This window comes from Tursiops truncatus, chromosome 2 (assembly GCF_011762595.2).
Source record: "Tursiops truncatus isolate mTurTru1 chromosome 2, mTurTru1.mat.Y, whole genome shotgun sequence".
Classification (NCBI taxonomy): domain Eukaryota; kingdom Metazoa; phylum Chordata; class Mammalia; order Artiodactyla; family Delphinidae; genus Tursiops; species Tursiops truncatus.
The window spans coordinates 144,575,123-144,644,381 of record NC_047035.1 but is presented as its reverse complement, the minus strand read 5'-3'; the positions used below and the strand labels follow the sequence as shown (position 1 = coordinate 144,644,381).

General features: G+C 56.4%; 1 protein-coding gene and 1 long non-coding RNA gene across 5 annotated transcripts; one reads left to right on the top strand and one right to left on the bottom strand.

The window, feature by feature from the left end:
- Positions 1 to 9,863: 9,863 nt before the first annotated feature.
- Positions 9,864 to 55,515, top strand: KLF13 (KLF transcription factor 13). 2 transcript variants are annotated; one of them, XR_012330327.1, is made up of 3 exons: positions 9,864 to 11,084; positions 49,631 to 50,272; positions 55,257 to 55,515. XR_012330327.1 is itself a non-coding variant. In XM_019945791.3 (2 exons), exons 1-2 carry the CDS (start codon positions 10,496 to 10,498, stop codon positions 49,918 to 49,920), a joined length of 879 nt encoding a protein of 292 aa, XP_019801350.1. In that variant the 5' UTR covers positions 9,864 to 10,495; the 3' UTR covers positions 49,921 to 55,515. The 2 variants fall into 2 exon arrangements, 1 of the variants encoding a protein (XP_019801350.1); XM_019945791.3 differs by having other exon boundaries at positions 49,631 to 55,515.
- On the bottom strand, positions 41,131 to 44,924 carry LOC109551801 (uncharacterized). 3 transcript variants are annotated; one of them, XR_004525342.2, is made up of 2 exons: positions 44,614 to 44,924; positions 41,131 to 43,198 (listed from the first exon to the last, which is right to left on the bottom strand). It is a non-coding gene; the product is annotated as an uncharacterized lncRNA (long non-coding RNA). The 3 variants fall into 3 exon arrangements; XR_012330328.1 differs by lacking the exon at positions 44,614 to 44,924 and adding an exon at positions 43,762 to 44,234; XR_012330329.1 differs by lacking the exon at positions 44,614 to 44,924 and adding an exon at positions 43,868 to 44,234.
- Positions 55,516 to 69,259: the final 13,744 nt, after the last annotated feature.

The following is a 69,259-nucleotide window of genomic DNA, read 5'->3' as shown; positions in this document are numbered from 1 at the left end:
CTTTAGCTTGGCAGCCTCAGGGGACCCCCAGGTCCCTCCCATTTGCCACTGTGTCCCAGGCACGCTGAAACTGTAGGTAGAATTGTGTGCATCACTGGGAAGGTTCAGATGAGCCTGGCTCCCTCCCTCTCCCCACCCAGGAGCCTGGGCTGCAGTCTCTGAGTCAGGCTCTCCCAGCCTGGGAGTTACTGCTTCATAATGACACGTGGGTGGATAAAGGTCTTTAAGGGGAGACTTCAAGGACACGGCACATTCACTGAGGATCCATTTCCTGAGGGGCTGCATGCCCTGAGGCACTGAATGTCACAGAGCACTGTCCAGTGGCTAGCCCAGAGCCAGGGGCATCCTTGTCCCCTTGGAGAGGAGCCTTTGGAGGACTTGCCTCCTGGTGACCCACCAGAGCCAATGCAAACCACTCAAAGGGCCTCCGTCAGCCGTTTGCAGTGGGAACTATTTCTGGACTTTCAGGAAATGACTTCTGGTTAGAGATGGCAGCCTCTTGGCTGCTCTCAAGTTACCTGAAATGTGATTAAAACTAATTCATTTTCAACTTCTCCTTTCCTTTTCCTTGGGGGAAAACATTACTTTTTTTTTTTTTTTTTTTCTCCCTGGAACATCAATAGCCCTGGTTGTGCAGTTCTCTGCTTTACATGCGAAAGAAGTTTCATACCAAAGACCAAATCCCAAGTCAGAAAGCTCCGGTTCAAAGAGCCTCGAGTAGAAAGAACCAACTCATACTACATTTGGAAAAAATTTTAAATCCACTAGTTGAACTGTAAAATCAGGTCTAATAGCTACTGACTCTCTCAATGTACCGTCCTACATAGGAAGCCCAAGTCCAGAAAACCAAGTGAATGTACGAGGATGTGATCCGGAGGGTGACCGCAGACCCCCGGTGCCCAAACCGAAGTGCCCACCTGACTGGGCATGACCCAGCCCCACTTTCTAACTCCCTTCATCACTGACAAAAAGAGTACAGCTTGCCTTGTGTCCTGTCAATCATCCTTCAGTTCTTCACTAAGTCCTACATGCAAACAGCCAAGAATTAGTGTCTTTATCCTACATCGTTCATGGCAAATCCACCCATTCCCATTAACGGGAATACTTATTAGACAGGATCCCCATGAGAGCCCAGAATGGACTGACCTGGCTCTTATTTAATGGATCTGATAAATCCCCACATTCATTAGCTAGCTTCCCAGAGGTTGGGGATGCAGGCACCATGGTGAGGCCAAAGAACCCGTCCTCTGCATCTTGCTAGGTACGGCCTTGGGGAATTCTCTCTGCCTGCCTGAGGCTCGGTTTTCTCACCTGTCGAGTGGGAAGGAGTGGCCCCTTTCTTGTGCCTTTTCCACGTGTGTCAACGTGTCAGGGGAGCTATGAAGCATTACCTGAAGGTTGGGACTTATTGTCCTTGACCGGTGCTGGGAAAGAATTTCAGAGTCAACTCAAAAGGATAAAACGCAACATCTGGCCCAGAGCATCCACCAGGGAGGGGATTACGAGTTACGAATGGCAGACTACTAGGGGTTTACTGTCGGGGCAAAGGAGGCGGTTCACAAAAGAACAGACAATTACCATTGAGACCAGAGACCCTCCCAGATCATCGTGAAGTGCGGTGGGGGGGGGGGTCCCACGTCACTTGAGCTCAGGAGTGGGAGCCATCTGCTCCAGCAAGCCTGGAAGGGACTATCCATCATTTTAACATGCTTTCCTCATACATTTGTTGCCGACCCTGTAAATATCTCTTAAGTCTTTGGATGGCTGGGTCTCAGAAGCATTTCTGGTTTTAATCTTTCCCCATGTAAACGTGCACCAGATGTGAAGCTGGCTTTCATCATTTGGACCCTGATGAATTATTCTGCGCTCCAGGACCACTGGGAGACAGGACGTGGAAAAGGGTTTCTGCTCCACCCCCATGTCATACAACAGAGAATGGCTTGTTCTCCTATTAGCATGGCAAGCCATCAGTGACTCCCTGGGAAGGAGGAAGGATGATGCCCAGAGCTGGCAACCCTGGCTGCCACCAGGAAGCCAGCCCCAGAGAAGAACACTATAGCACAAAGCACAGACCTCACTCCACATGCCACCAAGCCCTCTCCTCATATGCCTTCTTCTGTTGTTTTCCTTCCATCCCCTCCACCCCCTCCCATCTTTGTATTAGTGAAGGTAGGCTAAGCTGCAGTAACAGGTAGGCCCTGGATTATTATGGCTCAAACACAGTGACCATCTGCGAGCACCCTGGGCCAGATTTCTGGGTTCCAGCCTCCTCTATTTCGTGACTCCATCATCCCCTAGGGCTTTGTTTACATGAGCATCCAGCAGGCAGAAAGGAAACGAGAAGAAGCAGGAGAGAGATTCACTCTCTTAAAAGCCCACAGCCCCTCTGCTCATAGTCCTGCCCTGGGGACCTAATTACCTGGTCACACCTAACTGCACAGGTGTGTGGGAAGTATGGTTGCTCACTGCTGTGGAAAGAGGCGATGGATTTTGTTGATGTCTTAGTCCGTTTGGGCTGCTGTAACAGAATACCATAGACTGGGCAGCTTATAAACAGCAAATATTTATTTCTCACAGTTCTGGAGGCTGGAAGTCCAAGATCAAGGTACCAAGCATGTTCAATGTCTGATGAGGACCTGGTTCATAGGTGGCTGTCTTCTCACTATGTCCCCACACGCAGAAGGGTTGAGGGAGCTCCATGGGGGTCCTTTATAGGGACACTAATCCCATTCATGAGGGTCCCACCCTTATGACCTAATCACCTCACAAAGGCCCACCTCCTAATAGCATCATTGGGTGTTAGGTTTCAACATATGAATCTGGGGAGGACACAAACATTCCATTGAAAGTAATTGGGAGGCTGGTAGTCTCTGACATGATCTTTCAATTTTAGTTTTTCCTTACATCAAAGTTCTACATGCAGATAGCTTAAAGCTGCAAGGTTAGGAAATATAGCCATCTCTAATCCCTTCCCTTCCCTCCTTCCCCCTCCCCAGGGACAATCCTACTTGCCTCTTTTACCTGATCGTTTCCACAACTCAAACACTATATGCATTTGTTTCCTTTTGCTGCATAATAAATTGCCGCAAGCTTAGCTGGAAACACACATTTATGACCTGCGGTTCTGTAGGTCAGAAGTCTGGGCATGGTGCAGCTGGGTTTTCTGTCTCAGGCCAAAACCAAGGTATTGCCTGAGCCCATGTTCTCCTCTGGGGCCTGAGGCCCTGTTCCAAGCTCAGGTGGCTGTGGCAGGATTCTGTTCTTTGTGGTTGTAGGACTGAGGCCCTCTGTTCCTGACAGTCTGCTGTCAGCTGGAGGCCACTCCCAGCCCCCCATGTTCCTTGCCATGAGGCCCTTCTACCTTCAAAGCCAGCAACAGAGAATCTCCCGTGCCTCAAACCCCATTCCTGCTTCCAATCTCCCTGACCTCCCTGTCTCCGACCCTAGACCCAGATGAAAGGGCTCATGTGATTGGGTCAGGCCCACTCAGATAATCTTCCCCATCTTAAGGTCAACTGATGTGGCACTGAATTCACATCTGCAAAAGCCCTTCACAGAAACACCTGGGCTGGTGTTGGGCTGACTGGGAGGAGGTGTGGACATCAGGGGTGGGGAGGTGGGGGGCCACAGTGGAATTCTGCCATCACACACAATCACACTGCCGCCTCCCAAGGTTTTGGTCTGGGGTGATGTTGGTTGATCTCCGAGATGTAGGTGTGGACTTGGCTCCCTTTCCTCCCGCCGCCTCTGCCCACGTGGGCATCTCTGGGGGCCTGGTTCCTCCATTAGATCAATGTGCCTTGTTTACAATGATCATTATGGAAATACTGTCTGCAGCTGAACCAAGTGGTCAGTGACAATGGAGCTCTCTGGAGCTCTTGATTATCTTCCGTTTGCTTGGTTTTCTATGACCTTACCATTAATCCATCCCCAAACTCTTTGCCAGTTTTCTCAATAGCCTCTCAGGTCACATCAGGTTTTGTGTAAACCATTAACGCTTTCGGCACAGCTCAGCTCCTTGCCTTCTGGGGACATCGTGGGGCTGCCCCTGGCTCCTTGTGGGCAGGATGGTCCATGTGACTAGCTAAGAGCACAAGTGATGTGCGTCATTTCTGGGCCAAGCATTTAATCGCCAGACCTTCCTTCTTCCCTCTGCTGTGGTGACTGTCAGTGTTCCAGAGAGGGATTGCTCTGTCCATCTGGATGCTGGGGTGGGAATGATCACGCCACAGAGCAGAGTGCTCAGCCAACGCTCCAGGTACTAAGAACTAAACTTATGGTATTTGAAGCCACTGAGTTTTGGAACTATTTGTTACTGAAGCATAACTTAGCTGCTCCTGACTGGTACAGAAAACGGTAACCAGGAGTGGGGCATGGCTGCAATGGAAAAAAAGGCATGTGACATTGGCATAAAGGCTCGTCCAATGGGCAGTGAGGACACTGATTGTGGAGGTTGGAAGGATGGTCATCACATAGCCAGCGGTAGAACGTGGGATACATTGTCACCTGGGATAACTTAGAAGTTTCAGAGACTAAAGAGACTTGAGGGTGTTCCTCTACATCAAAGACCAAGAGGCTGAAAGAAGCTGCAATTCAGTTGAGACAAATATGTCTTGTGAGGCCCTTGAGAGTGGCCATTGACAATGAAGCAAGCTGGAATCGAACAGATTAGGTAAGACATTAACTAGAGTGTTGAGGAACTAGTAGGGCAAAATAAACCATGTACAAGCACTAATACAGTTTGTGGCTGGAACTTAAGATGACCCTTCATCTCTAACCTTCTACAGGCTGAAAGTGGGCTGGGGAAACTGCTCAGCCTCCAAGGAGGGCATATTCCCATTGCCCCTCCCCCGCAACATACAGCCAAGGAGGATGATGGTGGAGGAGGAATCCCGCAAGGTGGAGCAGGGCCCGTAGAACAATTGGGTGGCTGGGACTCCCAGGGAGCGAGACTGGGACTATTCACCCAGTCACTCCAGGATGAGGGGCAAAATCCACCCAGCAGGGTCTCAGAATTGCTAATGGACACTGTCTGCTGGGATCTCCCCCTCCTCCCCTTTCTGAATTGGGCTGTTTGTTGTGTCATTCTGTCCCTCTCCATCACTGAATGTTGAGATTGTGTATTGGAGCTGCGAGTGGGGTGGAGCCGCCTACAGAGGTCCTCGATCTCGAGCAGGATGCTACCTCCCTTGGCCTCGAATCCCTGTTTTCCTTCTCATCTCCGATTTCCCTGTCTCTGGCCCCTAGGTCAGGATTTAAAAGTTTTCCCACCTGGGGAGAGGGACAGTGTATCTTGTGTGAAAGAAAGCATGAGGGACACCTCTGGGTCCCTCTACCATGGCGACCAGCATGTTCTAGACAGAGGCTGCTCCATCGACCTGGGCGTCCCCAGGCAACTCACGATGGATGTGTAGCACGGCCAGAAAAAAACCTTTTTTTTTTGCGGTACGCGGGCCTCTCACTGCTGTGGCCTCTCCCGTTGCAGAGCACAGGCTCCGGACGTGCAGGCTCAGCGGCCATGGATCTCAGGACCAGCCGCTCCTTGGCATGTGGGATCTTCCCGGATCGGGGCACGAACCCGTGTCCCCTGCATTGGCAGGCGGGCTCTCAACCACTGCGCCACCAGGGAAGCCCAGAAAAAAAAACTTTGAGATTTGCAGGTGGTTTGTACTTTGGTCCCAGCTTCTCCTGATGGATACAGGGATCCTGTCTATTTCACCTCCTGAAGAAGTGTCCATGGAGCATTTGACCTGCTCCAGCCTCGCCTGGTGGCCCTCTGCACCCCTCCCCTCCCTTCTGCATTGAATGCCTCCTTCCTGGATCACATGCCTCCCTCTTTCTCCATTGGCTTCTTTATTTTGGTGAAGAATTATCTCTGGTAGCATCCTACCATGAGAAAGAACCCATGGGTAAAATTTTTCAGATCTCATTCATCTCAAAGTACTTGGTTTATATTTTCACTGGGTAAAGACTGGAGAATAATTTTCCTTTAGATTCTCAAGGCTTTGCCTCTCGCCTTCTGGCTCCTGACCATCTCTATGTGACCTACTTCTAATGTCAGGACACTTTGGTCCCCATTATTCTGAACTTCAACAGTGATGTGCCTTGGGGTAGAACTATTTTTTCCCGTTGAGCTCCCTGTGGGCCCTTTCAGTGCATGCCCCTGAGTTTTAGAGATTTTTTTAAGGATGAATTAAATGATGATTCCCCCCACTTCCACCCCCTGCCACCCGTGTTTCTCTGATCACTCTTTTGGGGTTCCTATTATTTGATCGAAGGACTTTCTGGATGGTCCCCCTTTATTTTTTTCTCTCCTGCTTCCCATTTTTGGGGTTCCTTTTGTTCTTCTTTCATAGAGATTTCCTCAACTTTATCTTCCAATCCCTCTCTGGAGGTTTTTTTTTTTTTTCATTTCTGCTACTTTAAATTTCCAAGAACACTTTTTGTTTGTTCTCCGAATGTTTCTTTATATGTGGCCTCGCTTCATGGGTTGCGATATTTTCTCTGATGACATTATTGATGACTACGTTGCCATGTACTTCTCTCTGCATAGTCTCTGTTTCCTCCAAGTTGATTTAAAAAAATCTATTGGGCTTTAGGTTTCATGACACAGGCTTTCCTGAGATGCTGGGTCAGCTTCGGCTGCCTGTGAAACCCCGATTAGAAGCTCTGCACACGTTGGGGCTCATTACTTGCGCCCTTCCCTCTAGGGTGGTCTGGCTGCTCCCTTGGGCAACCACAGGTGTCAGAAAGTTTAGGTGTTCCCCTCAGCCTGGTCTAATGCCCCAGGAAAGACCCTTTCAGCCTCCTGGCTGTGGCCATTCTGAAAACCCAGAAGAGGGGATGGGGCATGTTCTCAGCATCTAACACCTATAGGTTCATTTAACCCCTCTGTTCCTATTATGGAACCTCTGCCCTTAATTGTGAATGGTATCTCTCGGCCCAAGATGTGTCCTTTTACCTTCTTTAGATGACAGACATCTAGTCTTTTATCAGGATGGGGAAGGCAGCACAGATCTGGTGAGAGGATCTGGGCGCTTCTTAAGCAGACTTTATGCCAGCTATTATCTTAGCCTCCATTCACGCCCGCATCCAGAGGTGCCTAGTGCCATCCATTGGTGAACCTTCGGGGGACTCCAGAGTTTGTTCTTGGTTTTCCTTCCTGGCTACCATTTCAAGATTTCGTTTTCTCAGGACTGCTGAGTATTTTAGCTTCAACAACCCTGTTGCAGTTACTTCTTCCCTTGCTTGCCCCATTCTTGCCAATTTCTGCCTTAGAGCAAGCAAACTTACTCCTGTGTCAGGAGGCTCCAAAAGTCAGAGTCAACACATACTGTCAATCCACCACCTCCAGCGGAAACCTCAGCCCCCTTTCCAGTCCAGCCTCTTCACTCCAGACACATCCCCATTCACTTTCTCTGGGCTGCTCCTCCCTACCCTGCTTTTGTTTATCCTGTTCCTTCCATCTGACACTAGATCCTCACCCACCTCATACGTACAGAAGCCACCTCTGTCAAAATCCTCTTAAGCAAGGAAAACACGGGCCCGTGGCTATGGTGAGATTTTCCTCTGGGGAAGACAACTATATGTATCTGGAAGATACTCCCATGTGGGATTGGGGTAGTCTGCTGGGCCCTGGGGCCTCCTTCCATAAACAATCATTTATTTATTTTATTTTATTTTGTAAAACATTTATTCATTTATTTGGTCGCACCGGGTCTTAGTTGCAGCAGGCGGGCTCCTTAGTTGCGGCATGCATGTGGGCTCTAGCTCCCTGACCAGATATCGAACCCGGGCCCCCTGCATTGGCAGCGTGGAGTCTTAACCACTGGACCACCAGGGAAGTCCCCATGAACAATCATTAAAGGCCTGAGAAATAAACCAAGGGGCTGAGTTTTGCCTCCGGAATGCCACAGGGGCACAGCCAAAATCCTCAGGGAGGCTGCATCCAGGCGGAGGCCTGTGGGCTGTTTCGGGCTGTGGATGGGGGTGGGGTATGTGTCAGTGCAGATGACCCTTGACCCAGGCCTGCCTCCCCTCACCCAGGGCAGGTGTCTTGTCAATGGTCAAAGCCTAATGTCTAGAAGGGTGCCTACTCCTAGGTGTGTGTCCTAGGCTGGGGTGTCCTGAGGGATCATGGAGAAAGTGGAGAGATGTGGTACCTCGAAGACTTGGGCAGAATACTGCTGGCTGGAGAGGGATGGGGAGGGGATGGGTGGCTGGTAAGTCAACGTAGGGCCAGCTCCATCCTTAATGAAGTGACTGATTGTGACATGTGGTGAGACTGCAGGAACATTCTGAATCATTATTTGGTCAGAACACAAATCTCTTAAATGTCATCAACACAATCTGCCTGGGAGAAGAATGACTACTTCCTGCCAATAGGAGACCATCTTAGAGGAACCTGACCCAGCTGTCTGGTACAGAGCCCCCCCCCAAATAGCATGCCGTGTGGTCTTCCCGGGGGCACGGACTCCACCAGTGAGAAGGAACTTTAGGGTTTTAGTCACAGATACCCAGGGCGCCCAAACGTCCACACCAGTTTACAGGTCACCATGACATGCAACGCAGAATGCCTGTCTCCGTTCCTCCTTAGTGACCTGGAAAGAGATTTTTCTACCCAGGCCCCAAATTAATTCTGTGAGAATGGCTGCTATTAATTTTGTACGCAGAATGACTTTGTCCCACCCACCCCTCTTCTCCGGTCCGCAGGGATCCAGTGCCTGGGCTGCCCTCCCTCTCCAGGCTCCCCGCGGGCAGCTGACATGTTTGAACGTCCATTAAGAGCTGCAGACGCCGGCCAGTCTCCCCGGGTCAGGGGCTTGCTGCGATCGGTTCCGGTCTCTACCCTCTATGGTGATGGCCTAGGCCTGTAGCAGAACGGCGGGGGGGCGGGGCCTAGAGAAGAGTGAGGGTGAGGGCGCCGGTGAGGGCCAAGGGCAAGTGGGCGGGGCGGGGCAGGGAGCATTTCCTCCGCCAGGCCCGACAGTGGGTGGGTGAGGCGCGGTGGGCGGGGCCCTCGCAGCCGGTGGCTTTTGAAGCCTCCCCGGCCGAGGTGGGAGAGGGGCAGCCGGGAGAAGTTGGCAGCGGGCCTGGGGAGGGGAGGCGGAGGAAGGGGCCCTGCGTTCCCTAAGCGGCGGCGCCGACGCCCCGGCACGTAGTTCACTCCTGCGAACGCAAGACGCGGTGGACACATCACCCGCGCTGCCAGGCTAACCACCAGCTTGGGGCCAGCCGGGCTCCGGATGACCCGGGCTCAAGGGCAGCGCGGCGCGGCTCGATCCCCGGCCGCCGGACGGTCGGGGAGCTCCGGGTCCCTCCGGCGGGAGTGGCCGCTCCCCACCCGAGACCCCGCTCCCGGCCGGGCAGGGCCGAGCGCCGGACTCAGCAGGGGAGGAGCGTGCAGAGGGCGAGCGATCTTTCTCGCGGCGAGGCCGCCCAAGAACCCGGCTTCGGCGGGGTGCGGCGAGGTTGTTCCGCGCCGGCTGGAGCGGACACGCCTCCTCGCCGGGCACCTCACTCCGGAGAGGAAAGGGAGAAGCGGAGGCGAGCCCCGCAAGGCGAGCTCTCCGCCGCGCCCAGCACAGGCGGGGCTAGAGGGACAAAGGGGCGCCCTTCAGAGCGCTCGTCTCCGCGCCGGGGTTCAAGGCTGTCACGGTACAAAAGCTCCGACAGGAAAATACCCCGCGGGGTCCCCGCCGCAAAAAGGAGGGGGCGCGGCCCCGCCCCAGCCCGCCGCCCTCGGACGTCGTGCGTCAGCGTGCCCGGCTCCGGGCTCCAATTTCCGCCCCTCCTCCCGCCGGCCAAGGGGGCACGCCCATCGGCACGCGCACGCCCCGAGGCCGGGTGGGCGCCTCTCTCTGTACGGATTGGCCCTGCCGCGAACCTGAGGGCCAATGGCGTCCGCCCTTGTCCTCGGCCACGCCTCCTCCCCAGGCGTGGGCGCGTGACCGCTCCATCCCGCCGATGCGCGCTCCGGGATCCCCGCCCCCTCCGCGTGCGCAGCTCTCCGCTGTCGCCGCCGCCGCCAGTAACCTGCGCCGCCAGGATGTGGCTGGGGGCTGACGTCGGGTCCAGATGTGGCCCCGGCCCCGCCCACCCCCGGGACCGGGCCGCCCACACCGAGCCGCGGCGCGCGCGGCGGCTGTCCCGCCTGCCACAATGCGCGGCGAGGCTGCGGCCGCGACTTGGCGCGGTCGTCCCTAACGTCGCCACTCGGCATCCTTAGGGCAGGCCTCCCCTGACGCCCCGCGGGGACCCAACTCGCCCGCGCCCCCCATGCGCTCACTCTTCGGTGCCCAGCCAGGCGGGCGCCTCGCAGACGCGGAGCCGCGCGGGTGACGGCAGAGGCGGCTGCGCGCCCAGCCCAGCCCGCGGAGAGGGCGCGCCGCGCCCCCGCCCCCCGCCAGCTCTCCGGAGGCCGTGGGTGCGGATGCGCCGCTGACGACTCGCAGCGACCAGCAGTGCCGCCCGCCCGCCGGCCGGAGCCCGCAGCATGGCAGCCGCCGCCTATGTGGACCACTTCGCCGCCGAGTGCCTCGTGTCCATGTCGAGCCGCGCGGTTGTGCACGGGCCGCGGGAGGGGCCGCAGCCCGGACCCGAGGGCGCGGCCGCTGTCGCCGCCACGCTGCCCCGCGTCGAAGAGCGCCGCGACGGCAAGGACAGCGCCTCGCTCTTCGTAGTGGCGCGGATCCTGGCGGACCTTAACCAACAAGCGCCAGCGCCCGCCCCCGCGGAGCGCAGAGAGGGCGCCGCGGCCCGGAAGGCGAGGACCCCCTGCCGCCTGCCGCCCGCGCCACCACCCGCCTCCGAGCCCACCTCCCCCGGCGCCGGTGGCGCGGCGGCCGCGCCCCTCAGCCCGGCGTGGAGCGAGCCCGAGCCCGAGCCCGAGGCGGGGCTGGAGCCGGAGCGAGATCCGGGGCCCGCGGGGAGCGGCGAGCCCGGCCTCAGACAAAGGGGCCGGCGGGGTCGAAGTCGCGCCGACCTCGAGTCCCCGCAGAGAAAGCACAAGTGCCACTACGCGGGCTGCGAGAAAGTTTACGGGAAATCCTCGCACCTCAAGGCGCACCTGAGAACTCACACAGGTCAGTGGGGCGGCCCGGGGCCAGTGCGAGTTGCCCGGCCACGCCCCCGGAGCCGCCGGCGGGTAGCGAGGGGAGGTCGGGCCGGGAACGGTAGGGGCCTCGCCCCTGTCCGAGCCGCTTGGGGCTGCGGGCGACACCCCGCGCACCGCGCGAGGCGGGTCCCGGCGCTGGGAGCCGGCGCCCGCCCGGCGACCGCGCCCCCGCCGGGCACGCCCCCTCCCCGGGCGCGCTCGGGCGGGGCCGCGGGGGCGATCGTCGTCATCAGGGCCGGGGCCGGGGGCGGGGACCCCGCCCAGGCCGGGGGGCGCAAGGCAAGGGCAGGTGCCGGCTAGCTGGGTGGGGGCCGCGGTTGCGGCCGGGGGAGGTGGGCGGCCCGGGAGCCGCGGGGGAGGGGAGTCCTCGCCCGGCCCCTCCCCCGCCGGCCGGGCGCGCGCTCGGGTGGGGAGGGGCCGGCCCGGGCGCGCGGCGGGCGGAGTTCACGCGGGGACAGGGCTGCCTCCAGCCACTCGGCACATTCTTCGCTCTTCTCTTCCTGTAATTTTTCCAGCGCTCTAAGGTTTAATTTGTCGAAACCAGAGCCAGCGGCGGCCGACGCGGGGGGCGGTCCCGGGTCCTCTCTCGCGGCTCTTTGTGGGAGCCCCGCCCATCCGGCCGGCGGGGGCGCGCCGGACCCGAGGGGCTCCTGGGGCCCGCTGCGCTTTCTCTCGAAAGGAGCGCCCTGCCTCCTGCCCGTGGGTCTGCGCCGCCCTCCTCCCCGCCGTGCTCTCACCTGCCGGGGCCGGATGCGGGCAGGCAGCACCTGCACGGGGGCGGGCGGCCGGAGCCGGCAGCCTGGGATCCGCGGACCGCCGCCCGCCCCCGACCCCAGGGCAGCATTTCCCTTCGCGCGAGTCCGGGACTTTGTCATTGATTCCTCTGTGGTGGTTTTTTGTTTTTTAAACACAAAAGTGGAAACAACCTTTTAATGGGTAAACAACCTTTCTTTCCCAGTTTGGTTTAAAGAATCGTGTATTTCATCTGAGCTTACGCGAACTCTTCTGGACACTTAGGTCTTCCACCTTTGGGACAGTTTTTAAGCCTTTATACTATTAACTTCGTAATCAAAGGTTTCATCTTCTCATTTGTAAAATAACTCACAAACTGATTACATGACTGATTTAAAAACCGCAGTAGTCTTCAAGAATCTAGAGCTGAAAGGCTGTTTCTCCCGGTACATTTGGAACTGAGTCGGCCCAAGGTCTGCGGGTGTCAGGTACCGTGGATCTCACGACCTCTTGCCCCCCGAGGCTGTCCCCGCATTTCTGGTCCCACGCTGTGGCCGCTCAAACCACGTGGCAGGTGGTGGGGTCGCGGGTGAAGGCGGGCCGTTTCTAGGCTGTCTGAGTCAGAGTTCGGGCTGTGTGGACTCATGAGGGGGGTGGGGACGTTACTGCAAGAGTGGGTGTGGTCGTGAGGGAGGGGCGAAGCGAGGTTTGGAGCCTGGTGGACCCCGAGTACCCGGGCGGGGCCAGGGTTTGGGGTGCGGCTGGGGTTGAGTACCTCGTTGAGGCGAGGCCAGTACTGGGTAGGGAACTTGATTGGAAAACCTTTCTGCAGTCTCTTTTACTGTGGCCTTCCACCCGGCAGCACCCGGTAGCCAGCTTCGCGAATTGCGGAGGGACTGGCCCGGGGCATGCCTTCCGGGTTGCCTCAGCCCCCCTGGTCCAGGGTCCATGTGCCCTGCGCAGCACAGGGCAGGATGGCTAGATGCTTGAGTCAGGGGCGCTGGGAACCCGCACCTTCACAGTGGGGTGGAAGCCAGCCTCTCTGGGGTGCCTGTAAGCCCAAGGCAGCCAGAAGAGGATGGATCCGTACTTTGCCTGCAAAGTACTGTGTCTGTTCTTAGAGCAGGAAGCCGGCCCCAACCTCCAGGTGTGCAGAAACTCTGGAGCCCCACCTCCAGAGCAGTTGTAGACCTCCAAGTCAGGAGTGCACAGGGTTCCCTTGGGGCCTTCGGAAATGCAGATTTCCAGGTACCAGATGTTGACTGCAGTTTAAGGGGTCCCCCAGGTGAATCTGCTTATGAACCAAGAATCTACCTCTGGTCCAGGGCACCTCCAGGAAGCCTATTTCCAGGCTAAGCCCAGGTGTGCAGAGCATAAGTCACTGGTGTTCATAGAGGGGACAGAGGTAGCCCACAGAAGGGAGAGGAAAGGCAAGTTGGCTGCAGGGGGTGACCGAGAGGTGACCCTGGGAAGACCCGAGCAACAGCCCCTGGTTTGTGGGCTCCCAGAGTGTTCTGTGGTGGGAGGGGTGGTCTCTGCAGGCAGTGGCTCAGGTCATGCCAGGCCTTTCATTAGGGACCCCCCCTACTCCCATAGCAATTGTATGGTGGGGAGTGAATGCCAAAATGACCTGTAGCCAAGGAGGCAGTTGGCACCTTGCTCTGCCTAGCTTTGTGACCAGGGACTGGTTCCCAGGTCTCCCTGCAGCTTGGTGATGTCTCCCTTGACCACCTGGAAGGTGTGCGGGAAACGAGGATGTGTGTACGTGAAATTACTTTGAGAGTTCCTAGGGTCATGGTTTTTTTTTTTTTTTTTTTTTGATGTGGACCATTTTTAAAGTCTTTATTGAATTTGCTACGGTATTGCTTCTGTTCTATGTTCTGTTTTTTTGGCTGCGGAGCATGTGGGATCTTAGCTCCCCAACCAGGAATTGAACCCTCACCCCCTGCATTGGAAGGTGAAGTCTTAATCTCTGGGCTGCTAGGGAAGTCCCCTAGGGGCATCTTTGACTCTGGGGGCACCTGGGCTTCCTGGCTCTGCTCTGATCTCCCACCCCCACCCCTAACCGACTGCACGCAAAGAGCTGCTGCTTGTCCTGGTTAGCTCTGTGGCTGTGTGGTCCCCCAATGGTCATCCTAGGAACTCATGACCCTCTGTCACATTTAGGTAACTGTTGATGTTATAGCAAGCTCATGATAAAACAGAACAGAGACACAAACGTCTTTGCAACTTGAGCCCCTTGTTATTTGCTTGTTCGTAGCTTCCCAGCCCAGACCTGGGAGGTTTGCTAAGACTCGCTTTGGGGACTGCCTAGACCAGGAACAGATTTTCTTGGAGGCTGAAGGGCTCTGATTTGAAAATTCAAGGACTTAGAGAAGGGAAGCTCTGGACCCCTCTGAGGGCAGACTCCCCGCCCGCCCCCCGCAGCTGTCCAGGTCGCACATGTTGGAGGAGGTTCCTGCCTGTTGTCCAGGATGGGGCGGGGGGCAGGGGGTGCTTGGTGAGCACCAAGCAGAGTGGCCGCAGTCTTTCTAGGCAGACATATCACAAATACATTCCTACCTATTTGTTCCCACAAAGGATTGTTTTCACAATGCCTCTGTGCCCTGTTTTCCCTCCAGCGCTAGTGGCGAAAACCTCTCCTTGCACCCTGGGCTGGGCCCGTCTCAGCGGCTCTGGGGGCCTGGCCAGGAAGGTGGGCACTGTGCTGGACACAGCCCCTCCCTCCTGCAGCCCCAGAGAGATGTTCCTAGCCACCTGGCCCTGTGTGGGGTGGGGTGGAAAGTAGAGTGAGACTTCACTGTCTCAGCCATTTCCTGTGATAATTTGGGGCAGGATTTCTTTGAAATTTACCCTGACCCACTGAACGAGGGATTCGATCCCCAGTGAGATTACTGGGGCAAGGATTTAGGTCCCCTCCCCCAACCCAAACTCTGGCTTTAGAACATGGTTTCCAAGCACACTGCCCGCCCGGACCCCTGGCAGGTGCTCCCCTGGGCAGCTGCGTTGGAAAGGCAGCCTGTCAGAGTGGAGGGTGGCTGGCCAGGATCTCCTTCGCCCAGAGCAAACCAAGCTGGCAGAAGGCCAGCACTTTGTCTAGGACACAGCCAGGCCAGCAGCTCCTGCCCCTGCTCGCCCACAGTCGCAGGCTGCCAGTGGGCCTAGTTGTGAAACTCTTCAAACAGTGCAGAAGTGTGTAGACAGAATGTGCAACCCTCCCCTCCCCCAGCTAACCACTGTTGCCCTTTACTGGTGCATCCCTTTCCAGACCCTTCTAATGGACTTTTGTGTATACACGCAAGCACGTGCATCCATGGAGTAGGTGATTTAAAAACACACATGTAGGATCCACCAAACACATTCCACCGAGGCTTTTGTCCTGTGTATTTGCTCAGTGAGGCAGCTTCGTTCTTTTTCCTGGCTGCATAGTACTCCAGGGTGCGGCTGTGTGGCTGTATTGTTACTTACCCAGTCTCTTACCTGCTGGAAGCACAGCTGCGCTGCTCTTCTTGTTTGTGTGCTGTTAGAAGCCATGCAGCAGTAGACTCTGGTGCGTGTCCTGGTGTCCAGCTGGCGTTCGTGTGGGATTGAGACCTGGTGGTGGTAGTGACGGGGGCATAGGCAGCATTTAAATGTGTGGTAGAGCTACTCTGTTGACTTAAAGGACACATTATGTTTTGAAAGGAAACAGGCTGACAGATCTTGGTCTCCCCGGTGCTAAGTTTCCTGCTGTGTCTCTGGCTGACTTTTTTTTTTTTTTTAAACTTCTCCCAGTTCTCCTTTTGTACACGTGAAAGCATCATATTGAGAACATTTGAAACAAACTCAACAAAACCATTGTTACTCTTGCATCCCTCACGACCGGCTGTCCTGCCATCCTGACTCAGCTTACCCGGTGGCCCGCAGCCCCTGCCGCAGTCAGGTGTGCCCCCGGCGGCCTCCTGGCATGGCCTGCACTGGGCGGGTGTGGGGGGCACCGATGTGATGCCATTTGCTCCCCGCTCCCCTGGCTGAAAGCGGATTTGAGGCCCTCCCTCCTGTGTGAGCATCTGATTAGGACCACGCTTCACTTAGCCAGAGGCCCTGTGTGTGTGGCTTCAAGCCTCTGGAACCAACAGGGTTGGGGGCTCTGCCCCTTCAGAGAAGGTGCTGCTGAGTCCACTCGTGGCGGCCCCCACGCTCTCAGGGCCTGCCTGCTCTGACAGGCTGAATCCTGAATCCCGGTGGTTGTTTGATTCCTAGACGTGGCATATCAAAAGGGCAAGGGTAAGATACGTTGCTGGTGCCTAAAAGCAAGGGAGGAAGCAAACCAAAGGGTTATTCACACGCACGCATGTGTGTTTAAATATATAACTTGAGAAACCCCACAGCACTGGAGCAGACCCAGGGCATCTGCAGAGGCTGCAAGGTCCTCCCTGCCGTGCCCGGGGCCTGCGCTCCGTGACACCTGACCTTCCCAACAGAGATCTGGAGCTCTCAGGGCACTGTTAAGGTGTGTCTGGTTTGTGCCCTAAGAAGGCAGTAAAAATAGTTTTTAAAATAAAAACTTGTAGAATGACGCACTCAGTGCTCACGCTGTGTCGTGCACATCCACGCGGCTTGCCAGGGGCTGGGCCTTCCCTTTGCAGTACTTTCCAGTACACTGTTTCATCTTCACAAGGACCCTATGGAACAGGCACTGCAATTATTACTAGTTTTTAGATAAGGACACTCAGGCTCAGATGGGTTAAGAAATATGCTGGAGGTTGCACAGCAGATGAGGGTGGAGCCTCCCCGGCTTCGGGGTGTGGGTGTGCCCGCGTGCCTGTCTCCACCGGGTTCCAGGGAACGCGGATGAGCAGGGCCTCAGGGTGTTAGAAGCCCAAGTGCCCTTCGCACACCGTTTCCCCCACAAATTCTCATTACTTCTGAAACGTTAAGGGGTTGTAGGATGAACATTCAAGTACTCTTCTTCTCGAGTCATTAGTTAATATTCTGTCACCCTTTTTAAAAATCCTTTCTTCCCTCTTTCCCACCTTCCCTCTCTAAATATTATGTTTTCTCCCTCCCCTGCCTCTCATCTCTCTAAATATTACACGTTATCTAACATACAGTCCATATTGAGCTTCTCTAGTGACCCTCCCAGGTGGCCCATACAGGAGCCGGGATGCGGTTAATCACACATTGCATTTGGTTGTCCTAATTCTTTAGTATCCCTCAATCTGACACTAAGAGACACTAGTGTGCCTCCCCATCTTTTGGTCTTTGGTGCATTGGCATTTCAGGGATCCAAGCCAGTTGACGTATGGAATGATCCCACAATCTGCATTGGTCTCATTGTTTCCTCATGATTAGATCCACTTTAAACAATCTTTGGTCAAAACTACAACGCAGGTGATGCTGGGCCCTCTGTGCACCACAGTGCTGGATCGCAGGTGAAGGGGTGTCTGCCAGGCTTCTCTGCTGTACAGGGCTGTTCTTTTTTGACAGTAAGTGACACTCTGAGACCGTGGCTTTCCAGAGGGCCAGGGTAGGGTGCTGCTGGTCCTTCGCGGAGCCAGGTACCGTGCTGGGGTGCCGTCTGCTCACCTTTATTCAGCCCCTTCTGCCCAGTCCACCTGCCAGGCTTCTGTTCATCCTCCAATGTCCTTGACTGGACAGGTGCTGGGTTTTTCAGGTTTGTTGTTGGAAGTCTTTTTAAAGTAAAAGTGCAGCTCAGGAGAGTCTTAGGAGCTCCTTCCCCCAAACAAACCGGATCCCCTGATTTTACGTTGGATCAGATGTTTCCAGATGGTATTTGGAGCAGCTCAGGAGGTGTTCGTGGGCATGTTCTTCTCAGTCAGCCCACCCACACCTCGGCTCTGTGCCTGCTGGTGACCTGTCTCCCAGGCCTGGGCGGGCGGGGCCTGCAGCCGGTGACACACTTAATTTCCTGGTGGGTCTCAACATGCTTTCCAGAAAAAACCCAAATACGGATCTAAGTCCACACACCTGAGCCTGTTTTCCTTTCCTTTCACAGCCCCAAATGGGATTATTTTCTTGAGAAGTCAGTGTCCCGTCAAGATGGGAACAACCTTCTGAGTGTTCGCCTAGCCTGGCGGGTCAGAAGCAGCTGCTGCGGTGTGGCTGGGATGGGGCAGTGGGGACAGAGGCCCCCAGAGCCGAGCACCGGGCTCAGAAGGCCTTGGCCACTGCCCCGGGCCAATACAATGGAGGCTGGAACTCTAACTTTCTACCCTGCAGGCAGTGATTTGACACGAGGCACTTAACGTAGGACAGAAGGACTCCTCACCCAACCCGAGTTCTGCCACACACGCACGCACACACGCACGCACGCGCGCGATACCCTGTGTGTTGTGGCTGACCTGAGCATCCGAGGCTGGAGCGTGTTTCTGTGGAACCTGTGACTCCCAGTTCCACGCTCAGTTTTACACGTCGGGGCCCACCCTCCCCCCCCAGCGTAGAGGCCCTGCAGTGAGGGGGCTGCGTCCCCTCGCTCCTCTGGTGGCTGGGCTCTGCCGTGTCCTCCACCTGCTCCCGGTCCCCTGCTGAGCCGGGTGGACTGGGGCATCCTCCCCGTTTGCCATGGGCCTCGTGTGTGTGGTGCGGGCGGCCTGGCCCAGAGCGGCATCTGCGCTGACATTGTTCTGAACGCACAGCACGGGGCACGCTCCAGGTTTTAACTGTGATGTGTGTGCGGGGGGTGGAGGTGGGGATCTGTTTATTGTTCTCCTTTTTTGAAGTTCATCACGCAAAAAACACTTGCTAACCAGGAACTTGGCCGCACTCTGTGGCCATTGGCCAGTCTGTCCCAAGGTGACCTGTTCGGAAAAGTGCTGAGACTTGATGCCTCAGTTTAAATGTCCCTGCGCTGCTGCCACAGGGGCGTGGCCTGCCTGCACAGATGGGCGACCCGTGGTCCCGGAGCACAGGGCCCAGGCCTGGCTCCTGGAGCCAGAGCCCAGGGCGCGTGGTGGGAGAGCTTTGCTAGTTGGCAGTCACTCACCAGAGAGCGCGTGGCTCTGCCTGTGTCAGGCTCCTGCCTCGGAAGGGGCTTCTGGCACCGGCCTTTGTCCTGCAGACGTGGCCAGTGGGAAGGAAGCTCAGGTGTGAAAGAGGGTGAAGCGGTCTCAGGAGCTCAGGGGGCTTCCTGCCCCCACCCGGGGAGGGGCCCCAGCAGGGTGCTGGCTGGGCAGCCAGGCAGGGACCTGGGGCCCAGATGGGGCTCCTCATGCCCTTGGGTTAAGTTGACCCAAGGTCATTCTCCTCCAGTGGGAGCAGAACAGGAATTTCCTTCTCCTGTAAATTCCTTCTCTGAGCTTTTCACTTGTTTTTAACTCACTTTTGTTGTATAAATGCTCACTAAAAAAAAAAAAAAAAAAAAAAAAAAGGATAGAGAACTTGTTTGGGGGCCAGAGGAAGAAGCTAAAGTTAATGGCAGATCAAAACTAGAGGTTTTTGCAAGAAAGTGTTGGGAAAGAGAGGAACCAGAAAAGGCGCACACGAGCCTCAGCCCACTAGGAGGGGCGGAGCGGGGCCCCAGGGGCCCAGGCGTGTCTTTGGTGGGGAGTGGTATTTTGCCTGGGCCTTTGGCTGGCTGAGTTGCTCAAAACCAAGTCTGAGATCAGGGAGAGGGTCTGGGAGGTGGGGGGTTGGCACCGTGGGTGCTCCCTTATCCGCAACAAACCTCACAGGTTTTCACTGGAGGAGGGACAGTGAGTGGGAATGAGTCACGTAGTTGCCACTGATACTATCACTGCGTGATGGGCAGTCCCACGTGCTTCCCTAACTTCTAACCATTGTCCTCCATCCCCAACCGGCCACTCTGGTTTGCCCACTGGCTGTGGGTGGTCCTTTCCCACTGGGCATGCTGAGTGAGCATGGCAGGGCGGTGGGGCTCAGGCGGTGTAGACGCCATCCACAGGTCCCCTCCACCCATCACTGAGGTCTTACCCGAGTCCCACTCTGGAAGGATTTCCCCATGTTTGTTCATCAGTTGCCATTTTTGTCACTGAGCACAGGCGTTGTGGCGTTAGGAGGCCCCCAGGGACTCCAGCTCCTGCAGCCCTGGGTGCCAAGGGTGGTTCCCCAGGTTTCCTTGTCTTTTCCAGAGTGCCCTCTCTGGGCGGCTTGCATGGCAAATCCTGTTTTCAAAAGTTGCCTTGGGAATTCCCTGGCAGTCCAGTGGTTAGGGCTCTGCACTTCCATTGCAGGGGGCATGGGTTCGATCCCTGGTTGGGGAAGTAAGATCCCACATGCTGTGCGGCACAGCCAGAAAATTTTCAAAAATAAAGTTGCCTTGTTGCTTGGCCTGAGGCACTGGGGGTATTCCCCCGGGAGAGTCTGAGGGCCTTTGCAGGATGCCATCTTTTATGATGATGAAATGTCTTTTAGTATTTTCTCCGAGCCCTCTTCGAGGTGGGGCCCCGAGCATTCACAGCATAGGCCTCGTGATGTCGTATTGGCGATCAGGGTGGTTGCCCTAAGTTACTGGCAGGCCTCTGGGGTTTGCAGGAAATTCAGCCTTGGCTTCTTACAGGTGCTGATTTGAAGCTGTCCTTCCCTGATACTGGGCTGGGTGTTCCGTGCTAGCATCCTGCTTTGGACAGGTTGCGTCAGTCTTAAGTTCACTCACTTTAGCCTTTGGAAAACGTCACCCTTTCTCTCCCTTTCCCTGCTCGTCTCCCTGACTTACGAACCAAGTGTTTTAACTCCTTCCCATATTCAGCTCCTCCCGTCACGTGTTCAGCACTGCACGGGGCCTCGGGAGGCAGACACGTGTGTGCACATGTGTGTGTGCGGGCATGCGTACCAAAGCTCAGGACAGTTGTTTCTGTGGAAGGAAGCCCATCGGGAGGCCTCTGGCCAGGTGGCTCCTGCTGCGGCAGGCAGGGGGCTTGTCATGCCGAGGCTTGCCCTGCAGGAGCCAGGAGGAAGGCGCGGTATGTGTCCAGCTGAGGCTATAGGGGCAGCGCTGGCCTTAGGGTGGAGCGGGCATCCTGGAGTCGAGCTGGAGGTTGTGAATTCCCAGGCCTCAGTGGGGTACTTGTTCTGGGGCCATTGTGCCCTCGATCGGGGCCAGCAGCCTGGCATGGGGGTCTGAGCCGAGCTCTGTGGCTGCCCAGTGGAGGGTGCAGCCTGGTCCTCACATTTCCTCCTCCCCTTCTCCCTCCACCCCGCTCCCTCCTCCTCTCCTCACACCTGGGGTCTAAGCACATTTTTAACCTGCCCTCAGGGGTTTCCAGTCCTCGGCACAGGGGAGGGTCCGTGTGCTGGGGAGCAGGGCCCAGGAGGCTGGGGAGGCCTGGAGACGCCTCTCCTTTGTTCTGTGGCCTGGCTCAGCCCCGGAGACCGGAGACCGATGGGCAGAGGTCTGGGGTGGGGCTGTGGCTTCCTCCTCCGTCGTCTGGGCCCCTGGGGACACCCTGGCGGCCCTTCCTGTGGGGTGTTAGAGGCAGTGGCCTAGCTGTTCCTGGTAGGTCAGCATCCTCCTACACAGCAGAGGGAGAGGTAAACACTGGGTCCCCTTGGCAACCGGCTGAGCCGCGGCTCAAAGTACTTGTGGCAAGAGAAGCTCTCGTTGTCTCATGTTCCTAGGATGGGCTTCTATTTTGATTTTTTTTTTCTTTAATTAGCTGGAGTGACTAAGATACCAAGATGCCTGACCTGGTTCCTAGAATTTCTTAATAAACCTTTATATTCCCTTTACAGGAGGCATGTTTCTTGCAGTGATTCATGGGCATTTTCTTTTCAGCTGTGGAGAGGCCCTGGCGTGGCAGGGCAGGGGTGGCACAAAGGGCCCCCACTGCTGACAGCTGGCACGGTTGCAGGCCGGGGCGCTGGCAGGATCCCGGCACGGGAGTGCTTGCGTAAACACTGCCCCGGGATTGTGTGGGCTTGGAGGTTGATGACGCTCCGTCGAGTTTTGGGGAGATGCCTCTCTCATCTCGGGGTGTTCAGAGCCCCATAACAAGCGCCCAGAAGTCTGTCTGAGCCCAAGCAACGCCCTCCCCACCACATGCCAGGTCCTCCTGGGAGGCCACGGTATGAACTAGTTTATACCTTGGTACAAGGTGACACTTTGGTGTTTGATGTTAAGCTGTAACTGCTCTCGTCGGTGGCTGGGCTGGTGTCCCATCTCTGTGGGAGTGCCTGAGAGGGTCCGGGCCAGGACGGGAGCACCTCTCTGTGGGTGAGACTTGGCGGCAGGCCTTGCCCTTTACCTGGGGCTGCCTTGGGCTGCCCTGCTCCATCCACCTGTGAATTAGCTCCTGCAGAGGCGTCTGCCCCCACCGAGGAGGTGCCAGGTGAGTCTGCAAGAAAGCTGACCTCACTGATTTTACCATGAGTGGAGCCGACCCAGGAGGCCGTCTGCAGAGGCACGGCAGGTTTGTGTCCAGGGGCCCGTCTTCACGGGGGGTGTGCAGGCCCCTTGGCTCCCTACCCTCGGCACAGACAGGGCTGCCCCCTGGGCCCCCACTCCGGCCTCCCTGTCGACCCCACGCGGGTAGCTGCGTGGGAAGCAGCTCCCTGCGGAGGGGTCTGTTGGGGTCACCGGGGCAGGGTGTCAGAGGTTCTGTCTGGTGCCTGGTGCCCTGTGCCCTTTGTAAGTCCTGACCGTCTGGACTTTGGACTTAGAGTCCCGTGCTGTTGCTGTGCCTCATCCCGGGCTCATGGAAGCTTGACTCCACGTGTGCTGTGTCTTAGTAACCTTGGTCAGGAGCCTCTCGGTGTTTTGTTTTTATCAGAGAAAGGCCTTTTTGTCTGATTGTGCACAGTCATTTAAACAGAGGCAAAGTGCAGCATTGCTGAGGACGCCTGGCCTTGGAGGGAGAACAGAGGGAGCCTGGCTCCAGGTTCTCAGCTGTGAAGCAGGCTGGGCACGCTGACCTCTGTCCTCTGAGACTGTGTGTAAGGCACCCATTGGGAGGTGTGTGTTTGTGTGTGGTGTATGTGTAGTGTGTGTTGTGTGCATGTGTGTATATGAGTGTGTGTGTCTGTTTAACCTGTGGGAGCAGAATTTCAGAATGGACAGTTTTGCTGACTTCTCTTTTGGAAAGAAACAGATGATTCAGAACTACTTTTTTGAAGCAGGTGCCAGCTCATGTCTCAGGGCCTCCTGGAGCTGCCCTGTGGCTCTGCATGTGGGTGAGCTGTGTCCCAGCCTCAGCTCCCGCCTGGCAAGTGCCAGTCTATCCTGGGCCACAGAAAGGCAGTGCAGACAGTGTGGCTCCCAAGGCCTGTTGCTATGGAAGCCTGCTGCCCAGAGGCTGTGCTTAGGCTAGGGAGTGGTGCCCATGCAGGTGAGCCTCATTTGTTACCAGGTACCAGCCGCTTGGCCCTGGCCACACTCTTTAAAGACAGAAGCCGCTGAACTGGAACCTTTTTTTTTTAATTAATTAATTAATTTTTGGCTGTGTTGGGTCTTCGTTGCTGCGCGCGGGCTTTGCCTAGTTGCGGCGAACAGGGGCTACTCTTCATTGCAGAGCGCGGGCTTCTCATTGGAGTGGCTTCTCTTGTTGTGGAGCATGGGCTCTAGGTGTGCGGGCCACAGTAGTTGTGGCTTGTGGGCTCTAGAGCGCAGACTCAGTAGTTGTGGCGCACAGCTTGTGGGGCTTAGTTGCTCCGAGGCCTGTGGGATCTTCCCAGACCAGGGCTCGAACCCATGTCCCCTGTGTTGGCAGGAGGATTCTTAACCACTGTGCCGCCAGGGAAGTCCCTGAACTGGAACCTTGAGGTGACAGCCCAGGCCCCTATCCCCAGAGCAGCTCTGGGTGTGCCCGCGGCCTGGGGTAGAAGTAGGGGTGGCGCCCTCCACCTCCTCTCTGCTGGGCGTCACTGGTCTCTGCCGTCTCATGGTGATGAGTGGCTATGCCATTCCTGCCAGATGACCCCACCCGGATGGATGGGGCACTCTGGGTGGGGCTTCCAGAAGCCGGCCGTCGTTAGGAGGGGTGCCCACCTCGGGGAGGCTTTCGTGACTGGCAGCCTCTTCGGTCGGAAGGCTAGAGATCTTGTTTGCAGTGGAAGCGGCCCCTTCAGGTAGAGGGCACCGTCCCCGGGGCCAGGGGATCCCGCTCAGGACTGACAGGCGCTGTTTGACGGCCTCCTGGGCTGCTGGTCTCAGTAGCTTCCCACCTCTTGTTTGCAGGGGTAGTTGCTCTCAGGAGCTTCGGGCCGTCTGTGGATTTATTCCCCCTTTCTTCTCTCTTTTTTGGGCCACAGCTTTATGTTTTCAGATACGAGAATTGTTTCCTAGAGGGAAGCATGAAAGCACTCCTGAGGCTGGCTTTTCAGCTGTGGAACCACAGTTCGTGCCCCTTTCCTGCTAGGTTTTCACCCTCGCATAAGTGCGTTTGGCATTAAGATGCTTCCTGTGTGGTCTGAGGGGACGACATTGAAGGAGTATGAGAGCTGAGGGCCTGTATCCTGAGGTGACACCTGGGCACCAGCGTGGCCGTCCTTCCTCTGTCCTGGCATCTCGTTTCAGAGGACATTTGTGAGTGCCCCAGCGGGGCAGGGGCTGTTCCAGGGGTTTGCTCGGACGGAGGAGGGTGCTGAGGACCTGTGTTCCTCCCCTGCTCGTGTGGGCTGGAGTGACCCGGCCCTCAGTGTGGAGAGACCCCTGAGCCCCGGCGCACCCAGCACTCCCGTAGCTTTGTACCTGCAAGGCCTCACCCTGCCCTGCCACGCCCAGCGACACCTGAGCCCCTCCCCACTCCTGCCCTCAGGATGCTCACCTGCTTGAGAAGGCAAGGAGGCGCGAATGGGGTCCAGCCTTGTGTGGGGACCACAGCGGGAAGGCGCTTCTGCCCTCACATGTGCCCACCTGTGCCGGCAGCACTCTGGGCCGCAGTGATGCCGACCGGGATTCACGTGTTAGGGTACGATTTCCAAGCACAGGAAATGACCAGGGAGGGGTTTTTTGCTCACATGGCCCAGAGCTGTTAAGAGCCGGCCAGCCAGGTCATGGGATGCTCTCTGGTTTGCAGGCTCCAACGGTGGCCGCTGCTGACCCCTTGGAGGATGGAGTCTTGCAAAGCCTGGGGCGGATGGCCCGAGGGCGCCTTGGCTCCCAGGCCGGGACTGGCATCTCTTGGTCCAGGTTCCGTCTGCTTTTCCATCTTCCTTGGGGGCAGAGTTGTCCCTCAGGGGCCCCTCCTTGCCCACTGTGCCTGGTGCCTGCGAGGTCAGGTCGGAGCCTCTTACTCCTGCCCCAGAGGCAGGCCTCGCGCCCCTCCCTCCTGTGCAAACGGGGAACCCGGTTTGTCCTGACATCTGGTCCACACCCCCCCCACTCCTGCCCCGGGGCTGGGGGTCAGCAGAGTGGTTTCCTGAGCGTCTTCTTCACTGCCCTCGCCCCCATTTTCAGGCCGGGGCCGTAGCACAGACGTGTCCCGTAAGTCCAGCTGGGCCGCTGGGAGCAGGCTGGAAACTGGCCGCAGCCGGGTGCTTGGTATTTGGGGTGGCCTGCCCCTGCCCCACCGATGTGGGCCTGGCTCACGGGGGATCACCCCCTGCTCCGGAGCCTGGCCTGAGGGGCATCTTTCCACCTGTGAGAAGGGAGAGCTCCGGGAGGCCTGGGCTGTCCTTCAACACTCCTCCTTGAGGCCAAACGCCGGGGTCACAGGATCTGCCCTAAGAATGTGGAGAATGAGTCCTGGTTCTGAGGCTTACAGATTTTTTTCCCTAAAAGCAGTAGAACCTTTCTGTCAGCACATCTCAGTGGATTCCAGGGCAGTAAGGAGTCGGCAGGATGGCTGGCAGGGGTGGGGCAGGAGGGGCTGTGGTCAGGGCCCCTCTGCGCTCCTGGAGGATAGTGCCAGCTGCCCCAAGGCTGGGGCAGGGTCCTGCCTCTACACGGCGGGCCGAGGTCCAGCGCCCGAGGCCGCAGGCTGGGTGCCCCGACGCTTGGGGCCAGGCCGGGGAGTTGGGGCCTGTGGTCTGGGGCAGGTGCTTCCTCTTGGGCCTTTCACAGGCTTGTGGTCGAGGAGGCAGTGATGCGACCCGGGCCACACCAGGGGGCAGGGTCGGCCAGCCAGGAGGCACGTGAGGCCACACGCTCCCGGGCGTTGAGGTCCCGGCCCCCGCTGCAGCCCGGCCCAGGAGCACTGGGCTGTCGAGGAGAGAGAAGGGCTGCGGGTCAAGGTGACAGGGCCAGGGCTGGGGGCTGGCCTGGCCAGTGGCCCACACGGACCTGCGTGTGCAGCTGTGTTTGTGGGGTGCCTGGACAGTGCTGGGGCAGGGGACGGTGGGGGGTTCTTCACGGTCCCCTGAGTGCCGCCGAGACCCTGCCTGTGGCTGGCATTTCTGTCCCTAGAGGACTTGGTGTTGCACGGCCAGCGCCATGCGGCCCTGTCCCTGTGAGCTGCCCTGGGCCTGGGAGGCCTGCGCCTCTCCCACCGTGGGGCCCTGTGCACAGCGTTTGGTGAGGGCACCCTGGGGTGAAAGGAGGCACTGAGTGAGGGTGAGGAGTGGGTGGGGTCTCAAAAGGCGGAGAGCTGAGCCGCTCCTGCTGCCCCCACCCCTTCACCGGCGACAGTGGGGGGCCTGATGTCCCCGCTGGGCAGCACCCACCTGGTCTGGGGTTGTCGCTGCCGTGAGGCCGAGCTGAGTCCCCGCAGCAGGTGCGGGTGGGCGCCTCCCAACACAGGACACCGCTGACCCAGGGCACCCGCTCAGCTGGCTGGTGGCAGGTCTCCGTGTTTTATCCGTACCTTCCCATGTATGACCAGGAGCCCTCCTGGGTGGGCCTCAGCCCCCACTGGCGCGTCGCCTCTCCTACCCTGTGGGTGAAGTCAGTGGTCACCGACTCTGATCCCAGTTCTAGGGGAAGGGCGTCGGAGGACAGGCTTTCCTTGTGCCGTCCCGAGCACCCGAGTGTGCCCACGAGCCCCAGTCCTGGCAAAGGCCCCCGCCGCCCAGCACCCGGGTGAGCCTCCAGCCTGTGTGTCCCCACAGGAACCCGACCTTCCACACAGGACACCAGGTCGATGAGCTGGGCTCCACTGCTTCTGGGAAGATCACCCATCTGTGGTTGCAGAATCCTCTTCCTTTTCCTGAGCCCACCCCACCCCGCCGCCACACACACACACACACACACACACACACACACACACACTCTCTCTCTCTCTCTCTCTCTCTCTCTCTCTCTCTCTCTCTCTCTCTCTCTCTCTCTCTCCCCCTCCCTCCCTCTCTCCCCCTCTCTCTCTCCCTCCCTCCCTCTCTCAGCTCAGAGCACCTCCTTAGCACCAGCTGCCTTTCCTCCCGGGCTGGTCCCCAACCCCTTGGTGAGAAGTAAGACGGACGTGCTCAGGACTCCTCCCCATGCCACCGTCCACATTCGGTCACCCCTGGGCCACCTTCCCCAGCTGCAGCCTGGCTCCACTCATCTCCCCGGGCCCGGTCCTGCTGGAGCCCCACTGCCACCTCTTCCTTCTCCCTCTTCCTACCTGGACCTCGGCCTCGGGGGCTTCCAGGCCAGGGGTGAACCCTGCCACCCTCACGCCAGCCTCTGCTCTAGGGAGGGGCTCCCATGAGGTGATGCCCACATTGTCACAGCGGCTCACTTCCATGCCTCCTCTTTCAAAGGCATCACCTTCAATTGAAGAAGAAATGAAAGCATCACCTGTTCTCCGAACCTTTCAGTTCCCAGACAAGGATGTCCCGGGCCCCCGGTCGTCGGCCCATGTGGTCAGTCCATAGGTGGGCTGGTGGCCCTGCGGCGCCGGCTTCCCCGCCCACCGCGCCACAGCCCCTGCCATCGGGGAGGTACCTACAGGAGCAGTGGGTTGGGTGGCCGGCAGGGCAGGGGCCCTGCCCGTTGGCCTTCAGCCAGGGCTGTGGTGGGGCCACACTCAGGAGGTGGGAGTGCCTGGGGGCTAAGAAACCGCTCAGAGAGGCACAGAGCTGGGGCTGTGTCTCCCCGGCATCACAGGCATCCCCCCAGAGCTTCTCTGGCAGCACCAAGGCTCCCGAGGAGAAGGCTCCTGCAGCCGAGCCTGGGGACCACTTGGGAGACCTGGGTCACCAGAGTGCTGGCTCCTGTGCCGAGGCCACGCTGGACTGGCGGAGGTTTGAGAAGCGCCATTCTTGGTGCTTGTGGGTGGGGAGAGGGGAAGGGGGGGGGTCTTTCCAAAGCTACGAGCCAGTTTCCTGTAAGGGAGGGGGGCTTGGGGGTGGGAGCAGAGAGGCACCGCCCAGCCACTGGGGGGTGGGGGTCAAAGGGCAAGTCAGAGGGGCTCCTCTGGAGGCAGGTCTGGGCTGGAGGGATGTTGCCTTGGTGATGAGAGCCAGGCCCAGACTGTGGGCATCCAGGGGTCGTGAGGGATGGTGGGAAGGGGAGTCCTGTGCGGGCTCCTTACCAGCAGGGTCTGGCTGGGGGCACCAAGGGAGGGGAGAGAAGGGGGGGGCGGAGCGGCATGACTCAGGAGGCCAGGGGAAGAAGAAAGGAGAAGTGGGTGTCATGGTGCTCTTCGTGTCCCCCGGCTTCTGGGCCTCAGGACTGCATGTGTGCCCCTCCCCTCCATGGGCATCTTTGGGGGGATGCACAGCCCCCGCCCAGGAGGAGGGAAGGTGTGTTCCTAGCAGCCCTTCTCATGCTCGAGTGCTTGCAGCCCGGCTTTCCTGACGGCTCCCCGCGGTCAGCCTCGGCTCTGGTGGCTTCCTCCTCCTCTTGCTGGGCACCCCTTGTCTACTTCTGAAGGCAAGACCCAAACCCTGGGTTTCTCTGCTGGTGAGGAAAGTGAAGAAAAGCGCACAGGACTTGGCAGGATGTTAGGCTGCCCACGCGAGGGAAGAGAAGAGGATTCGGCAAAGCACACCGGAGTGGCTGGTGGCCCCTGCTACCCTCTCCGACTTGGCTTTGCGCTAAAGTGACAGCAGAACCCAAGGGTCTGGCTGTGTCAGCCCAGCCCTAGTGCTCTCTGGGAGGAGGAGGGCCACGCATGGCACACGTGCACACACGTTATTGAAAATGATACGTTAACTGTAAATGATTTGGGAAATTTCAGAAAAGCTCAAAAAAGAGAGATTATGCGGCACCCAGTTGTACCTCCCAGAGCAGTTGCTTGGCCCTGTCCTCACCCTTGGGGGACAGTTCACCAGTGTTCAGCCCCGGAAGCCCTCCTGGCACCCGGGCCTGGCCGCGAGGTCACAGCCGCACAGCCACCTGTCCAGACATGACTGCTCGCCAGCCTCCACGCCTTGGGCTCTGCTTTGCAGCCGTGGTGGCCACCGTGGGCTGTTTGTGGAGGCCTGTGTTCTGTCTGGAACTGAAGTGCAGCTGTGGGGGGGAGTGGGGGCCTACCGCCCACCCACAGGGGCTTTGTAGCATCACACTGTGCGACTGTCATTCCACTGGGGGCGTCCCGGGACCCATGGAAGTGCTGCTGCCCCGAGCTCTCCAGGGACCCACCCACGGTCTTGACCCGGGCACTCTGTTCCCAGAGCAGCTCCTGCCCGGCCCCCGTGGGAAGTGTGTGCCCGTGGGGCCGCGGTGGGAGGAGTAGCCCTCCGGTCGGTTGAGCGGCCGTCGTCCAGGGGGCCGGGGATTTCGGGTGTGCTTGCCTTGTGCTTGCCCAGCCCTGGACCCCGTCTCTGGGCCTGGCCGGTGTCAGCCTGTCAGCCCTGGTTAGCCACCTCCCCTCTGATGCTTGCCCTGGCCTCTTGCCGCGTGAGCCTGCGGGGGTGCCCACCAGGTGGCTGAGGAGGAGATGGGGGCCCAGCGGGAGGATGGGAGTCAGAAGCGCGGGTGGCAGGAGGGGGCTTCAGTCCCTCCAGGCTGCTTCCCGACCCTGTCTTGGGCCTGTGGGGCTCCCTGCAGGTCACAGCTTCCGGCGCCTCTCAGCCCATGTGAGGTTGGGTGTGAATTAACTAAAGCAGACAAGGTCGAGCGTCCCTAGAATCCCATAAAGCCGGCGGCAGAATCAGCAGTCGGCCGTGTGGCCTTGGATGAACCAGGAGCACTAGGGGAGTTGCCGAAGCCACCAAGTCCCGGGAGAAGCTGTCACGGGAGTTGTGGCCGTTCCTCTGGATGGTGTGGCTCTTCCCTACTGTGTGAAGCCCTTCAGAGGGTCCCAGGGTCCCCGAGCTTTCAGAGCGGTCTGGCCTGTGGCCTCTGTTTTGAAGCCGGTATGCAAGTTGCAGGCCAGAGGGGAAGGGTCTGCCTGAGTCACAGCGGGGCGTGGGCATGGGGACCCAGTGATCCTAGTGTGGGGGAGGGTCGTCCCATAGGTGGCCCAGGCTCTTCCACGCGTGGACGTCTGTGAGCTTCATCTCATTACAGGTCTCGGGGGATGTATGTGAGGTTTCAGGCAGAGTGCCCCCCTTAGGTCCTGTCTTCACCCACTCGTGTTTAGAGAAAGCAGTTGGACGTGTAAAGAAGCCTCCTGGCTGACTTCAAGGGGCCCACAGGGTGGCTTTGGTGTGGGGACAGCCTTCTAGGAGGGTCTCAGGGGTGGTCCGGGCCAGTGCAACAGGCGAGGCCCACCAGGTTCTGAGATGCCCCGCAAGCCGGGCCAGAAGCCAGGGTGCTGGTGGGGCTGCAGCAGTTTTGAACCTGTGAGGAGCCCAGCTTTGAGGACCTTTCTGCAAGAACATGAATAGTGATGGCAAGACTAAGGACACCAGGAGGGTGGACAGCCACGCGGAGAGCTCCATAGTGTCCCTGGCAATGACTTGCCTTTTCAGATGACCCAAATCCACCATCCCTGGACCGGGTGGCAGCTTCTGAGTTGGGTCCCATCAACAGTTGGAAAATGTGTGCTCCACCCATGTTATGACTCGCTCTTGGTGCTCTGGGACCAGGTTAGATGTGAGAGTGTTCCTATTTCTCGTAAGAAGTTGACTTTACTGGAAGACTGCAATTTCAGTGCATTGCATTTGTTTTTATTTCTGATTTAAAAAGTCAAGCATGTTCGTGAAAGGATTTGGGAGACAGGAAAGTATTGAGAGAAAACTTAACAAGGAGGAAAAGCAATAACTTTAATCCCACGAGCTACTACGTTAACAGGTTAGCCCGTGTCTATTTTAACATTAAACGTGGTATCGTCCCACACGGTCATTTTACGTTTGGCCCTTTCCCACTCACTGTAACGTTCTGTCATGGTCACATCTCCAAAGTGCCTACTGGCTCTTGGACCTGGCCTTTCACGGTTGCCCAGTGCGTCCTCATCTGTTCGTCCCTGGTGTCCTAACCGGGCCCTGGGTTGAGGAGCTGTGACACCTCCTGTGACTTGCTCTTCTGTCACCCAGGTTGGGCTTGTCCTTGTGATTGTCCTGGGAGCCAGCAAGGGAATGTGCATTTCGGGGCAAATTGCCTTCTAGAAGGGAAGAATGTGTGTGAGAGCACCCAGCCGGCACCCTGGCAGGAAGGGTGTTGTTAGGTGTCCAGGGTGATAAATGGAATATTTATAAATGGAATGGAATATTTATAAATGGAATATTTCCTGCCATATCAATAAACAAAGGATGTCACAGTCACCAATGATTGCAACTCTCCAAGGAGAGCCGGTGAGCCCTGAGAAAACTCAGGGCTGGAAAGAATACCTGCCTTCTAGCAGTCATCAGACTGCAGCCACTCCCTGCGGTGAGCCCTGAGGAAACTCAGGATGTGAAAATACAGGCCCCAGATAGCTGAGGTGCACATCAAAGGAAGGATTTCAGTGAGCCCAGCGTCTTCCCACACCCAGAAAAGCGCTAAATTCCTTAACTTGAGATATCTGGTTTTCTTTATTTAACAAAACTTTTTGACGTTCCCAATTACCTGCTCTTTGTTGCAAAATTCCTGTGTATCCTGGCCCCTCCTCTCCCCTCCCCTCCCCTCCTCGGAGCAGTTTCTCAGAGCTATCTGAAACGCTGTCTCCTGGGCTGCAGTCTTCATTTTGCCCCAAATACAGCTTAACTTGGAGCTCTCGCGTTGTGCATATATATTTTTCTTAAGTCGACAAAGGGCTTTGCAGGACTTGGCTGGCTGGGAAGGCCCCAGACCCGCTCTTTACCCCAGGACGCTCAGACTGCCCTGTCGTACACCGCACCTCCCGGCCCTCAGGGCTGGAGGGCGTGTGGTTCGGCCTCAGACGCCACTGTCTCTTGGCCCTGGGAAGGCGGCCGCAGAAGCTTTGCTCATCTCTGGGGCTCAGGCCACGCCCAGAGCTTTCCATCTCTCCTCAGCGCTGGCGTCCGCCGGGGACTCTCTGCCTGGACTCCGATTCCACCCCTCAAGACCCCCTGGCTCTCTGCTCTGAACATATGGCTCTGGTGGCCAGGGCGGTGGCCGGCCAGGCCCTGGTCAGCGCTTCTGGAGATGTAAATGCAGCCTTGGCCGGCCCCCCCCTCCCGGGGGAGTGTGGGTCTGGGCCCTCCTGGCTAGGTGTGGGCTGGCATGCACCCTGCGGCAGCTTCGGTGACTGAGATGAGTGCACGTGTGACAATGGCGTCACACACGGTGGCTCCAGCTCCTGGCCCTGGGCTGGCCCCGTGGAAGGGTCTCCGAGGGCAGTCGCTGTGTCTTGGGGACGAAGCCCCATCCTCGGGGCCAGGGCCTCCTCGTGGCCTCTGCGTTCCAGGCCCCTGGGGGCTTTAGCAAAGGCTGTGCATCGAAGGGCCAAGCCGAGTGCCCTTAGAAGGAAGGGGGACGTTGCTTCCAGGTCCCAGGACCGCTGGGTGCGACCTCTAGGGGAGTGCAGCTCCCTGACCGCCTAGTGCCGATGAGCCGGCTGCCCTCCCTTTGTCCATCTGCGGCCACCGTGCGGCCGGCCCCCCTGGGGGCGGTCGGGAGTCAAAGTGCCCGCCTCCTAGCCACGCCCTGTGTGCTCAGGGCCTCTGCCCCCCCCCCCCCCCCCCCCCCCCCCCCCGCCTCACTCCGCCGTGTGACCTGGCGAGACCCTCGTTGGGCCTGAGTTCCGGGTCTGTCCCCAGACAGTTTTACTGGGTCAGGTGAAAAGGCGAGTCCCCGTGGAACTAGGCAGGAGCTCGGAGGCCTGGCTTCACGGCACAACCACGGGGGGTTTACACCCGCTGAGGCCCGCCGCCCACACCCGCCGCCCCCCCCCCCGCGCCTCCACGGGAGAAGAAGTCAGCCAGGCTAGTGCCAGGGAAGTCACCAAGGCCGTGGGGGAGAAGGCCCGCTCGAAGGGCGGCAGCAGGAAGTCCCCGTGGGAGGGAGGAGGGGAGCCCCGGGAGGGGCCCTGCTGGGCAGAGTCCCTGCCATCTGGCTGGCCCACCCCGAGCTGCCCCGTGTCTGGCCTGGTCCTGGCAGGGGTTGGGCAGCTTCCAGATTTGTTTTCATTTTCAGTTCCCTTTATTGCTCAAACCACCTCAGGGCCACAGAAAACAAATCGTTATCCTCAGCCGACCTCAGATTCCTGGCCTCAATTGTTCGCCGTTTGCTAATTTTAGCTTCTGATCATTTCCACCCTCGTCCTCCCCCCAAAGGGAGACACACACCAAGAATAGCGCCAGGAAGGGGGGCGGCGGTGTCTGTGGCCAGAGTTCCCACAGCCATCTGGCCGGGAGTGGGGGCGGCCCGGGGCCTGCCGCGGGGACCCCCAGGCCCTCTCAGCGGGGACCCTACACCCTTGGGGCACGGACGTGAGGAAGAGAAGGAGGACTCTTCTGTTTCTCCTTTTAAACAGAAACCAGGCTGTTTCTGGGAACGCTCCCACTCCCCCATGGCCCTTCCTGGCTCTCGGACCCCTGGAGGCTGCAACTCCCCAGCCTCCAGGGCCAAGGAGATGTGGAGAGTCTGGGGTCCAACGTGGCGCTTGGCTCGGCCAGGCCCGCTCCCCAACCGGGGCCCAGGGCCCCAGCCCGGCCTGCAGGCCACCACCCTGGCCTCAAGAGGGCAGGCCCGGAGCCACTGACCAAAGCCCAGCCTGGGGAGCAGCGAGTGGGCCTCGGGGACCGGGGGAAGGGTAAGGTCCAGCGAGCAGGGTGGCCTCCTGGCCAGGCCTGCTGGACAAGAGAGCAGAGCCTGCGAGCAGCACCCCGCAGCCCCGCCGCCCTCCGTTCTCTGCAGGGGATGCCGGACACCCCCTAACGTGTCAGAGCGCCCCCATTCGGAAACCAAAGTCTAACGTGTCTCAGGCTAGAGTACCGCCGAGTAACGTGGAATAAAGACAGTCGAAGCCCAAAGCACGCTCCTCCCCCCACCGGTGACCACGGAGCTGGGGAGTGGAGAGGGTCCCCCGCCTGTCCCTATGCCCACCCACCGTCAGAGCCGCATCACGGGGAGCAGGCAGCTCCCAGGACACGGCCACCTGACTCCTGACCTCGGTACCTGATGTGCTCCTCTCTCCTTGGAACTGTGGGCGTGGTCTCAATCGGGGCTGCCTGGCCCAGGTTCCGGTCCTGAATGTGGCCTCGTCATTGCCCGCCCTGGATGACGGCCCACCTCTGTGTCCTTGGGCTCTCTGGGCTCCTTTACCTGGATCCTTCCATTTTCTTACTTTTGCTCTCTTGTCATCCATTTATTTGTCTTTAACTCTTTTTCTGTGAGACTTTCTCAGTGTTCTCTTTGCAACCCTGAGATTGAGATTTGAGTCTCTGCCGTATCCCCCTGCTGTGTCCTTGCTTTCAGACCCAGTTTCTGGGTCTCCTCTCTTTAAGGAGCATCCTGTTCTTGCTTCACAGACACCATATCTTACCTCTGAGCATGAGTGACAGCTCTGGAAGTTTCATCTCCGCCCCTCTGCATCCCCTGGGCTGCCTCTTTCTGCTGGCCTGTTTGGCGCTCTGGCCCACCCGCCCACGTCAGAGGCTCTTCTCAGATGTCTGATGGTCGGTGGTGACTCAGAGTGCTGCCCAGAAGCCGGGAGCTGCCTGGGGGTGTACCTGCCGCAGCGCTGGGAGGGAAAGCCCCTTCCCATCGCAGGTGCCACTGCTGCCTCTCCGGCTGTGTTGTCCAGCCCACCAGCCAGGGCCCTCCTTTTGTCTAGAGATGTTATCCAGGAAGGACAGCCAGAGCCCCACCCAGCCAGCAGTCTTCTTAGGGCAAACAAGAAGGCAACTTTGTGGGGAGAGGAGAGGGCTGCCCCACAGGGTGGTGATCGCATGACTCTGCTGGTCCTGCAACGTTGGAACTCACTCCGGGCTGGGAGGACTCACCTAGGCAGGGGGGACTGGCTCTGGGTGGGGAGGACGTGCCCTGAGGAAGCATGAAAAGCAGAGTTGATATAGTCCCCCTCATCATGAAAATACACCTCGTGGTTCATCCAGAACTCATTGGCCAGAATCAGTTTTCAAGGCCCATCATAGCTGCAAGGGAGTCGGGCAGGAAGCATTTTAACGTGGTGCAATGCTGCTGCAAAAGCTAAAGTCATGTTGTCTGGAAAGAGAAGACTCTAAAATACAAAAAAAACAAAAAACAAAAAGAAAGAAAAAGAAGACCCGGACAGTGGGTGCTGGGCCAGTGGGCACTTAGCTGTTTCTGCCACAGTCGCCAAGCAGCTCCTACACATTTGTCCTTGGAATGGGCAAGTGTTGAGCAGGGAAGTGTCTGGCTGGCAAAGGTGGCCACTGTGTGAGCCAGTGCTAACACATCTGAGGAACCTCGGAAATCACTTACTTTCACCAGCATTTGCTTTTTTACCCAAGTGGCACTGTACTAGCCCTTTGCAGTATCTAAGAAGTACTGACTTATTGCTCAGAAATAAGCCACATGGTCACTGCTGTCATGATCACAAAATGTGAGTGCAATGGGTTTTCCATAGTTCACTATTTGAACTATAGCTGTCAGCTCTCTTTAGGCTTCTCTTGGCTGGGACAGGTTCCCAGACTTTCCTGTTTCCCCTGACCTTGACAGTTGTGAGAGATGGTAGCCAGGGATTGTGTAGAATGTCCCTCAATTTGTATTTGTCTTGTGTTTGTCTTGGGGTGAGACTGGGTTTATGGCTTTGGGGGGAAACTACCACAGAGGTGAAGTGCTCTTCTCATCACTTCATATCAGTAGGAGAGTGGTACCCACGTGACTTACTGCTGATACTTACTTTGTTGCTCAAACGTTCCAGCCTTGGGCAGGGACTGGGTCAGGTTAGCTCCTGTGTCCCTTGGAGCTGCCCCCCACATGTTGGCTTCTGTGCACTTCCTCACTTTCTGGCCTCACAAGCTGCTTCAGGCTGGTCTTGTGTGTTTCCCGCTCTAGTCCTGGAATGAGCCATTCCTCCACAGATCCCTGTTTCCTTCTACTGGAAAGTGGTATTTAGAAACCAAGATCTGGGTGCTGTGGTGCTCCTTGCTCCCAGGGTGTTGCTGCTTCTAGCCCTTCCCGGTGGACAGAGCCAGGAAACACGGATGAGTCGTAGCCTTTATACCGTTACTCATTTATCCCTCTGTGTGCACTCGGGTCTAAGCATGGGTTCACACTGTCTCATGAGTTCATGACATCTCAGACACCAGGGCAGCCCCCCAGGAAGGGCTCACTGGCCTCCCCCGGGTTCAGCTATAACCACCCTCTCCAACAGCGAGACACAGGCTCCCACCACCCCACCGTGCGTTCACCTGTTTGTTCAGCCCCAGCATACGTGTGAAGCATTTCGGGGATGGTCTACCCTGGATTCTCTCGTGAGAAGCTAGAGCTTTGTTCAAGTGCAGTTCCTCCTGACGGCTCCTTGTGCCTGCCCAATCCCCCGCCCCCGGAGGCCATGCCATGTGTTTGTAATAGGGCCAGAGTCTGCCGTCCCAGTCTGCCTTCCATCCCGGGATCCCCAGCCGCCTTTACAGACTAAACATTTGCAAATATTCAAGCGCATTCACGGTGAAGTACAGCTTACGGGTTTTGACAAATGCAGGGTCTTGTATCCACCATCCCAGCACCAGGCACAACAGTTCCATCGCCCTAAAAATGCCCCTGTGTGGTCAACCACTTCCCAATCCTTCAACCCCTAGAACCCCTGGTGTGTGTTCTGTCCTTGGTTTTTACCTTTGGTGTAAGGTCATCTGAATAGTCACACAAGGTACAGATTTGGGGGTCTAGCTTTTTCGACTTCGCAAGACGCATTTAAGGTGCATCCGTCTGTGTGTGCAGGAATCAGTGGTTCCTTTCTTTTTATGGTTGAATTGTGCTCCGCTGTGTGGATGCAGCTCGTGTTCATCCACTCACCTGCAGAAAATGCCGACTTCCAGTGTTGGCCGATTGTGAATAAAGGGTCTTTTCCCGTGGCGAATGCCTAGGGTGGGATTGCTGCCTTGTCTAGTGAGTCTGTGTTTAACCTCATGAGAAACTGTCAAACCGTCTTATAAAATGACTGTCCCACATCGCATTGTCGCCAGCAGCAAACGAGAGTTTCAGCTACTCCACCAGCGTTCAGCACGGTCAGTTTTTTGGATTCTAGCCACTCTCACTTGTGTGTAGTGCCATTTCATGGTTTTACCTGCATTTCCTTGATGGTAAATGATATTGAGCGTTTTTCACATGGTGTTTGCCATCTGTACATCTTCAGTTGAGTTTGGGTCTTTTGTTCAGTGCTACAATCAAATGTTCACTTACTGTTGAGATTTAAGAGTTCTTTATATATTTTCGACACGAGTTCCCTTTGCTTTTGATCAGCCTCACGTGAAGAACATTTTTATCAAGTCAATAAACCTGGATCTTTAGTTTTGGATTCCAGACTCATGTCCTTGCCTTTCTGGGGTGTTTGAGAAAATCTCTGATGAGATAGCCTGAAAGGCCTGAAATGTCCCTCCCAGGCTGTCAGCGGCTGCCAGGGCTAGTGTGCAGCAGATCACAGATTCCCGGGCAGGGGATGTTCCCCCCAAGACTGCAGTCAAGGGGGCCGGGGCCTTGACCGAGTCGCTCCCCTCAGCTCGGGGAAGATGCTCGCAACTTCTCTCTGGAGGCACTTAGTGAAGTGACCATCAAACAGAGAGGAAAGAAGTGGAAACATGTGTCTGTTCTTTGGGTTCAGCTCACGAGTCGCTCAGGGCGTTCAATCACCTGGAGAAAGTCCCTTGTGGGTAGTAGTCCGGGATCTGGAAGCTTTTGGGGTGGGAGCCGATATGCCTCTCCCTGCATGTCCCTTTAGGAGAAGCATGGGGTTGTGAGCCAGTCGTGTGTGTGTGTGTGTGTGTGTGTGTGTGTGTGTGTGTGTGTGTGTGACACAGAGCCAGACTCCAGAGCCCTTTTCTGGAGTGGCTGCTGGCCACCTGCTGGCAGAAACCATTGGGATTTTCTTATTGCCATTTGAAAGGGGACCTTGGGAACGGAAATTTTCCAATGTGTTTTGTAACCCTTAGCAAGCACAGGGAAAACACCTTTCTGAAATTCCTGGCATGTGGTCCTTTTGACCTTTGCAGGCATGTGCGCCCGTGCGTGTAAATGAGCGCTGCTCCCTCAGCAGAGGCCAGGGGTGCTGGCTTCCATGGAAGCAGGCCCATTCAGCTGAGCTGGAGTTTAGTGAGACTGTTATTCTGTAACAGAAGTCTGTAATATCTGTATACGTATATAGATAGGTATGGACGCGTATGTATACGTCACTGGTGTATTGCATTCTTTCTGACTGCAAAAAACAGTGCAGTTGAAAACTGTAGGAATTCAGAAAGGACGTGTGTGAGTCCCGTCTTCCCTAGATCACCCAAGATAACCGTGCGCCCTTCCTGCAGTTATAGCTCTGCAGCACGTGTGCCTCCCATGTGCACAGGACAGTGGGGCTCAGCCGCTCTGTGGTCTGTGTTCCTGGTTGGCCCGTGGGAATGGAACTGCGTGTGTAAGTGGACCCCAGCCTGTGGTTTGCGAGAACATCAGAGAGACAGCCGGCCGGCTCCATGCTCACCCGCCCCACCCAGCACATGAAACCTGGTTCCGGTGACCTTGGGGGCGACTCCAAGGAGCACCATCTCGGGGTCCCGGGGGGAGGAGGAAGCTTTCACTGGCCCTCCCTAGGCATTAGTCCCCTGCGAACCTGTAGAGGAAGGGGTCACTCCAGCCCTGAGGTTTCTGGGGGCACTGCAGGGGTGAGGATTTCAGAATGGCTTCTGCTTTCCTTCCTGGCCCGTGTCCCCAGGGTCAGCTCCCTTGGACATCTGCTCCAGGCTGGGCCGGAGGAGGGCATAAGCACAGGTGGAGGACCAGGTAGGATGTGAGGAGAAGGGCAGGCCCTAGCCAGGCCTGTGACAGGGGAGGGGCCGGCCTTTGTCCCCTGATCTGGAAGGCCCCCGAGAGTGCTGTTCCCCGTCAAGGTGGGCAGTGCGGATCTCTTCAGGTGGGGAGAGCGCGGGGTGGTGGGTGGCCCCCCTGCGCCGTGTGTGCAGCCCGGGATGCACGGAACAGCACCCAGGTTTGCTGCAGGGCAAGGCCTCCGGCCTACTGCTCCAGCATCTGCTCTCCACAAACAAAACTGGGTATAAACTGCTCCAAGTGGCTGAGGCTAGCCGGGCACTGGTGGATCTGGTGACCTGGGCTGCTGAGGGTGGGGCCCGGGAGCTTTCCTGGGCTCCTTCCTGGGTGTCTGGGGTAGGTCTTCTGCATCTTCAACTGTTGTAGCAAAAGTAGGTCAGTGACTGAGGTTTTTTTTTTTGCATCAGCTCCCTCAAAAACCAAAGGCATTTTAGGACTATAGTATAATGGCTTATTTATTTTTATTCTGATTTATTTGCTTTATGAAGTCAACTCTGAAAAGTCCATTGTTTGGCTCTGTTTTGTTTGAGCCTCGTGACTCTTTCCCTGAGGGAAACAGGGCTTGCTTCTTGCACCTGGAACAGGCCAGGTGTAGGTGCTGGGCCTGGAGGCGGGGTGCCGGGCTCTGGTTTTGAGGGTGCTGCCTCTGGGCGCCCAGTCCTTGCAGACAGGCCAGCCTCTCAGGAGAGAGCCGCCCGGCACTTGGCACACGTTGGGTGCAGGCAGGGACACCCCTGCCCAGGCTTGGGGGCTGCTGGCTCCTCCCTGGGGAGCCGGGTGGGGCATTCTGGGATGAGTGGGGAGGGTGGTCTCGGCGGCAGGTGCCGGCCTCTGGGCCCCATCTGGGTGATGGGCCAGTGGCCGCCAGGGTTTCCTCTCCTGCTCTCACCTGGGACGTTGTGGCCGAGGTCAGCATGGGCAGCTGGCCACAGCCGAGCCCGGTCCACGGTGGGAAAGGAGGAAAGCTGGACGCGGGCCAGCCACGCCTTGTGTGAGCTGGGGGAGGTCACTCTGACTTTCGACCTCAGTTCCCGTCTCTGAGATGGTCCGTCCTGACCCCTGCCTGCGTCTTGGGGTGGGTGGGGTCCCAAGTAGCGCACCTCGAGAGTACACGCCTGTGCGCCGTGGGGTCCCTGCCATCCAGGCCTACCCGGCAGGCACAGCGGCGAGGAACTGAGGGCTGGGGGAGGGGGCCCAGGAAGAGGAAGTGGGGCCAGAGTGGTTGCACAGGCTGTGTGGAGAAGCGGGTGAGAGCAGGGCGCTGCTGTGTCCGTGGTGAGTGGCACAGGAAGGGGGTCGCGTGGCCCACCGGACCAGGCCCTCTCCCAGGGGCCCCGGCTGACCTTGAAGAGTCGGCTTCTTTGGGGCGGGGGTGGCCAGGTTGGCCAGGGGCTTGGCCTGCGGTCTGGCTCCGGTGTGAGTCTCTTCGGACCTCTCCGTGTGGCCGCCGGTGACTATGCCACCCCCGATGTCCCAGTCCCACAAGGCCCCAGAGGCTCTTCCACGCTGTGCCCGCTCCCCCTGCCCCGCGCACACCCTGCCCTCATCCTGGCTTTTTATGGTCCGAGAGGAAACCCTTTCCCAGTAGCCTGAACAGGACCCCCAGTTCCTACCTCTTCACCGAGCTCTGGCCGAGGACACCGATTCTCCTGCCTGGAATTTGGGGTCTGCGTCCTGACAGTGGGGTGAATTCGCCTGGGCTGCAAGGGGAGGAAGGGGGGCAGCCGGCGCCTGCCCCGTCCACCTGGGCTGGTTCCAAAGGGTCAGTCAGTTGTGGGAGGGTGAACAGAGCGACTTTTATGACAGGAGCCTGGGGGACCTCCAGTGCATGATTACAGCCCTGGGTCTGCTGTTGTTAGAATGCGTCACCGTGGTCTTTTAAGTCAGGCCAGGTCTGTCAAACTCTTTATAAGGGAATGCCTTCCAACCCCGTTTGCAGTGGGACCAGGGGCTCTGGAGCCCTGGGGTCCTGCCCTGGGAACTCCTTCTAGAAAAGTAGATTGGACTTAATTGCTGTTCCTGAGTTTCTCATGCTCTCAGGCCCAACCCCCCTGCCAGGTTCTAAGGGGAGCCCTTGGACTGGTATCTGTGGCAGTGGGATTTGGGATGTGCTGTGGAAACAGCCTGGCCAGGAATGCGAGCGGTGTTCATTTAACACCCGCTTTTCAATTTGAGTTATTTGTGGCTACTGTTTCCTAGTTTGCTACAGATTTGTTTTTAATTTTTTGAATAGGTAAATGCACTGTGTGTTTCAAAATCCGTGGGTTTAAGTCATCTCCCAAGGAAAGTTCTCCAAGTCCCCCTTGCCCTCTGTGCGCTCAGCTCTCTGCCCCCACCATCCTCGGCTCCAGGTTCTCAGATGCCCGCCCAGAGCACCTCTGCAGACACAGGCAGACGTGCATGGGTGTGCACGCAGTACTCAGCCTCCTGACCGCGCGTTCTGCTCAGGACCTTGCTTTTCTCACTCAGCGCTGTCCCTCAGAGACCTTTCCGTCTCAGTTCAGAACGTGTTCCACTCCTTCTTCACAGGATTCTGTCTTACGGGTGTCTGTTCAATTTAGGTAACGGGCCCTGGAAGGGCATGAATTGTTTTGAGGCTTTTGCTGCACCGCCCCGCGTAGTCAGGCACACATCCCATCTTGCAGGCGTGCAGGTGTGTCTGTAAGATAGCTCCCCCGAGTTGTGAGTTCAGAGGATACGCACATCTGTCACTTGGATAGTTATTGCCAAGTCGGCCTCCGTAGACATTGTGGCAGTTTGTACTTCCATCAGCAAAGTGTGGGAGTACCTGTTCCCACCGTCTCAGCGCCCTGACAGGTGAAAAGTCAGGTGTCTCTGGGGGTTCATTTATATTTGTCTCCTGATGGGCGATGTTGAGCATCTTGTCAGATGTTCAGGAGTCATTGTACCTCCTGTTTATGAACTGTCAGCCACAGCCCTTGCCTATTTTTCTATTGAGTATTATGTTTTCCTTTTAATTTCTGTGAACTCTTCCTGTATTGGAGATTAGCCCTTTGTAACAAGAGCTGCAGATATATTTTTCTCAGTTTGTTATTTATTTTTTTTGCCTTTCCTTGTGACTTTCTCTGTGGAGACATATTTTATACTTTGTTGTCAAATTTATCAATCTTTTCACTTATGGGTTTTAGACTTTGATTCATAGAAAGAACTTCTATCTTAGCATTTTAAAGGAATGTTCTCAGGTTTTCCCCTAGAACATCTGTGGTTTCACTTTTCCCATTTAAATCTTTGATCCCTTCAGAACTTACCCTGGTTTAAGGTGTGAAGCATGGACTGGTTGTTACCTAGTTGTTCTAAGACATTTTTGGACACTGCCCTTCTGCCTTGCCTTAGGTGTCACTGCTTTCTGCTACACAGTTCCTATGATCTTAGAATCTGGTCCAGGCATTTCCGCTGTGCTCCACTGCCGGTCAGCAGCTTGTGCAACGGCATGTTGTATCTGGTGGTCTAGTCCCCCCACCTCATTCTTCTTCTTCAGCATTTTTCTGGCTGTTTCTATGTGTTTATTTTTCTGAATGAATTTTAGGATCAAGTTATCCTATTCCAAAACAAAGCAAGGCAAAGCAACAACCCAAAATGTCTACTTTTAAAAATACACCTGCATCCATTGTACAAACGTGGAGACACACGCATCTGCAGAAGGCGGATTTTCTCGGTTAACCCGTGCCCCCAGGCTGTGTGTAGCAGTCTCCAGCCAGGTGCCGCCTCCTTTCATGTCCTGCCAGCCCTGGCATGTGCGAGAGTACACAGGAGCGTGTGATGAGCCACACGCGTGCACCACAGCCGCGGTGGAGGAGAGCACCCAGGGCAGGGGCAAGGCCAGGGCCAGGCTGTTTCAGCAGAGATGAGCACTGGCTGGTGTCTGGCTGGGGACGCTCCCAGGAGCCCCACCAGTGATAACAGCATATCTCCTCTGAGCACCTGTGTGTTCTCCCACTTAACCCTCACCGTTACTGTGAGATGTGGCCATGACAAATGAGTAGGAGTGCAGGAGTTGGGGAGGGGCAGGCGCTGACCCCTGCAGAGGCTGCTTCCATGCCGAAATCGCCTCTTCTGCCTGCTGAGTCCTAGGGTGAGGGGGACCCCACGGAGTGGCAACTCTCTTTCCTGGGCCTCACCTCCCTCACCTGTACAATGGTGGGTAAGAGCTTGCAGCCTGGACTTCCCAGGAGATGGGGCATCTGTGTGTCAGCTCCATGTGGGTCTGTAAACCACCAGCAGAGTAGTCGAATGTCCTCCTAAAGAAAATAGGGAAGTCAGCCTCCCCCTCGGAGGACAGGCCTTTCTGCTGACCCCAACCAGCTTGGCTTTCCTTAGAGGCTGGTGGTTGGTCGGCCCCAGTGGTCGGCCATCTGCCGAGATGCCTCAGAGTGGGAGGGAGAGCGGGCCTCCCAGGAGTGAAGAACGTGGCCGTTTTGAGGTTGGGAGCTGGAAGCAGCCCTATGCTGGCGACCACAGATTGGAGCTATCTATTGATGAATGACAGGCCTCTTGCTAGCAGCGAGTAGCTGGGGCCTGGGAGCCCGGGAGCAGCTGTTTCTCTGTGGAGGCCTCTCCCCGTGCCACCCTCTGACTCTCTGGACCAGCCCTGCCTCTCACCATCATCCCCCCCAGACACACACCTGCATAGATGCCTTGTGCTCACTGAGTTCTGCTCTTGCAGGCCTGGGTACCCCTGCACCATCTGCTTTTCTGTCCCAGGGCCCCTGGTCAGAGATGCCTCTCCCCCCCTTCTCCCTTCCACGGAGGGAAGCCCAGCCAGGCTTCCCCGAGCCCGGGCCAGTAGAGCCCCGGCACTCACCGCCCAGAAGGGGCCCTGTTCTGCAGATGTTGCTCTGGTCCTGGCTCAGGGCACACACACACACACACCCCAACTCCCCGCCCCTGACTGCCCACCAGAGGCTCACAGACAGAAAAGAGCCACGATGGTCTTTTTTGTAGGTGCTGTTGGAGCCAGCACCTCCCTTCACCCCGTGGAGGCTGGCAGTTTGGCCGAGGCTGGATGGGGCGAGGGAGGTCACGGGGAACACGCCCTTGACGGAGGGCGAGCAGGAGGCAGTCTGAGCCGGAGCATGCGCACTAGTGAGCCCAGCTGCACCTGCGGGGGGCGGGCCTGGGGCGGGGCCAAGGGGGGTGGCTCCGCGAGGAGCCTCTTGTGGCTTCTCGGAGAGAACATACTGTTCCCGCCCAGGCTTGCGGCTTGGGCAAGAGTGTGGGACGCCCTGTTCCCTGATAAGATGAGGCAACTGCTCTCGGCCGCCTCGCAGGGTGCCAGGGAACATTTATGTAACCCCCGCCCTGCCTGCCCCCGGCCCGCCCGCACGACCTGCTACCTGCCTGCGCCCGCCCCCAACTATACACCTCCCGCCACTGCATACCCCCAGGCCCGGCGCCCCAGCTCCTCCCCACACTGCGCCCCCAACGACCAGCACCAGCAGGTCCTCGACCTGCCCCCACCGTTACCCACACCCCTCAGTCCTGGCTCCTTGGGGCCTAGCACCTACTGGCGGGTACCCACCCTCCAGCCCCCGGGTCCCCAGCGCCCCCTACAGTGACCCTGGCCCTCCCTCCTCCCTGTGCTTCCAGCCCCCTTCCTCCTTCCCTCACTAGGCCCTCTCGCCATCCTGTCCCAGTGCCCCCTACGCCCACACACCTGCCGCCCTCCTGGCTTCTGAAGGGGGGGGGCGGGCAGAGCGACCTGTGCGCACCCCAGGCTTAGGCTCCAGGGAGGCTGCAGGAGGCCTGGGCCCCCTTCAGGGGTCTGGGGTCTGGGTCCCTTGTGCGCTGGGCCTAGCTCCCTCCGGTGGCAGCCCCGCGGTACCGCTGCTGTTTCCCGGTCGCATCCCAGGAGGAGGCAGGTGCGGAACTTGAGCCTGGCCAGGAAGAGGCTCGGCTTTGTTTGGTGCACGGGTGCACGCCCCGCCGGTCCCGGACCTGCTGGCCCCTGCCCCGCTCTGGGTGCAACCGCCACTCCCCTAGCTCAGCTCAGCCACGTGCCACCTGGGGTGAGTCCCTGAGCGGCAGTGGCGGTTTTCAAAGTGAGGCCCAGAGACACCTGCAGGGACTCCAGACCCTCCAGTTGAGGTCAGAACTATTTTCTCAACAATAGCATTATTTGTCCTTTATTTTCTCAAAAGAATACAGTGGAATGTTCCAGAGGCTGCATGATGTGTGATGACATCATCCTTCTGACAGCTACTGGAATATGTGCTTGAGTTTAAATGTTTTTGTTTTAATTTCTACGATAAATGCCAATGGGCATAACCCAGGTGAACAAAAGCTCCCCGGGTTCCTTACTAAAAGGGTGAGCAGTGCTGTTGTGGAGGTCTCTGGTCTCTGTCCCCCTGTACAGGCTGCCTTTGCCCCATCCGTTCGCAGTTCTCCCGCTGCCCCTGGTCAGCCTCCCCGGTGCCGCTTGAATGTCACCACTCAGAGGCCAACCAAGCGAAAGCCGGTGGTGCTCCTCGCCAGCCTGCATCATAACTTCTGAATGGTTTATCCGTCTGTCTGTGGACCAGCTTATTGACCACCTGGAACGGGCTGACAGAAGAATAGAGGACGGACCAGGGAGAGCCCTGTCTGTCGACATCACACCCACGTTCCCAGGGCTGGGCACTGCTTTTGTGCTCCATAAAAGTGTCGTGCTGCTGATGCCCCAGTAGGCCAAGGGCTGCGTGCCGGCCGAGTAGTGATGCTGGGCTTTCCCCACCTGCCACCGGGCTGCCGGGCACCAACATCCCATCCTGTTGGATGCTGCCTTTCGCTGCCGCCCTGGGGTCATGCATCCCGTCTCTAATTATATACATCTAACACGCCTCCCAGGGTTGCAGCAGAAGGACCCTGAAAAGGACAAGCCTCCCAGTGAGGACACAGGGTTCATTAGGAAGCAAGGCTGAGTGTGGCTTTGGGTTGGTTCTGTGCCCAGCACCCCCACCCCCTGCCCCTCCCGGCAGGCCCAAATCCGAGGAGACCTAGTTGACAAGAATAATAGATAAGAGCAAAAATAACATCTCGGGAGTAAGCACTGGGTCTGTACCAGGCGCAGTGCCAAGGGCTGGTTGTGTGCAACCCTGTAGAGTCCCCACGTGGACCCCACTGTGAGGATGGGGCACTGTGTTCATTTCCTGTGGCTTTTGTAACCAATTAACCACAAACTGGGTGGCTTAGAACAACAGAAGTATGCTCTCTCACTGTTTTGGAGCGCTGAAGTGTGAAGTCAAAGTGTTGGCAGCGTTAGTCCCCCCTCCCAGTGTCTGGTGGCTGCCCCAGACTCCGAGTCCCCTGGCTTACGGGTACATCACTCCCTGGAGTCCTTCCCCCTTTTCTTCTAATGTTTGTGATCTCATCTCATGATCCCTACCTTAATTGTATCTGCAAAGACCTTTTTCCCAAATAAGGTCACATTGACAGGTTCCAGGGGTCAGGACTTGGACGTATCTTTGGTGGGGCCACTATTTACCGCCCCCCCCCCCCGCAGGCAGTGAGGCCTTTGTCTGAGGCCACGCATCAGTACACCACAGAGAGAGGAGCTGAGCCTCATCTGTTGGACCTGGTGCACCAAAGTCTTGAGTGCAGCGCCGGTCACGTGAAAGGACGCCACTGTATTTCGTGCTGGACCTTTCCAAACACTTAAATGATAACTGCGCTGTGAATCTCCTAGGGTGGGATTAGTGTGCGGTATTTCTCAAACTTTGTATTGATTCTTCCCCCCGCCCCCAGAACCGATTAACAGTTTTAAAATTCTGACTTGGTGTTGGGCTAGATATTTAAAGAATTACTTTTCTGCATTCCTTTTTATTGTTATCAAAGACATAAATGCATATGATTTTTTTAAAAGACACATAACACAAAAGAGTTTGCAGCAGCAAAAAAATCCTCTTCCCAGTCCAGCCTTATTCTCTAGAGATCAATACTGCTCTGATTTTAGTTGTCTCGGTGGTTACTGCCATAAATAAAACTGTATGATATTATTACTGTTTCTCATTTTATCAACTTTAGATGCCATCCCTTACCTCCCTACCCTGAAATTTAAGGAATTACCTCATTCCTACCCATCCCCCACCTCCTTCCGAATTGATGGTTATATGATTGTTTTTAATTCTTTTGTTGATTATCCTTATAGCTTTTAACCTCATTTAGAGATTTCCTTTGACTGCACATGGGTGTATTCCTACCTCTCCCTTAAACCCACATTCTCTCCTGGGGCCACGAATCAGTGGTATGGGCTTTGTCTATAAGATCGATTCTAAACACTGACAAGTAGTGCTGGGGTTCACATGATCACGACTGTGTGAATGTTGCTTCCGTATGCCAGGGCCTCTGTTTGGAACTGCATTCCCTTCTGCCACCTCATGGGGTTGTTGTGAAGGACAAATAATACACAAAAAGCCCCTAAAACAGTGTTTGGCTCGGAGCTCTTCCTTCGTTGCTCGTAATCATGTGGCATTTTAGTTTGCTTCTAATTTAGACAATTTTCTTACATGTCTTCTATTTTTCCTGGAGTTACTAATTGCCTCTCTTTTTTCCCTTTAACCAAAGAATAGTATGTGCCTTGGCCGTGTCCTGAAATGTGTTCAGCCTCTTGATCATGCTCTATGGTACATGGAACTCCCTTTCTTCTTGTAACCCTCCCTCTGTGATTCCTGGCCCACAGCTCCAGTGGCCCACCAAGTCTCCCTCACTCTTGTCCTGGGATGACCCTTCATTGTTCGCTTACTTCCCTGGCTTCTCAGTTTTTTCTTAATTTTGCTAGAGTGTGCAAGGTAAACTTGGGAGGCTGTGTTTCTTTGTCATCTAGCAGCTAGTGTAACTTACGAGAAGTCTGGTGTGTGTCCCAGCCTTGCTCCCTCCCAGACGACCTGCTTCTCCCCTTTCTCTCCAGTAAGTTTTGGGATCTCTTGTTACCTAGTGTTCTGACACTGCAGATATTCTCACAGCAGGAGCCTTTCCTCACTCCTCCGCCCACCTCTGTGCTAATAACCCTTTCCATGTTAGTTTCCTGTCTCCTTTTTTTACTCTGACAGATACTGTTCTATTGTTTCTTTGGTAATTTCCTCTTCTCCATTTTTTTGTTCTTTTCCTCAGTGTCTTCTGTTAGTTAGATGTTGTACCCACAGGATTGATTCCGTGACGCTGAACTTCTAGCTCTTACTGTTAGTAACAGATGGGAAGTGATGGTTTGCTCTCTTGCTTGATTGTGAAACCACCCCGCCCCACCCTGCCCCCCCCATAACAGAAAATCAATAAGGAGAGCAAACAGAGCCACACACAGCTCTCAGCCTCAGCATTGCTAGGAGACAGAGAACACTGCAGCATTCACGTTTTCTAGAGCTGTTTTTTTGGTTCTCTTTTTCTGGGATATTTCCTTGAGTACGTTTCCAGCTTTTCTATGGAATTTTTGTTTGGGCAGCAACACTCTCAACTTCTAAACACTATTTTTTGTTCTCTGAACTTCCTTTTTATCCTGTTTGCTTTATGCATAAAATTTTATCTGAAATTTCTTTGAGAATGCTAATTAGAATTTTTAGCTTAATATTCTCTTCTGTTTCCCGGCTTTACTCTTTTTTCCTCTGGAGTCAGTGGTTTTGTTGCTCTTGGCCTTTCCCTTTCATGCCACTGGTTTTCCTTGGATGTCTGGCCATCTTTGGGTGTCTGTTTATATTTAAGGTTGATGGGCTCATTTGGAGTGGGCGGTGTCGATTTCCTCTGCTGAGGCACTGGTGGACCAGCTTCAAGGGCTGGCTCTCAGCTTCAGGGCCAGAGTCCGGGAGGGAGGGGGAGAAACGGGGCAGGAAAATGTACGGTGTGGCCAGCCCCAGTGCCAGAGGGCTGCATTCTGGGGTGCTAGAACCCCCTGCTGGTTCTCCCTGTGCAATTGATGTCTTTTGTGTGTGTGCGTGGTTCAGAGTTTGCCTGGGTAAAGGCTGGCCTGCCCCTTGCCCTGAGCAGGGGATGGGAGGGAGGGACGAGGTGCTGACCGTAGCCAGCCTTCCTTACCTCCCCCTGCTAGGTGTCACCCCGCAGCCTCCTCCTGTGCTGCCTGTTGGCCATGTTGGAAGATCTCTGAGAGGAGGAGCTGCAGACTCTAGTTGGAGCCTGTTGCGGTAAACAGACATCTCGGTCACAGACTGTCAGGCCCTGGAAATAGTCCATCCTGACCCATTCATGTTACAGATGAGGAGACTGTGGACCATCTGAATGGTGGCTGGGCGCTGGTGTCAGCAAATTGTCTGCAGGCCCTGCAGGGCTTGGGGCCTCTGGAGTAGGGCTCCTGGTGGGGCCAGGGTGGTGTGGCCAAAGTTGCAGGCCTGCGAGCTCTCCCTGACCCCTCCACCCTCTCTCTCCTCCTAGTTTCCCTTCTTAGAGCCCAGGGACCGGCCTGTGCTCCCCGCCACCGCCTAGGGACAGCTGACCCTGCAGAGGGTGTTGCGTGGCACGCCGTGCCGGGCACTTGAGGGGGCCGCAGCACCTGGCATGCTGCCATTTCCTCTCGGGAGATGTCTGCTTACATCCACCCTGCGGACAGGAGGGCGCTGGCACCCACACCTGTACCCTGAAGGATTTGTCGCCGAGGCTGTCAGAGACGGGGCACCGAGGGAGGTGCGCAGGGAGGGAGGGGCAGGCTTGGGTGTGGGCTGTGACTGACCCTCCCTCTGCCGTGTCGCCCACAGGGGAGCGCCCCTTCGCCTGCAGCTGGCAGGACTGCAACAAGAAGTTCGCGCGCTCTGACGAGCTGGCGCGGCACTACCGCACGCACACGGGCGAGAAGAAGTTCAGCTGCCCCATCTGCGACAAGCGCTTCATGCGCAGCGACCACCTGACCAAGCACGCGCGCCGCCACGCCAACTTCCACCCAGGGATGCTGCAGCGGCGCGGCGGGGGCTCGCGGACCGGCTCACTCAGCGACTACAGCCGCTCGGACGCCAGCAGCCCCACCATCAGCCCGGCCAGCTCGCCCTGAGCGCCGGCGGCGGGGCGGGGCGGGGCCCGCGGCAAGCCACGCCCTTCCTTGCCACGCCCACCCTAGGCCCCGCCCAGCCCCGCGGCCCCTCCTCCTTACCATAGCCATGAGCAGATGCTCTCACTTCCTCCCGTGATTCTGTGTCGTTTCCTTTTGTAATCAGAAGAGAGAGAACTTTATGAAGTCAATGACAACAAAAAAAACGATTTTCTTCACCTCAGGTGTCAAATTTGTAAAAAAACAACGAAAAAATTCCAAAAAACACCATCCACGATTGCACAAGAGACATACCCACGAAGGTGATTCAGCGGTGTTGAACCCCCCTTTCTCAGGGATGGACATGTTCCACGAGGTCAGTGAGGACACCCCCTTCCTGCCGCCTTACTCTGTACATAGATTTGCACTCTGGAATTTCCTTTTCGGTTTGGGCACACACTGGGGGCAAGGCAGTGCAGGTGAAGCTCAGCGCAGGCGGCGGATAGGCCGGTCGGTTAGTTTGGAGCCGTGGTCACCGACCTTGTGCTTTCAGGGCAGACCCCCTAAGCAGGGCCCGCGGCTCCCTCTTCCTGCCCCCTGCCCAGCTTCAGCCTCGCCCCAGCTGGCAGTGGGCTCAGAATGCAGACGGCTCAGAGGGACGCCTTAAGCCGTGATGGGTAAGGGGAGGACTCCCCAGGGAGACTGTAGGGGTCCTCGCCTCCGGGACCCTGCCCAGGTCCCCCTCGGAGCGCTGGAAGCAGAGATGCAAACCCGTGTTGGGCAGCCGGCCGCACCATCTGATGTCCACATGGCCAGGGCCCCCGCCCGCTGCTGTGTCCCCACAGAAGGCCCCAGGACCTTCCACTATTACACCACGTTTTCTGACTGGCCTCCTACAAGGGTGTCCGAAGGTGTCATTGGTGCGTCCAGTTCCCACATTCTCCCCGACCGGCCCTGCTCTTGGGATGCCTTTGTTTGACACGATGGGTAAAGCGGGGCCACCCGGCCAGACGCTCTGTGTGTGTGGCTTGCTGTGGCCGCGCTCGGCTCTTCACAGATACTGTTCCGTAGCAAGAGACCGGAACATTGTGACTTGGAACGTTGGGGGGTGGTGAGGCGGATGTCATGGGAAATGCAGTCGGAGAACGTGCATTCTCTTTCCTCCCTGGGGAACACCGGACGGAAGTTGTGGGAAACGCTTTTTTCAGACCCACCGTGTCCCCAGCTCAGAATTAGCGAACCCTCAGCTTCTCCATGAGCCCTGTGTCCCCTGGACTCCTCCCTTCCCCTCCTACCTGGGAGGCCCCGGCCTGTGGGGCAGTAGGGTGCAGGGCCCCACCGCCAGCCTTTCCGTGCTGACGGGGGCGGGCAGAGAGCTGGGGACGTCTCTCCCGGAGCTCTGACCTGGGCAGGTGGGTCAGGCCGGGCTCCAGCGCACTCCTCAGTGGAGAGCTGAAGCCACCACCTGCCCAGTCACCTCCCTTCCCTTCCTCCAGGGAGTCGGGGCCTGTAAATACAAGTCCCCAGGACAGTGTGTGTGAGTGTGAGTGTGTGTGTGTGTGTGTGTGTGTGTGTGTGTGTTGGGGCAGGGAGTGTGGGTTTGGGAAGGACTTGGGGTATCTTGCAGAGACCTCTGTTCATTTCGATGAGGAGGGATGATCCTTGGGACCTCAGAGGGCCGTAGAGGGGCTTCCCTGAGCCCAGAGTGCCTTGGTTGTGGTCATTCTGCTTCCACCCCGAGCCGGTCATGGCGAGGGATGCAGCACAGAGGAACCCCGGAGACCCAGGCCCAGCTGGTGCTCGTAGCCCCTGGGCGGCTCCAGAGCAGATGGGCACCCTCCGTCCCTAGCAGCCAGGGGCAGGCAGGCTGCTGTCTGCAGCGCTCTGGTTGCCATCTCTAACGCTGCTGTGTGTCAGCTGGGATCAGCCAGTGGTGTGGTGGTGGCTTCTGAGTAGCGTGGTAGCTCCTGAGCTGTGCGGGAGCGTTGCTCTTGCTATGGGTGGGAACCAGGCGGGAATGGCGTGGGGTGAGGGGGTGGCCCCACCCTGGCTCTCGTTGGGTTGTGTGACAGCCCTGCTCGCATTTGGTCCAGGAGAGAGAACGGGACGTGCTGGCCACCTGGACGGAGCCGCGCCCTGAGCACCTGGGGTGAGAGCTCTTCACGCCCGGTTCCAAAGTGAGGCCCGGAAGGGCCCTCGGAGGTCCCTCCCAAAGTTGTTTCTGGGTGGGGCAGAGAACGCCACACTCTGAATACACTTCATGTCTCAGGAACTCACATTCCAGGTTCAGGAATTTTATTCCAAAGTCCTTTGGTGTGCTCGCCCCGCACGGGTCCCTGAAGGCAGGGAGAAGCCACGTGCCCCGAGGGGCCGCGCTTCCTGTGACCTGCCCGCAGCATCGCGGAGCAACAAGCGTTTCTGACCCCCCTGCTCTCTGCATATAGGAAGGGGGCAAAAGGACTCTAAACCCAGTCATCGTGGAATAAAAGAAGAGTGGTTTGTTTTAGAGGCGGGGTGGGGGGGTGGGGGAGGGAGAGCGGGCGTTTGCTGTTTCCAAAGAGAGCACTTAATTTAATGTTTCCTCTAAGTGACCCAGGGCTGTTCCGTCTGATAGATGGAAGGGTGACATTGCCTTAAAACAGAAATATGCAGGCGTTGGCTCTTCTCGGCAGATGAGTGTGTCTTCGTTCCCAAAGTAGTTCTCGTCTGATGGCAGGTTGCGGTCCTTCTGAAGTGGGCCTGGTCGGGAGACAGGCCACCGTACTTCTGCCTCGGGTCACCTGGAGGGAACTCCCGCCCGGCAGCCCCAAGCACTCGGCCTGGGGTTCCAGCCAGCAGGCAACCTGACTCATCTGGGGCTAAAATTCATCTCACTTGAAGGGTGGGAAAAATCCATATATCTCAGGCTAAGTTCGAATGGGCTCTTGCTAGCATCTCATCATCGCGACACGTGGAGTGCGTGTGGAAAAGAAGCGTGCGGTGGCAGGCCCCGGAAGGCCGCACTCGCTCAGACCCCCACGGAAAGCAGTTACACGGTTGGCGACCCTGCTGAACAGCCTGTATTTTTTTCTAAGATGTAGAATTGTCTTCCCGGCCTGGGTTTGTTTCAGGGTCTTTCATTTTTCTGGTTTATGGCCATGCTTGCTGGCTTCAGTGTGAGTGAGGCACCCCCAGGACTCCTAGAAACAGTAGCGAAAACTCAAACCTTTCTTTTGTGGCCGACTCCAGTGCTTGCAAGGCCAAGGGGGCAGAGATCTCAAAACAAAGGTTGCCTGACTGAAGGGAGAGTTTCCCTCCAAAAAGGCCTACAAGTGACCCTGGACTCAACCAGGGGGCTGGTGTTCAGCCCATGTCCCGCACAAGGAAGCCCCCTTTGCGTCAGCCATGTTAGGGTTGTCAGCTCCCCATACACCTACCCTATTCTACAGCCATCGGGAAAAACGCAGCCCCTTCCACGAAGGGCCCTGGGGTCCTCTCCTGTTGGGTGCTATGTAGGAATGGGCAGTGATGCCCTCGATGGGAATGTGGTCCTGGAGGTGCCCTACCTACATCCTGCTGCACCCCACCCACGGCACTCGGGGTGCACGACGATCCCCCTTAATTCTGAGGCCACGCATCCGGGCAGGTGCAGGGTTCGCCAGGGTGCAGCCTCCAGGTGCAAACTTCAGCAGCACTGGGGTCCCCAGACCTCCCCATGCCCTGGGTCACAGCTCAGACCAGGGAAGGTGATTCGGAGGTGGGGACAGACAGCTGGGCCACAGGTGGCCCCCAGCCCTCCTCTGGGGACACACAGACAGGGCTGGTGGCTTTCTGGGGTCCAAGTGAAGTGCGGCAGAAGCGGGGTCTCCAAGTCTCCTCCCCTCCCCCCAGCCCAGTGTCTCCAGAAGACTGGCCGCTTTTCTTGCCAGAAGCAGGTGCTAAGGTGGCTGCCAGCGTCCAAGCACGCCCCAGGGACTCGCCCCTAGAGCTCAGCAAACGAGAGGGCCACCGAACAGGGAAGCGTGATCTGAGCAATAGCGTCCCCTCATTTCTCAACTCCTGGTTTCGGCTGTGTTTACAAGGCTACCTGATGTTTTTGACTTCTGACAGCTATCACTTTTTTTTTTTTCAAACCCTTTTTCCAAAGTCATTTAAAGACTGAGTGCTGGAAGGTTTGAAGGGCCTGTTATATCCATCATGTTGTAGCCGGTAAGAAATGCTTTGCAGGTCACCCACATCTTTCTGTCCAAAGATTCCACGTGCGATTCTGGTGACCATATTTTCCAAAGCTAAAATCAAGGGTGTGGGCTGACCCTTTTTGAATTCAGGATCACCCTGGGAAAAGCCAGGTCCTGTAACTGATTTTCCCGATTCTGAGGCTGAGTTTTCAAAGGTTTGTCCCAGACACATCCCAGAGAATTTTGTACCAGAATTCGGATGCACAGTCCAACTTACTACTGATTAATGCCTGAACACCGTTTAGGGAGAGGCCCTTCCCCCACCTGCTACTCTGTCTCTCATCAGTTAGAAGAGTTGGACTCGGTGGGAGGCATGAGCCTGGGGCCACACTTGGTTTCTACTGACCCCCATCGAGGTATTGGACTTGCAGTGTTCCCCCGACCTCACTCAGCCTCTCCCCTTCTCATGCAGCTTTAAAACCTTACTCCTTTTATTTAAAGATGAACAGGATGGGAGAAAGTGGCTTCCCCTGCCCCGCGCATCATGCATTCCCTGCGGGGGACACAGGATACATGGGGGTCGGCGGGGCCGCGTAAGCAGCTTTCTCTCAGGGCTCGGGACGTCTTCCTAGTGACATGGCGACAGGCTGCTGCACGTGCTCGTTTGGAAACCAAGCTGAATGCCTGCCTGGCAACCACAGGTCTGGGTGAAGGCCGTCTCTCCCACTCAGCCCAGGGCCGCCTGTCCGAGGCCAGATGCCTCCCTCCCCAGCCTGCCTTCCATGGAGCAGGGGGCCACTTCCCAGTGTGGCTCAGACACCCGGGGGGAGGCGTCCAGTCCTGGGTCGGGGTGCCTGTCTGGGTGTGGGTGGGAGGCTTCGCTCCCTCGCCTCACCTTGGAGAGTCCCTTGTGCCAAGTGCCGAGGACCCTGCGGGCTGGAGGCGTCGCTCTCCCGAGCAGCTGTGGGTTGTCGGGCGCGGGCCGCTGTGGCTCCCACGGGGCCGGGAATTGCTGTGTGGGTGGGCCGGGTGCACGCCGGGTCTCTGCACAAGGGGCCCCTCCTCCTCCCAAAGCCATCGATGGAGCTTCTCTGGAATTGTTTGCCAAAATCCCAAGGTAGAATCCAAGGGTCCAAGACCATTTCCATCGAGCACACGTTTTCCTTTTCCATAGGAACTTTCTTTGTTGTTTTTTTTAACCAGCACCACACCATGCTTCCGAAGGCCATGTTTCGTCTTTCCTGGATCACTACAGTGAAGTATTACAGTTGTACAGTTCCCAATCTGGCCTTGGCTTGCTCGGATAAAACTTTGTATGTATTTTGTAAGGCATAGATTCTATATTGTAATGATGTCCTATGCAAAAAAAAAAAAAAATTAACTAAATTGTAAATTTTATTGTTTTAACGTGTATGCATGTTTAGTGACGTTTACATTTTGAAATAAAATTTATGATTCATTATTTGCCAGAGCCGGTCCTTTGATGGGCGTTGGAGAGGCTCTGGGAGGGGAGGGAACTGAAATGACCCAGCTCAAGCAGTTGGATGTGGTTGGCTGAGGGGCGCACACCAGCCTGGAACTGGCAGGCCTTAACACTGGGAGAGGGCGAAGGCTTTGCAGGGGGTCAGTGCTCTTCTGGCTCTACCCCGGGGCCCTCGGATCATCACATTCCCCCTCCCACCCCACAGAAAGCTTATCAGCCTCAATCCCCAGGAGTGCTGAAAAGAAAGGCAGGTTCCCGTGCAGGGCATAGCGCTTGTCCAGAAAATGCCCTAGATGCAGCCCACCTAGGTCCCCCAGGCCAGCCTTGGAGACTGACCCCAAACTGCTCTGCCACGGGGGCCAGGGGTCCCCGGGATCTGGGGGGAGGGACAACATCTGTTGATGCCAGAGTCCACTTAAATCTCCCATGGTCATGAACTGCCCCAGCCGCTCTCCGAAGCAGGGCCTGTCCGAGACAGGCAGGGCAGGGAGAGGGCCTGGACCACGGCTGTGCTTCCGCCCCACGGTCGCAGCTCTACCAGGCACAGACCCAGGACTGTGATTCTCATCACCTCTTCATACATAGGCTACGTGAAAACCATGAAGAAACGTAAAATAGCAACAACGGAAGGCCTTGCAGTGGACGAAAGATGCTTTTTCCTAAAGCTCCATCCACACCGGCAGGCGTTTCCTGATGAGAGCTTGTTTTCTGCGTTACAGACGAGGAGGAGGGGTGGGAAGGGAATGGCCCCCGGCACACACTGAACTGTCAGGGAAACAAGCATACGTTTTCAAACAAAAGTCTTTCTGGTGCCGAGACGTGTGGAGCCAGCCCGGTCTTGGTGGGAGCGTGTTCCCAGGACGGCCGTGATTGCGCCTTCTTGGAGACGGTTCCTGGTTGCTCAGAACTCCCCGGACAGCAGCACGCGAGATGGAGCCGCTTCCATAAATAATTGTGTGCTGAGAGCCCAAAAGCTTCAAAAACATTGATGGGGAAAAAACAGCCATCCGTCCTGATGTCACGGCAAAGGTTTGAAAGAGGTCGAGGGCTCTGCTGGGGTTCCTTTCCAAAAGATGGGGGTGGTGCCTGGCGTTCAGGAAGCCTCCATTTCAGGAACCTGGGATCCGTAGAGACCCAGAGAGGCCCCCAGTGGTGTAGAAGGAAGAAAATAAACAATAGGTTTTCCCGGTGCTTGAAAAGCAGATTTACTCGTGCGTGTCCACAAACAGAGCACGTAAGCAGTGTGGGGGAGGGTCTGTGGGGACAGGCCCTCAGCCCTGCGCAGTGACCAGGTGTCAGATTAAAAGGTCAAACTGAAGGCAGTTAGGTGCAGAGCTGAGGGCGCGGGGGGAGTTTGCACAGAGGCGTGGGGTGCACTGGGCAATGTATTGGTTAACAGAATTGAAAACAGCCAGCAGGCCAGCAGGACGACAGCAAGTCCCTGACCAGAGCTGACAGTGGGCATGTGCTGCTCCCGGCTGGGACAGACCCCTATCACCGAATAAGGGGGAGACCCCTGCCGGGCCAGCCTGGCCTGCTTCAGGTCTCCCGTGATGGGGATGGCCAGAGAGCTGCCTTTGCACAGGTAGTGGGGTGGCATCTGGTGCAGGGCGTGTCCTCCCAGAGGGCAGAGGCTGGCTGAGCATTTCCCATCGCATGGCACTGGCCCGCAGGCCGTGAGCGCCCCGCTGCGGGGGGCGGGGAGGGGGGGGTGGCAAGGGTCTGCATTCTGCAGGGGAGCCTGATCAGGAGGCAAAGGGGGGGCTGCAGTATTTTTCAGGGGGAAATCCGCAACTATCTCCCCATGGCCTTGGCAGTCCTGTTGGGGTGTGGGCTGGCCTTCGGTGAGCTGGGCTCGCGGCAGAGGGCCTTGAGTAACAGGTTAGACTGTGTAACTTATTCTGGGGACGTGGGTGGCTCAGTGCCCCCAGTCAAGCCCCTTCTATCTATGATAAACTTTCAGCCATTAGCACCAATCCGAAGGCTTTCCAAGTGGAAAGCATCTTGACCCAGTGACAGCTCCCGGCTGCAGCCTCGTGGAACAGACAACCTGCAGCAACGGCCCCAGGACCGGCAGGTGTTGATGGAGACGGTGCCAGAAGCACAGGGCCCTTGTTAGTTTCACATCGTGGTCACCCACATTCACGGGAGAGAGAGGCCCAGAGAAGCGGTGCTCTGGGCTTAGCCTGTAGCCCCTGCCCCCATCACAGTGTCTTCCATCCCCAGCATCCAACAGTGGGGCAACGAGTTATTTGTGAATTCCACTGGAGTCCTGGGTGAGTACCAACAATGAATACCAATATGATTTGCATAATCAACAGGCTTCCCCTTGGACCTCCCAGGAAGTGTTGTCAACACATGCACAAGTCACACGAGGGCTACTGCTTAGTGATCCATTACTCCTTCGGGAAAACAGGTACTGAGCTCGGGCCCTGATGAGCGGAAGCTACTCCCATCGCTTGTCCTGCTCTTTCTAACCATAAGCACGTTCCAGAGTGTTAACTGTGTGGACCCAGCCTGGAGGGTGGCTCATCCAGGGCTCCGCAGCTCTCTCCCAGCCACAGTCTGGGGAATTTCTTATGTGAACCGTCCACTCTGGGAACAAAGCTGCTAGTGTGTGGCCTTTGACTGCAGTGGAAGTGCACCCCTCAAATTCTCGGCGGTGGGGTACACGGGCTGGGGAGGCACACACAGCAAGCCTCAGCCATGATGAGCCCTCACTGGTGTGGGGGTCGAAACTCACACTTCCATTACATATATTATGAATGCAGCAAATATTAAATAATAATAAATAATAAATAAAAATGAATAATAATAAATAATAAAAAAGTTAAAGTTATCTGTTAAAATTACCAAAATGTTTAAAATAATATCAATAGGAATAGGGGGTTAGTTAAATGAGCTATGTGATGTCCAATATGCCCAATATTCACTATATTATTAAGTGAAAAGGCAGGTTATAAAACAACATGCAAAATAAAACGACGGTTTTTTTTCTTTTTTTTTTTTTTGGCTGCGTCACTCAGCTTGTGGAATCTTAGTTCCCCGACCATGGATTGAACCGGGGCCCTTGGCAGTGAAAGCACAGAGTCCTAACCACTGGACTGCCAGGGAATTCCACACATTTTAATTTTAAAAAATGTTCTCTAGGGCTTCCCTGTGGCGCAGTGGTTAAGAATCCACCTGCCAATGCAGGGGACACGGGTTCGAGCCCTGGTCTGGGAAGATCCCACATGCCGTGGAGCAACTAAGCCCATACGCCACAACTACTGAGCCTGCGCTCTAGAGCCCAGGAGCCACAACTCCTGAAGCCCAGGCGCCTAGAGCCCGTGCTCCACAACAAGAGAAGCCACCGCAATAAGAAGCACACGCACCGCAACGAGCCCCCGCCCACCGCAACTAGAGAAAGCCCACGCGCAGCAACAAAGACCCAATGCAGCCAAAAATAAATTAATTAATTAAATAAATTTTTAAAAAAACTTTTAAAAAAATGTTCTCTACAGCTATATAATTGTAATTACATATTTATATGCACAGAAAAAATACTGGTAAAAGACATAAAAGTCAAGCAGTTGTTATCTTTAGGTAGTGAAAAATAGATTATTTTTGCCTACTTATTTTGGTTAACTCTCTGAATTTTCAAAACTCAGGTATAATGTTTGGAATTAAAATCACAATAGCACTTGTGTGAGGCTAAAAGCTTGCCCAAGCTAAGCTGGGGAGCATCCCATCCCCACCCCCAGGAGGTGTCCACCAGCATTCATGGCAGTGCCTTCAGGGAGAGCAAAACCCGGACACGCCCAAAGGCCCCCATGTGCGCCCACGTGAGAAAGGACATGCCCAGTGGCTGCCTGCACATCCGTGCAATGGCGCCATGGAGAACTGAGGGCATTAACCTTACGATATCCAAAAACGGTGCTGCACAAAGAAAGCAAGCTGCAAACAGGAAGGCTTCCATAGCATCGTGCTTGTAGAGCCGGGAAACACGTGGAGCAATGACCCTGTTCCTCGAGCACCGGTACCCACTGGCCAGGAGTACAGAGGATGCAGGGAGGACAGGGTGGGGTGGCTCAGAAACGCCCAAGAGGCTCTCACCAGTACCTTCAACATAGCATTTACTTAGGATTAGAACTAGGTAGTGGGACCTCTGGGGTTGTCTCTTTCTCCATATTTGCTTCAGGTGTGAAACGCTGGACAATTTTACATCGTCCAAGGATGGGGCTGGCGTAAATCATCTGGGCTCCTCCAGGCAGGACTGCAGGCTGTCCCTGCACTGGGTAGATCTCTGCTCCCGAATTAGGGCCGCTGCCAAGGAGCCTGGCACCCAGAGCACAGTCACCGGCTGGGACATAAGCCATATGCAATGACCAGAAATAAAAATAGAACTGCTCTGGCCGGAGGGGAGGAGGGGGCCGAGCTCTTTGCTGGGAAGCCTCTGAAACAAGAGAAAGATTCATTGATCTGAGACTACAGAGGGATGTGGCCCTGAGTGCAGGGAGGGGTCCCAGTTACCTGCTCTGGTACCTGGAAGCATCCACTTGGGGGGTAGGGGTGGGGAACTGTTATAATTATTGTTATTCTTCAGCCACCCACCCATGCTGCCCCCGCTGGCACCGTGCCCTTAGGTAAATATTTGAAACTGGTTTTTTTTCCCCTTCTTGTATACAATAGGGTAAAGGATGCATGCTCTGTATACATGGGTTGTAAAACTAATTGAGAAAGTGCCAATGAAAATACTTTACAAAGTAAAACAGCGAACTGTGTTTACTATAGGGATTGTCCAGTCATGAACTTTGTGGACTTTGGAAGTAATTTGATCACTGGTTTCATGTTTAACATTTACGAATTTTAATCAAAGTAATACGTATGAACAAGGTTAAACAACCAAATAATTCCCCCCGAAACGCAGTGATAAAATGTCTCTTTCCTCCCCCTCCCACCCCTGACCTTCCCCCCGCAAAGTTCCACCACTCCAGGGCTAGTCCTTTTTTTTATCATTTCTGTTTTTAAATATCTTGCTGGTTATTCCCCGAAGCCTCAGTGGAATGCTTATCCGTCCTTGGGTCTTGTGATTAATGGACTTCCTGATATGAAGGCTAAGTCTTCTCTGTGAACCTACAGTCACCCTCACTTCGGACCACTCCAGGAAGATATTTTTAGCATCCAGGGCCAGTTGGGTGAACACACTCCCTCAGTAGCTTAAAATCCTATCTCATTTTAGTTTGCCTTACATTTGAAACTTCATTTGTAGTATACATGTTTTTCCCTGTAGCTTTTAAATACCTTTCTTCCTTCTTGTTAGTAAACTAATCAGGTGCCTCTCCCAGAGCCTCAATTTCTTTGTTCCCAAAGCTTCTCCCCAGCCCGCTCCCTGCTCCCGCCTGCAGAGCTGTCAACCCTGGGACTCCCCTTACCGCCCCCAGGAGGGTCATTCTAGAGTCCAAATAACATGTTTTTCTCTTAGTTTTCTTTCTCATTTTGCTGAAAAACATCAAGTAACTGTCCAAGAAAGGATGCATGGGAGGTGTGTGTTTTATTGAATCCTTGAAGGTGTGAAAATATCTTCATTCTGTCCCATACGTGACTGATAATTTGGCCAAGTACAGGTCTGTGGCAACACTGTGTTGCCAGAGGACAGCATTTTTTAGCAATAAAGTATTTTTAACTAAGACAATGCTATCACACACTTAATAGACTACAGTATAAACGTTAGTTTTATATATATTGGGAAGCCCCAAAATTTGTGTGACCCACTTTATTGCAGTATTTGCTTTACTGCGGTGGTCTGGTCTGAACCCTCAGTCTCTCCGAGGTCTGCCTGTATGGAAAACTAGGTTCAAAATTACTGTCTTCGTAACACCCATTGCTACCCACAGGAAGTCTGGTGCCAGTGTGATTCTCACTCCTTTGCAGCGAACATTTTGCTTTGACCCTCTTTGGAATCTTTCAACCTTTTCTTACACTGTTGTCCCGGACTTTCATGCAGATATTTCTAAGGGCAGGTCATTTTTCCTTCATCCTGCATTCCGTAGACCATTCCGTCTGAAGACTCTTTAGGACTGGAAATGTTTTCTTCTTTTATTTTATTGCTAACTTTCCTCCCTCCATGTTCTCTCCTTTTTTGTTTCATACTAGTTGAAGGTAGACTTACTGAAGCAACCTTCTGTACCCCTGACGTCTCCTTACACTTTTTCTGTCCTTCTGCATTGTCCTTGGATTTATCTTCCCGTTCCTCCTGATCTGCTCCCTGAGCTGGAACAGCCTTCTTTACTCAAATCTCATGCTCCTCTGAGACCCCGGCCACACTGGGTGGTCTTCCAGCCTCTCCTGGCATCCCTGTCCCCAGGCAGTGCCCACGGTCCCTCAGCCAGAAGCACCTGCCCTGACCCTTACCGGGCTGCTGAAACAGGCACGATGAGCCTTCTCTACCAGGTGGGGGCTTTGGGGGTTGCGGCGGCTGTGAAGGGGGTGGAGGGGCTCTGGGGCTGGGAGATGGGACTATGGGGTGGGGCTGTGGAGGAACTCTATGGGGGGCTGTGCGGAGGGGGGCCGTGGGTCACTGCCCTGTCCAGGCCGGCAGGGGCTCCTAGTGGGAGGGACGGAGTGAGAAAAGGGCTGGGAGGGAGGGGCGGGGGGCCTCTCTCGCTTCCCAAGCCTTCAGGAAGTTCCTGGAATTCACGATCTGCTCCCAGAGGGGTTTTCTGGAGAAACCAGGAAGGCTCGGGGTTCCCGCGTGTGCGGGCGGGTGTGGAACAGTCGGCACCGGTGACAGCAGGGCGCTCCCTGCGAGCCGGACTGCCGGTCTTCGCGGCAAGCTCCCGAGGATCTGACCTCGCAGCTCCGCGGGGCTCCCGGGGAGACACCCCCCGCGCTGCGTCTCCACCGCCCACCGCATCCCCGCCCGCGCCCGGTGTCCCCTCCCACCCCGGAGCGCCCAGCCCCCGGCCTCCCTCGCCCCGCCCACTTCCTGGACCGGGCGGGCGGCCTGGTCCCCCCGCCCCCAGCCCTCCCGACTACCCGCGGCTGCTCCTGCAGCTTGTATTTCTAACCCCCTCACTGTCTCTCAGCCTTCTGGCTCTGAGGATATGTTGAAGCCACTCCAGAACACACACCACACACACACACTAATTATATGATAGAAAAACGATGCCATAGTCTTGGGTAATAATGACGGTAACCCTCTCTTGCGTTGTTCTTTGCACTTTGTAATTTCAAGGTGCTTTTACTCACAGGAGCTCATCTAATGCTGAAGAGGATCCCCGAGAGAGGGAAGGAGACCATCCTTCTCGCTTCCGGGGGCGGGAGAGGGGGTGGTTCTGAGGCTCAGCAGGCCACGTGACTGGCTGCCCATCGGTCCTGACCGAGGCCCCAGCCCTCTGCCCACGACCCCACCAGCTCTTTGTAACCAGAATCGCCCAGGCTTCCCTGGTCCTGGCTTCCCTGGACCACAATCCTCTGGGCTCCACCAGCTCAAGTGGTGCCCAGCTCCCCGCCGAGGCCTGCAGGGTGTCCCAGACGCACTATCTCTTCCACCCCCTCATGCCTGTCCTTTGGGGCCGTTGATGCTCTGCTTCATCCCGTGAGGGGCCTTCCTCCATTCTGGAGCCCCTTGGGGCCATAGTGTCCAGAGGACCCCCAGGGATATCTTGGGGAGGACCCATACGTGGGCCACAAAGCAGAGTGGCTTGGGCAGGCGATGTTTTGGAAATTCAAAGAAGAGTCTGGTCATTTCAACAGTACGGGCTCTGCACGGGCCCCAGACATGGGTCAGGTTGGGCCTGGGCCAAGAGTCATTGACAGGCCACATACAGACCGGGGAGTCTCGCACATCCAGAGGCAGAGGGACAGGTCCTTTTCCGATGAGAACCTGCAGATGGCCCCCTTCCCACTCACGGCAGCGCTGGACCCCGCCTGACCTGGCACCTGCCTCGCTCCCAGGGCTTTGCCTGGGCACCCCCTGCAGTTTCTGGCGACACAGCAAGTGGGCCTGCCCGGGCCTTCACACTTTCTGACCTCACGCTGTGCAAGCCTCCACTCAATGCTCAAGAGACTGGCCTTCCCTGAACCTGTCTAAAGAGAGGGCCCAGGGGACTTCCCTGGTGGCACAGGGGTTAAGAATCCGCCTGCCAATGCAGAGGACACAGGTTCGAGCCCTGGTCCAGGAAGATCCCACGTGCCGTGGAGCAGCTAAGCCCATGCCCCACAACTACTGAGACGCTCTAGAGCCCAGGAGGCACAACTACTGAAGCCCACATGCCACAACTACTGAAGGCCGTGCACCTAGAGCCTGTGCTCTGCAACAAGAGAAGCCACCGCAATGAGAAGCCCGCACACAGCAATGAAGAGCAGCCTCTGCTCGCCGCAACTAGAGAAAGCCCACGCGCAGCAACGAAGACCCAACGCAGCCAAAAATTAATTAATTAATTAATTAAAAAAAAATAAATATATATGGCCTTCTGTGTTTAGCTTCTTACGCTTAACAAAATGTATTCAAGGTTCACCCATGTTCTAACATGTATCAGTTCTTCATTCCTTTTTATGGCTGAATAATAATAATTGTATGTATATACCACTTTTTTTTAATCCATTCATCAATTGACAGACATTTGGGTTGTTTCTACCTTTGGGCTATGGTGAATGATGCTTCTATGAGCATCTGTGTACAGGTTTTTGTGTGAACACGTGTCCATTTCTTTTGGGACTACACCTAGGAGTGGAATTGCTGGGTCATAGCTAAATCCATGTTTAGCCATTTGAGGAACTGCCATACTGTTGCCATCTGCACCATTTTCCACTTCCACCAGCAGTGTATGAGAATTCCAATTATGCCACATCCTTGCCAACACTTGTTATTGTTTGTCTTTGAATGCACTGGGCCCGCTCGGTGGGTGAGGTTGTTGCCTGGAGGCTGGCTCTGGGCGGGTGCCCATGGCTGGTGGGTGAGACTTGCTTTCCACACACATGGGTACTCTGGACACCTGGGGGTGCTGGGACACGCCTGTTGTCCTGTCTATGCTGCCAGACATCTGGCTGGGGTGGGCTGGGGCTATTGGGCAGCACAGCCTGCTTGAGGCCCGTACACTCTGGTTAGGAGAAGATGTCTGGGGCACAGTGCCCCATGTGACCAAGCAGCCACAGTCCTGTGTCACTGGGTTGGGAGAGAGTGAGCCAGATGCATTTTCAACACCTGCTGGCTCTGCTGACAGAGAGGAAGACCTGAAAAGGAATCCAGAACTGAGTGAAGGGGTACCTGGACCAGTTACGTGTGGAGCCCCCAAGGTGGAGACTGCAAACTTCTGTGAATAGAGGCAGGAATTAGGTGATGGGTCATCCGTGTCTAGGGACTTAACTGGGAGGACTCACCCTCTCCAGGATGGGAGAAGAGAATGGCAGAGCAAACTCGCACAGCCTGCGGGCAGGTGGGCACCGGCCAGGGCCTCTCCGGACATTAAACATTCTGGCAGCCAAGAACGCAACCCAACATTCCTTGCAAAGGTAACTCTGATATTGTTTTGGATGACAAAACTGTAGAATTGTCCATCCAAATGTCGACAAGAAGCTAACCCACAGTTTTAACATTGTTAAGCAGATGCATTTGGTCTTTTTGCAGCTTTCATATTTAAGATGATCTGGTCTGGCCAGCCTTGGAATTAGAATTTAAGGACATAATTGAGTAATTTAGTCTTGACATTTTTAACTTGAAATCTAAGTTCTTATGCAATATTGAAACACTCAGAAAATGTGAGTCACTGCACTTAACGTATTAGATTTATAAAATAGTACTTGAGAGGGGTTTTTGTTATTGAGGATATTGAAATACTAAAAAATCAAATTAAAAATTAAATGTACAGATGTAATGCAATGTGTTTAAAGGGGTTTAATTAACAAAATATGTGGATGGGCAAACACAAATCAAAGCCCCTGCCCCGCAAAATGATGGCTCAAATTTGCCAAGCTTATGTGTAAAATGAGAACATAACTTGAATTTAAAAGCTCAAGGAAGAACTAGGCCTTTATACCTGTGACTCTGTTCAACCGAATATTTAAAAAATTTTAAATAAACTCTCCATTTTGTTCATAACACGTACCCTTTGAGGATAGAAAAAAATCTCCCATAGAATTGGAATGGAGTGAAGAGAATTCCACTCACTGCTCTGGCACATGGGGGCCGAGGAGGGTCCTGAAACTGAGCAGGACCCTGTGGGCTCCTGGGCACAGAAACCTTTCTGTGTCCCCTGTTTCTTGTTTGTAGGGAATAGACTCCAGCCTCCATGACCTTCCCTGAGTCCCAAAGGGCAGATTCGAACAGTTTCTAATCAGGGAAAGGATGGGATACAGAGACAAAGGAGGAGACCACCTGAGGCCAGATTAAAGGAGGCCCTGCACCCACCCTGATCCTTATCAGCAACCCCACCCTTGAACCCCTGCTATAAAACTCCTCACCAAATCCCTCTGGGTGGGGACACACAGTTTTTGAGGCACCAGCCCACTGTGTCCCCCTTTGCCTAGCCCAGCAATAAAGCTATTCTTTTCTACTTCACCCCAAACTCTGTCTCCGAGATTCAATTCGGCACTGGTGCACAGAGGCCAAGTTTTCAGCATCAGGCCCAGGCTGATCTGGGCTGCCCCACGACCCGCCATCTGTCCACTGTGGCTTTGTCCCAAGTCTATCCCCACCGCAGCCAGAGGCGCTATTCAAAAATGTCACTCCTGCTTAATCCCACCAATGCTTTTCCGTCACACTCAGGATAAACCCCAGCTCTGCACGCTGGCCCTGCCGCCCTCTCTGGCCGTCTGCTCTTCCTGCTTGCCCCCCGCCCCCCCCACCATGGCCATCCAGCCTCTCTGGCCTCCAGTCTGTTCCTCAAGCCACGGAGGGCTCCTGCCCAGAGTCCGTGCCGCTGGAGGTCTCCCCGACCTTGGGCCCACCAGCTCCTTCTCATCTTTCCTCTCCTCCGCAGAGCCCCCTGACCCCCAAGGCTGAAGGACCCTGCATCCTCTTTTCCTTCTCTCCTCACTGCCATTTCTTTTTTTTGGTTTGATGTTCCTTGTCTCCTCCATAAGACTGTTGAGTGTCCAGGAGATGCCTCCTTGGTGCCTGGGACAGTGTCTGATACAAGAGTAAGTGAAGAATACATGTTCACTGAGTGCACGTATGAATAAGGAACGTGTTGGAAGCATCACTTGACGGATTGAGAAAACAGGCTTCTGGGCTCACTTGGCCAGTGTCACCCTTACCCCTCCCCCTGCCCCCGCACCACCGGGTGGCGGGCGGTGGAGGGGGGGAGCTCACTGGGCCTCCTCCTTCCTCCAGTCCATGTTTTTCCTTTGACACTGCTGCAGGGACAGCCCTGGGTTCGTTTCCCACAGGGATTGAAATTGACAAATTGCCCAGGGTCGGGGAGGGTGTTGAGGGAAGCCAGGGCCATGAGGTCAGGTGGGGCAGAGGTGTGCTTGGTGGGCAGGTAGGCCACCCCGCACTGGGTCCAGGCCACGCCCAGTGTAATTACCAGACAGGAACCAAGCGAGCCGCGACCACGCCCATGGGCCTGCCCGGCCTAATGAGCAGGGCCCAAGGCCTGGCGCCTCCCCTCCCTTGGGGACGCCACGGTGGCTGCCGGCTGAGAGCCCGGCCCTCCAGGGAGGGGCGCTGGGGCCGCCCTGTGGGCCACATCCCACATCCCACACCCTTGTCTGTTCTGGAACATTCCTGGGCCTGGTTCCCCTTTAGGGCAGGGGCTACTTCTGGGTTCCTGGCTCTGACAGCTAGGCAGTCACTGACATCCTAGGACCTCGGTTTCTCCATCTGAAAAAAGGACAGGTTTGTTGCCAGGATTAAATGAGCTAATCTGTGTACAGCTTGAAGCCGATTTGATTAGCCGCTTTATTATGGACCAAACCCAGTGGCCAGCAGTTCCTGGCACATCATACATGTAAAGGGATGAACTTTACAGATGAGGAAGTGGGGGGCAGAGTTTGGGGGCCAGTGTGGGGTCTGCAGACTCCTCGGCTCTTCCTGGGGTCCCCACCCCCTCTTCCGTCTGTCTCCCTCCTGCCTCAAGAGGACTTTTGGCAAGACTCCTCCCAAGGAAAACACCACCTTGGATCTGCCGTCTCGGCTAGTGCCGAGATCATCTTAGTTTTGTGCAGTCTCGGGGCCGCGGGGTCCTAATTAACCTAATAAGGAGCCTGCCGCACACACGTCTGCGCTTGGGCTCCGCTCCGATGGCTACCCGGTGATTTGCCAAAATAAGGCCTTTGCCTGGACAGGTCCCACCAAGAAGCACGCCGTGCTCTGGTGGGGTGGTAACGATGTTGTTTTCCATGCCTCCCGCCCCTACAAGTGTGGGAGCCCAATCCTAGAGGCACGGCCATCTCCCCGAGGGAACAAGCCTCAGGGCTGCGTGGGCAAGAATGACCAAACATGGGCTCGTGGACATGTGACATGGGGAGGGGGAGAAACACCCAACACAAAGCCAGCCGCTGCCATTGGTGTGTGCGGCCGGGAGGTGGGATGGACAGCAGGGAGCTGCCCGGCTGCAGGGCCAGCCCGCACCCTGGCTCCCATCCAGCGCCTGTTCTGGGGACGTGCTGGGTGTTGCTTCCCCCGTTCCCACAAAGGTACCAGGAATACCCCTGGAGCAAGGTCATACCTGCTCCACATCCCCTGGGCCCAACCCAAGCCCCTCCGAGCCACCTTTGCCCAGGGGTCGCAGCACCAGGTCAGTAGCCCGAGGTCCCCAGGCCCTGGAGAAACCAGGCAGGAAGCCAAGGCTTAGGAAGCTGCGAAGCAGGAGGACGGGACCTCGCCACAGCGGCCATGTCTCCTCCTGCCCAGGGCAGCAACAGGCTCCCCGTGGGAGGAAGGGTGCTGAAGCCAGGTCCGGGAAGCGCAGGGCCAGCCCCGGTGCCTACAAGATGCTCGCTCACTTGGCCCTTTGATCCACCCGGCTGAGCAGGGCTGCATCTTCAGGGAGGTTTCCCCAGAGACACTGCTGGGGGAGGCTCAGCCCCACCCTGGCCCAAGCATCCTGTGTGTCCCTTCCTGTGTGCAGGCTGCCCTGCAGGAGGTGGCAGCAAGCCCTCTTCGGCCTCTGTGCTTACCCAATCCTCTGCGGGGGCAGGGCTCCCTCTGGAAATGGAAAGGGGTCCTCAGCCCAGCAGCTCCTGAGGAGCTGGGCCTGGGGAGGAAAACTCACCTGGCGGGGTACCTGCAACCCTGCATTTTCTGGAGTCCGCACTGTGCCAAACCACCAGAGAATCGGGCCCGCGCAGGTGCTGGGCTAGCCCCAGGGGATCCTGGACACCCACTGCTCTGGCTCCAGGCCCAGGCCTACTCCCTTTATTCCCAGACCGGGTCCAAGGTGCTGAAAACTGCGCTAACCGCCATGTGTGGACTGGATGCCTGACAACGGGTGCGCTCTGAGTCACAGCTGGCTGGCCTGGGTCGGGGGGCTGCGGTGGGCTTGCCACACGGCCGAGAGGCACCGGCCACTGTGAGGCAGGGTCCTGCGGCCCAGGGGCTCTTCAGGCCTCAGGCCTGGCCTGGCCAGCCCGCCAGGCAGGGATGAGCTGAGAGCCTGGCTCTGGGCCTCACACCTCAGTGTCTCGTCCTCTCCAAGGCCCTTTTCCTGGATGACCTTCGCAGCTTTAGTGACCCCTTTCGTTCCACTCTGCTGCCCGTGGGGAGGGTGACTCGGACCCCCAGGCTTGCATCAATGTG

Coding starts and splice junctions, on each gene's coding strand:
- KLF13 (XM_019945791.3), top strand. CDS start 10,496: ATGGCAGCCGCCGCCTATGTGGACCACTTCGCCGCCGAGTGCCTCGTG. Junction 11,085..49,630: donor GCACCTGAGAACTCACACAG/GTCAGTGGGGCG, acceptor TGTCGCCCACAG/GGGAGCGCCCCTTCGCCTGC.